Genomic DNA, 59,372 nt, shown 5'->3' on the forward strand with positions numbered 1-59,372 from the left:
GTAGTAATAAAGTTATACCATTTCATTATCATATGAGTTCTAAAATTCGGTTCGACAAAACTTATGGAACCTCCGAACCATAATATTAAATAAAGATACCTACGAACCAAATATTGTTAAATACAGGGACTTATAAATCTATTATCCCAACATAGTAAGACAATGACATCTGCCAACAAAAAAAAACTGAGCTGAGCTGAGAAATCTGTCAATGGCAGGTTGAAAACCCAATCAATTATAGGAATTCTCTAGAGAGAGAGAGTTACAGAGCTGAGCTATGGCTGCTAAAACGACGAGCAACCTTCTCCGGAGCAGTAGCAGTAAGAAGGAGAACCAAGGTCTTCTTCTAGGTCGGTACGAGATCGGAAAACTTTTGGGGCACGGCACTTTCGCGAAGGTATACTATGCTAGAAACGTGAAAACAGACGAAGGGGTCGCAATCAAAGTGATTGACAAAGAGAAAATCTTAAAGGGTGGATTAATCGCTCACATCAAGCGGGAGATTTCGATTTTGCGGAGAGTTCGACATCCTAACATCGTGCAATTGTTCGAAGTCATGGCGACGAAAGCAAAGATCTACTTTGTTATGGAGTACGTTCGTGGCGGAGAATTGTTCAATAAAGTTGCTAAAGGAAGGTTGAAGGAAGAAGTTGCTAGGAAGTATTTCCAGCAGCTGATTAGTGCCGTCGGATTCTGTCACGCAAGAGGTGTTTTCCACCGAGATTTGAAGCCGGAGAATCTTCTATTGGACGAGAATGGGAATTTAAAAGTTTCCGATTTTGGCTTGAGTGCTGTCTCCGATCAGATCAGACAGGACGGGCTCTTCCACACGTTTTGCGGCACGCCGGCCTATGTTGCTCCGGAGGTATTAGCTAGAAAAGGTTATTCTGCTGCTAAAGTTGATATTTGGTCTTGTGGTGTTGTTTTGTTCGTTTTAATGGCTGGTTATTTACCGTTTCATGATCAAAATGTTATGGTTATGTATAAGAAGATATATAAAGGTGAATTTAGGTGTCCTAGGTGGTTTTCGCCTGAGTTAACTAAGTTGCTAACTCGGCTTCTGGATATCAATCCGGATACTCGGGCGACAATTCCCCAGATTATGGAGAATAAATGGTTCAAAAAGGGTTTTAAGCATATTAAATTTTATATCGAAGATGACAAGCTGTGTAATGTTTTTGATATCGAGGAGGATGTTGGGTCGTCCTCGGATCGATCACTGTCGGAATCAGATCCGGAAGTGGAAACTAGGAGGAGGCTTACGACATTGCCTAGGCCTGCGAGTATGAATGCATTTGATTTAATATCATTTTCTCCGGGATTTGATTTGTCAGGTTTATTTGATGAGGGAGGAGAGGGTGCGAGATTCGTGTCAGGTGCTCCTGTATCGAAGATCATATCGAAATTGGAAGAAATAGCACAGCTTGTGAGTTTTACTGTCAGGAAAAAGGATTGTAGAGTGAATTTAGAAGGGTCTAGAGAAGGTGCCAAAGGGCCATTAACTATTGCAGCCGAGATATTTGAGTTGACACCTTCTTTGGTGGTTGTAGAGGTAAAGAAGAAAGGAGGAGACAGAGGAGAGTATGAGGAATTCTGTAATAAGGAGCTAAAACCTGGTTTACAGAATTTGACTAATGATGAATCTGTTTCTGAAACTGAAGATGTTCCTGATACTGTATCTGAATTCCGCCCCATTATTTGCCTTCAGATACTGAATAGAAAGGAGAAATATCAGGATTCGGATATCATGATAGAAATAGCTGGATTTGGATATCCTTGCGTATTAGATTCAGCGGGACTGATGAAATCTTATGCGGTCCTTAATCCTATGATCCAAACGGACCCTAAGGGTATGCTTTTCTCGGTCCGATTTCCACACCTATTACTTTTGTGTTGTATTATACTACTTGTTTTTGCCTTCTATTCTTAGTTTCCAGTTTTAGAAATTTTTATTTAATTCTGTTGTTTCAATTAGGCAGACTCACCATAGGTGCTGATACAAATCAGTTTTCCTATTCTTGTCATTGAGAAACGGCTGCTTAGAATATCAGAAGAGAGTGGTTACACTTTTCTTAGAGAACACGAAATTTAAATAACATTCTGCTACTAAAACTAGTTTTTGGTTTCTTTTTATGTTATATATATATTTAAGAGGCCATTTCCTTTCTTACAAGTTTCACTAAGAAGCCATTTCCCCATGCCTCAACGCCTAACTATAAGGCTATCACAATAGTGAAAAGTCTTCAATAATGCATTATTGGCAATGGGGCCCGCATATTCTTTATCGAATGATGAAATTCCTAGTGTATAGAAAGATCGGAAAAGTGGCAGACAAAATCAAAAGAAGAAATTTGAGCTTCGTCCAATGTAGAAATTTAACGATAAAAGTATCGTCATATGACTTTTCTAGTAGAAATTTCATTTCATGCCTAATAAAAACAACACATACGTGTAATAACAAGTTTCCAGTTTTAGGAATAGAAAAATTCCTACAATCTACTTCAACTTTTCGAATTGTTTCATTTTTCCACCTGAATTATTATTTGGTTCGTTTTCTTACCCTAACTTCACTATCGTTACACCTGTTAATAACTGCCGTCATGAAAATACGACGTACCATTTAACGGCTACCATGTGTACATCTACGTGGAAATTCTATTTAACTTGAAAAATATTTCAAAAAAAAAGGTAAAAAAAAAAAAGGTATTGCTGTTTGACTGGACCAGCCTGGCGCAATTAATCCATTCGGTGGGGAGATGGTACCCTTTAATCTTTATAAATAAGCCTAGGAATTGGCCCATGGTCCCAGGCCCAATAATCCAGCCCCCTTTATTTGCACCCACTATGGGTTACAGTTACAGGCTCGAGTCACCAAGCCCGGCGAACAATTTAGTTTCCCTCGCTAAATATAACCAATATTTAATTCATGGTTTTTGTCGAATGAAAACTAAATACTACAAAACACAAATCTCTATGCATGCTTTGGTCGTATAATTATATATACACTCACTGCTACTCCCAATGACCATTGAATTGATCTTCGTATTATTAAAATACAGCTTGTCCCCCTGTTCCCATTTCACCATTATATTTTGAAAATAAATTCAGTGCTACGTTTGAGTAACATTTTGCCGTGTACATCGCTAATAAATTGATAAATATATATGGAGAAAAAATTTGTTAAATTTTTTTTAAATCATGTTTGTTTAATTTTTTTTTATATTATCATGGATTATTATATTATATTTTTTTTATATATATTTTATGATTCACATATTATTTTATATGGGTATGGAAATTTGTGAATTCTAATGTACAAGTATAAAAAAAATATTAATCAAAATCAAACATGATTTGACTATTTTTATAATTATTTTTTCCTTAATATACATGTCTTTTTTTAGTGGTGGATATAATAAAATGGAAGATTTTTTTTTTTTTTAAACATGATTTTTGAACTCACTCTCCTTCCGATTCATTGAATTTATCCGACAAAATATCCTACTAGTAAAAGTATGGAAGAGTGAATCTCTTTATTAGACTTGTATATTTTTCCTATCATCTTACATTATGTACTTATTTCTATGTCGAAATAAAGTTATTCAATGATGACGTGTTACACAATTCTTCGATAAAAGAAATACTATTTTTCTCACAAGGGGCATTGAAAATGAAAAACGCCAAAGCCATAGACTTTTAGAGGGATGGAATTGAATAGTAGAAAATTTTTCTTTTTAAACTTGAGCAAACAAGTTGCTTTCTCGAGGTAAAGATTCCAATAAGCTTCTGTAAATGGGTTTCTAGTCAAAACAAGACTTTGGATTCATTATGTGACATTTATCAAAACCATTTACTAGTTCCCCGGTTCAGTTTATGTGAAAATGGAGCGTATGTTAGAGTTCTTTCTAGTTCATTTCTTCTTCTTCTTGGTGTGGTTGCACATTGTTTTTGCCTCTGACCCTCTTTTATCTCCAAAAGGTGTTAACTTTGAAGGTGGGCATTTCATATCATACTCTTTTTTTCATGTATCAACTACTATTACTGATTATTGTTATTTTTTGTATATTATGTTTCATAAATGAAGTGGCTGCATTAATGGCGATGAAAAGGGAAATGAGAGATGAGTTAAATGTCATGAATGGATGGGATATTAACTCAGTTGATCCATGTACATGGAACATGGTAGCTTGCTCTTCTGAAGCTTTTGTGGTTTCTCTGTAAGTTCATTTCATTAAACATGCATATTCCCTCGGAGAATTATTCGCTAATTAGATTTGGAAATAAGCTGGAATTAAGCATATATGTGTAGAAATATAGTTTTTTTTCAACCTTGTTGATTGAATGTAGTATTGACAATAGTACTAAATTTGGTTGATTGATTTCTGTGGATAGTGAAATGGCAAGTACTGGCTTATCTGGAATGCTTTCGCCAAGTATCGGGAATTTGAGTCACCTTCGGACATTGTAAGTCACTCTTTTGTTTTGGTCCTCTTCGGTGAAAGTAGTAGTTTTGATAGGATCCGGAGCATTGGTGGTGAAAGTAGGAGTTGTTTACAGAAACTTTACTACTTCATTCTATCTTTTGCATGGCTTGATTTACTGTAGGATATTTCTGTTATTTAAGATTATTGCAGAACAACGAATTATCTGGTCCAATCCCACCAGAGATAGGGCAACTATCCGAACTTAAAACAGTTGACCTATCTGGTAACCACTTTAATGGAGAAATCCCAAGTTCTTTGGGACTTTTAAGTCATCTAAGTTATTTGTGAGTACATTTTTCACTTTTGTCTCGCAATGATTTGGTAATTGGATTGTCAATGAATCTTCTTTAACGAGTTTGCTAAAAAATCTTTGCTTTCAGGCGTCTAAGCAGGAACAAACTATCTGGACAGATTCCGAAACTTGTTGCAGAACTCAGTGGCCTTTCATTCCTGTGTGTAACCAAATCTGCCTAATTAATCTGATTTTATATTCAATGATATTGGACTAATCACTATATAACTACACTTCACAGAGATTTATCATTCAATAATCTCAGTGGTCCTACTCCAAAAATACAAGCAAAGGGCTACAGGTGAGATATTTGTGTGACATGACATAATCGGATAGTTGTTTTTCAGACTGACTGCTCTCCATTTGAAAGTGTATATGTTTGGTTGTAGTATTACAGGAAACAGGTTTCTTTGCAATGCCTCGGCCATGCAAATTTGCTTGGGGGATCCAAATTCAGCACCTGTAAATGGTGATATAAATAAGACTTTCAAACTCCCTTTAAGTTTTACTAATACTACCTCCGTCCCAAACTACTAGTCAAGTTTTACATCCAGTGTTGTAACTAAACATTGACAACTATTTTGGACGGTGTATTATATTTTTATTCATATGCTTAAGAATTAGTTATTGTCTGGATTCAGATACAGGGGATTTATCTTCAAAAGTCAAGGAGCATCATCACCGTTGGGCGCTTTCTGTCGCTATAGGAATCAGCTGCACATTTTTGGTTTTGGTCACATTACTTGTTTTCTGGGCGCACTGGTTTCGTTCTCGTCTTCTCTACACATCATATGGTAAAAGCGGTTTTATCTTTGATTTATCCGAGAAAAACAGAATCTATGACTACAAAATATATTATTTATATATATAGGAATTTCGATGATAGGTTCGATTTTCCAGTGCAGCAAAATTACGAATTCGATGTTGGACATCTAAAGAGGTTTTCATTTCGCGAACTGCAAAATGCTACAAGCAATTTTAGCACAAGAAATATTATTGGGGAAGGGGGATTTGGAGTGGTATATAAAGGATATGTTTCGAATAGGAGAGTGGTGGCTGTAAAAAGGCTGAAAGATCCAAACTTCAGCACTGGAGAAGTACAGTTCCAAACAGAAGTCGAGATGATCGGCTTAGCCGTTCATCGTAACCTCTTGCGTTTATATGGCTTCTGTATCACTCCTCACGAAAGGTTACTTGTCTATCCCTACTTGCCTAATGGAAGCGTTGCTGATCGTTTGAGAGGTAACTTTTCTTTCACGTTTTCATTTTATTAAATATTTAAAACCCCCCAAGTTTTGTCGTAAATTATCCCCTACTCTTACAGACATCTGCCGAGAAAAGCCATCTCTGGATTGGTATAGAAGAATGCACATTGCAGTTGGAGCTGCACGTGGCCTGGTTTACTTGCACGAACAATGTAATCCAAGAATAATTCATAGAGATGTGAAAGCTGCCAATATTCTACTTGATGAGAGCTTTGAAGCTGTGGTTGGGGATTTCGGCCTTGCAAAGCTGTTAGATCAGAGGGATTCTCACGTCACAACGGCAGTTCGGGGTACTGTGGGACATATCGCACCGGAATATCTCTCTACCGGTCAATCCTCTGAGAAAACTGATGTTTTTGGTTTTGGGATATTGCTTTTGGAACTCGTGACAGGGCAAAAGGCGTTAGATGCTTCCAATGGTCAGGTTCAGAAGGGAATGATTCTCGACTGGGTAAGTAGTAATTTTCCAATCCATTTTTGCTTCAATTCGTCCTTTCATTTTAAAATGTTCGAATTTGGTCCATATTCTGGATTTTCTTCTTCTAAACTCCAAGGACCAATTCCGTACATTTATTTTTAAAAAGGCCTCCTGCCTCTATGTATAAACGCTGGTTCATCAAGAAAAGGACTTTGACTTGTTGATTCGTCGCCAGAGATGGCTTAGAACCAATAAAGAGTTCATTATTTAGTGGATTCTTCTGTTCTAATACTCCATTCGAGAGTTAACAGTATTATGTTCCTATCTAGCGGAACGCTATTGTATCCATATTACATTTTTGATAAACCATATGGACTAATTATCCATAAGATGGTTCGTGCAGGTTAGAACATTGCACGAGGAGCAAAGGCTAGAAGTATTGGTTGACCGAGACTTGAAAGGGTGTTTTGACTCGATGGAGCTAGAAATGGCTGTAGAGTTAGCTTTACAGTGTACTCGATCGAATCCTAGCCTCCGACCGAAGATGTCACAAGTCTTAAAGATCCTAGAAGGCCACGTGGCTCAATTTGAGGCTGAAGAAACGCAGGGTGGAACTAATGTTTCTGATGCAAGGACTTGTAGTTTCTCCAGAAGTGATGTACATGAAGAACCATCTTTCACCATTGAAGCAATGGAACTTTCAGGACCCCGTTGATGACGAAATCGTAGTATGGTACTTCCTAGTTCAAATTGTAAATTAAAAATCAGCTTTATATATTTCCCCTTCGTTGGTAGGATTAAGCACACCGGGCTCATTGCAAGCAAAATTTGAGTTAAGAGGGGTATAATTTTGCCTAATTATTACTTAGGAATACAGTATTATTAACCTTCACTTAGGAGGCATTTTGTCTCCAATGTGAAACATATTATTACCAGGTGTCCCATTGTTTGGTGACTTGTGGTATAAGAAAATCCAAAAACATTGTGCAGCAAAATTGTCAAAATCGACAAACAACGAGGACTAAAGAACAATGCTTGACATGTCATGAAAGTTGATTATTCGATCAATGAATAAGCATAAATAAAATGCAACAGCATTTGGATTAGTACTAGTCCCCAATATAAATAAACTTCTGGAATATGTCATGAAAGTTGACAAAACCTATCCCTTAATATTTGTAGTACTTACAATTGTCATTGTTATCTCAAAGTCAATTAATTGAACAAGTACCCAATATTTGTTGGCCTAGTGGTTATCGGATGGTGGGGTATCATCCTGGAGGTCATGGGATCGATCTTCCATGAATGTCGGGAGGACTACCCTTTGTATAGGGGTACAGTATTTTTGTGTCCTTTTTCGGCCGGAGGTGAACATGCAATAGCCGGACCGAAAACGCCGTTTCCGGTCCAACTAATCGCGGATTAGGGAGATGATTAATTAGTTATAACCGGTAATGGGGTTTCCGGTTTTAGTTAAAACCGGCAATCCGGTTTCCGGTTAAATTTCTATATAAAAACCTCCGCCGCGTTAATTCTTCCGCATTACATTTTCTCTTCTTCTCTCATCAGTAATTCTTCCGCATTACATTTTTTCTTCTTCTTTCATCAGTAAACGAGATTTTTTATTTATTTATTTTATAAATATGTCTTCTTATTTAAATTTATACTGGAGAAGTTCTATACAATTCGTAGAAGGGAAGGTCGTGGTGGGTAGCCTTCCCGACGCAACGTATTTCATCGATGGTATTTTGAGCTACGATGATTTTTCTCAAGTAATGTGCGATTATGCCGGAATTCAAAGAGAACGGGTACAATTGAATCTTATTTATGTATACGCGGTTGACAACGGTGAAAAACAATGTATCGTAATTAATGATGATGCTACGCTATCATTGATGTATCAACACCATTCTTGGAGTCGTGACTTGTTCATCAGCTACAATCCGATTCATAATTCGGACCGGACATCCGATCCCACTGAGGGATACGTTGCGCCCCAGCGGAGATCACTGTTGTAGAGGCTCGGGAGTCGAGTGTTCGGTAGCGTTAGACGACGCAGAGAGCAATCACCCGAGGAACCTCCGCCTGTTGTACCTCCTCCTCCGGCAGCAGCCGCTCGTCATTCCGTATCGGATTTTAGGGCTGGACCCTCTCGTCCACGTATCTTATAAATAAATAACTGGGAAGTGCAAAAGATTTTATCTAAATTATTTCCGAAAATTTTAAAATAGCTTCGGACAGATCGGTTTGACTTAAAACGACACGGTTTGACTTAAAACCTGATTTCCGGTACACGGTTTTAATTAAAATCGGAAATCCGGTTCACGGTCTGGCCAAAAAACGGTCGGTTTCACAAAAACGACACGGTTTGACTTAAAACCGGAAATACGGTTCCCGGTTTGGCTTAAAATATGACTTAGAACGACACGTTTTGACTTAAAACCGAATTTCCGGTTAAACTTCAAATAGGACTTAAAACCGACCGGATTTAATTAAAACCGGACCGGATTTACTTAAAACCGGACCGGATTTACTTAAAACCGGTCCGGATTTACTTAAAACCGGTCCGGATTTACTTAAAACCGGTCCGGTTTTACTTAAAACCGGAAATCCGGTTTCTGGATTTTTAAAAACCGGTATAACCCCTAAAACCGGAAACCGGGTCACCGGTTTAATGTAAAACCGGGAATCCGGTTTCCGGTTTTACATTAAACCGGTGACCCGGTTCCCGGTCCAAACTTCATCTTCAACCTCCCGACCTTCTCTCTCCCCGACGCCGTCCGTCTCGCTGCCCAACCTCCGTTCCTGTGATTCCGGCCGTTTCCGGCCACAATCCCGGTACCAATCAACTCCTCTCGACCTCACGATCATGAATATAACCTCTAATTTTCCTAACTCGTCTCCGTTTTCGTTTAATTTAAAAAAATCAAATTAGGGTTTGTCGGAAAATTTGGGGGTTTTGTCCGATTGAGATATATGTTAATCTACGTCGTCTCACGATCATTTATATGTAAAAATTAAGCTTAAAATCACATGAATTCGAGGTTAATTTTACCTTCAAAGTTTCGGAGATTGTAGAATTCGGACCGAATTCGATTGCTTTGTGTTTGTTGATGTTGGAGGAAGCTTTAGGATGCCGATTTCGGGTCAAACTCGCCGGAATTCGGTTGACTCGGTCTCAACTCACTCTTGACTCGAGCTTGACTTACCAGTAAAACGAAGTCCGATCGGTATGCTCCTTTGACAAAAGATGATCCTTACTGCCTATTCTATGTCATATAATTTTTTCAAAATTTTCGGATTTTTTTTAGAGAAAAGCCAAGTGAAGACGGAGAGAAATTATAGAGTTTTGTGATAAACGGACTGAAATTGTGTTTCCGGCCGGTATAAGTATTCTTCCGGTTTTCGAAATTTTTTTTCTTCCCAACTGCCACGTGGCAAGCCCTGATTGGACGAAAAAGTCGGTCGATTGACCGGTTTTGGGGTAACCGGTCAGACTGGTTGACCGGGTATCCCAAAACCGGTCAATCGACCGACTTTTTCGTCCAATCAGGGCTTGCCACGTGGCAGTTCAGGAACAAAAAAAAATATAAGACCGGAAACGGAAAATCCGGTCTTACTTAACACTTAATTACGCGTACTTAATTTGTTGGACCGGAAACGCCGTTTCCGGTCCAACTACAAATGTTCACCCCTCTTTTTTCCGGTCAAATGTTTATTTAGTTTAAAAAAAAATTAATTTATAATTTCCTCCTTTGTATAGTCCAAAACCAATCAAAAAATAAAATAAAGATGATGGAATAAGTATGCATACGCGTAACACGGTACAAGGAACTAATAAAATGCAAGTGGATTTTGTATATTTCATTAATCGGACCTATCAATGTGATTAAGCTTGATTCAAATTTATATCTTTAATCTGAAGACAAAACTTCATGTGTATATGTTAACTGTTAAGCACGTTACTTCTTCCTTAAACAATATGATTAAGTTCTCGGGTATTTTGGTTTCACCTGATTACCAATCCTTTGTTAGCAGACCAAACACTAAGGCTGTCAAGAGGACGACAATTACAGTTTTAGTGATCATGGTACATGGATCATATTAGCAGGTGTATCATTGTTTGGTGACTTGTATCATAAGAAAAACCAAAAACATTGTGTAACCAAATTGTCGAAATCGACAAACATTGAGTACTAAAGAGCAATGCTCGACATGTCATGAAAGTTGATATATTATAAGCATAGATAAAATGCAACAACATTTGGATTAGTAGAAGTCCCCAATATAAATAAAATTATGGATTATGTCATGAAAGTTGACAAAAGCTTTCCCTTAATATTTGTAGTTCTTATTATTGTCATTGCATGCTATCTCAAAGTCAATTTATTGAAGTATGCATACACGGTACAAGGAAATAATAAAGTGCAAGTGGATTTATATTTCATTAATCTGACCTATCAATGTGACTAAGGTTGATTAATTTGTATAAGTTAAGCTCGTTCCTTCTTCCCTCACAAATACCTCTGTTTATCAAATCTCATCTCTCACAAGTCACAGTTACCACTCACTACCATTTGTTTTTCTGGAAAAAAAAAAAAGGAAAGAAAATGGTCGACTTGATCCCGAGGAATGCAACTGACCTGTTGGCGAAGCTAGCTTCCCCTGCTTTTAAGGAAATCTTCTCCGCTTGGGGTGTCAAAACTGACCTTATGAAGCTTCAGGATACCCTGACCACTCTCCAGGCAGTTCTCTTGGACGCTGAGGAACAACAAGTCCACAATCGTCAGCTACGCGATTGGCTTAACAAGCTCAAGCTCGTTTGTTACGAGGTTGAAGATGTCTTAGATCTGTTTGAGGTTGAAGCTTTTACAAAGCAAGTGATCACTACTCAAGGTAGCTTCCAAAAAAAGGTACGACGCTTCTTCTCGTCTTCAAACTCTCTTGTGGTCAGTTATAAATTGGCCCACAAGATAAACGAAATCAGGGAGAGGCTAGATGATATTGCATCCCAAAAAAGTCAGTTTCATCTCACTCTGATTGCCACTCAAAGGCCTGCTATGGTTGTGAGTAGGGAAACCCACTCCTTTGTGGAAGCAAGTGAAGTCATTGGGAGAGATGGAAAAGAGAAAATCTCATCCAACTTCTATTGTTCTCAGTTGATAGTTCAAACAAGCCATATGTTATTCCTATAATTGGAATCGGAGGTATCGGGAAAACTACACTAGCTAAATTGGTTTATAATGACCAAAGAGTCGACTCACATTTCTGATTAAAAATGTGGGTTTGTGTGTCAGATGATTTTGATGTCAATCAATTGATTATCAAGATTATCAAATCTATATGTGGTCAAGATTGTAGCAACTATGATCTAGACCATTTGCAAGGAAGGTTACGAGATCTTTTGAGTGATCAAAAATATCTATTGACTTTGGATGATGTGTGGAATGAAGATTCCACAAAATGGGATGAGTTGAAAACTTTGCTTATAGGTGGTGCGATTGGGAGAAAAATCATGGTGACGACACGTGTGTCTCGTGTGGCTACAATTATGGGCACCAGTAGTTGCCCATATGACTTGGACAGTCTTTCGTACGAGAGTTGTGTATCTTTGTTTAATAAATGTGCATTTAGAGATGGGAAAGAGAAAGAGCACCCAAACCTGTATAAAATTGGTGAAGAGATTGTAAAAAAGTGCTATGGAATTCCGTTGGTTGTTAAAGCTATTGGGAGCATGCTCTTTTCAGTTACTGATAAAACTAGGTGGATTTCATTGCGGGATAATGAGCATGGGGAAGAAATCTACATGCTGATGGTAGTTTAATAGGTGGGTTGAAATTAAGTTATGATAACTTGTCATCTCCCTTAAAACAATGTTTCGTTTATTGTTTGCTTTTTCCAAAAGATCACGAGCTTAACAGTTTTAACTTAATCGCGTTTTGGAGGGGCCACGGACTACTTACATCTAGTCTTGACAATCAAGAGTCAGAAGAGATTGGCTTTGCATACATTATGGAGTTACGATCAAGATCATTCTTTCAAGACTTTACAGATTATAGTGCAATTATTTTTCTTTAAAATGCATGATATCATGCATGATCTTGCAATATCAATTGCAAAAGATGATTTCATGTTTGTTAAAGGAAGTGGGCTACGTATCTCATAAAACGTTCGACACTTGGTGATCCATACAAAGAGGCTTGGCAAAGAGCAAAACATTTTTACAGGATCATGCAACAAAAACAATGTTCGAACAATCTTTTGTTTACCAAGTGATAAGTCCCTCCACGAGGCCTTCTTTAACACTAGCATCTTAGACTTTAAAAGTTTACGGGTTTTAATATTTCAACATTCATCTGTTGAAGTGTTTCCATGATCTATCTGTACTTTGAAACAATTGCGATTTCTTGACTTCGAAGGTAATAAAAGAATTAATGAACTCCCAAATTCAATTTGCAAGCTACATAATCTACAATATCTCAGTTTTGAAGGATGTAGTGGACTTGAGGAGTTACCGAAGGATATGAAATATCTTAGCAGTCTTAGAGACTTGATGTTAACCACAAAACAAAAATCACTATCAGAGACCGGAATAGAGTGCCTGAAATCTTTGCAAACTTTAAAGTTCTCAGACTGCGAGAATTTAGAATATTTGTTTGAAGGGATGAGATTCCCTCCCGTACTTCAATCTTTGTTCATTTTAGTTTGTCCCAGATTGATCTTGCTGCCACCAGGACTCAAATGTGCCGCCGCATTAAAAGCTTTGGGTTTTTACCGTTGTCAAGAACTTGATTTGGGGTTGGAATCGGAAGGTCATCTAGATGTCAACACATCATTCGGGCTTCGTACACTAATGATTGCACAGTTACCAAAGTTGATAAGGTCCCCCATGGCTTCTTCGTGGATCTTTAAATTCAATAGAGGTCATAACTATTGTAAGATGCGAGAATCTCACAGAACTACCAGAGTCACTGTCGTGCTTCAAGTCGCTAAAAGATTTTAGGGTTGATTCATGCCCAAGCCTCACCACATTGCCACTCAGTGTAAAACACATCATTGCATTGAGAAAACTTCATATCCAAGATTGTGGACGCCTTACCATGATGATGGAAGACGATGACGAAAACCAACCGAGTGAACACAAGCTTGAGGAATTATATATCTCAACGCTACCAAAGTTAATGACATTTCCTCCATGGCTTCTTCAAGGGTCATCTGAGTCGCTGGTTAAGATTGTGATAGAAGATTGTCTACATTTGAAATCTCTTCCTCAGATTATGCAATCTCTCGCATCCGTCAATGAATTATACATTGATGGTTGTCCTCAACTGGGTGAAAGATGCAAGCAAGAAACCGGAGAAGATTACCATTTGATTGCTCGTGTTCAAAAGATTTTCATCGATGGCGTCAACATCAAATCAACTGTCAATTAGCAAGGTAACATTGGTAATTATTGCTCAGTCGTTAAGTAATTTCATCTTGTCCATTCAAGAGGATCTGTTTAATTAGTCCATTATTTTTATTTGGTTTGTAGCTGGAGTACCTATAGAGAATATACTATACCTTGGTGGATGTACCAAATATTGCCTCAGAGATTTAAAATATGCTAATGCTAGGATATGTGGAGCCGAGAAATGGAGAAAACCATTAGCCAATTTTCTAAGGCGCAACCTCATTTCATCGTGCGAGTTAACAGCGACTTGGTCACTCATGAAGTCATGGGATTGACAAAGCAAGTGCATTTTTACTTTGACGTTTGTTCCCTTTGGTCTTCAGTTTCATACTTTAGAAACGGAACGTATTTATTCCTGTTTGAGCAATTGTATGCCTTTGTAATTGTTTCTATTTATTTTAACGAAATTCCCAATGAAATCCCATCAGCTACTAATAATTCCTGGATGAAACTTTAGCCCTCGAAACTAGGTAAAACCGTTGGGATTGGTAATATAAAAAGCATCATCCACGATTCAAATTAAGCACACTCTTTGCTACTATAGCAAAAAGAAAATTGAATCATGTTGAAACAGAGGAGTGGGCGGGTGCTTCTGAGAAACTTTGACAAGTATTATTGGCTTTTACCTGTATTAATTAAGAATTAGTAAATGATAAAAGACGTATTTGGCTTTGCTTAATGATATGTTTATATAAAAATGATTTATCTTTTCGATGTAGGGTTGAGACAATCGAAATTAAATCAAAGCTGTGTGTGTTTTACATGAGGAAACCAAACATGAAGGGAAAAGTCCAGACAATAAACCAAAGGGGATTATAAATTATTGCTTAATCTATCAATCAGCTGTATAGATCTCTCAAGAATTTGGAAAGAAAGCTAGTTAAGTTTGAAAAAGCAGTGGGAACTCTCTGTAGTATTATTTATAAATGAATAAACAAAACATATCGTTTTCTTGTGCAAAACCTCAAAAAACGTTATTTTTATTTTTATTAAAAATGGCAAAGGAAACATGCCTTGAGAATGTCTCGAGCAAGACGAAAGATATTTGTGATCTATATATAGCAAAGGCTTGACAATAGAAGTTCCATACCAATACTATGCCTGAAAAAAAAGTAATGCAGGTTTCTCTTATCAACTCAATGACATGAATATTACTAATTCTACCAGCAGCTTAACTTCTCCTCCAAGAAAAAGGTATGCTATATCTCTCTCCGTAAACTATTAGACATATCTCACATGGACTAACATCGAAAAGGTAAAATTTGATTGATTCCATATAGTAGGAGATGCAGCGTAGAAACTCGAGTGGTATCGGTGCTGATGAAGGATGTGATACAATCAGGATCGAAATTCAGAGCAGGAGCAGCTTCTTCACCGCCCGATTACTGGTCTTGGAGAAAATACGGACAAAAATCCATCAAAGGCTCTCCTTATTATCCTAGGTCTTGTTGGTCATTTACTCATTTATGAAATGAAAATGAAACATTAATTAATTAAATATGTTGGATACATATAACAGGGGATATTATAGATGCAGTAGCTCTAAAGCGTGTCTGGCAAGGAAGCAAGTGGAGAGGAACCGTGTGGATCCCACGATGCTCCTCATGACTTACGCCGGCCACCACAACCACCCTCACAATTCTTCTTCGTCTTCCAGAAACCACCACCACCACCAAGCTCCCAAGCCCAAGCAGCCTGAGCAGGATGAACTCTCGTGGTTTACAGAATCGAGTGATCAAGTATCATTAGAGAACCCAACCAAATTGGAGAATATGAAATTATTGGGAGAATCCATGCATTTTCCGATGAGGGATCAAGTAGACGATGACGAGGACTCGTTGTTCGCTGAACTCGGGGAGCTACCGGAAAGCTTCATTTAGTAGTACTAGTTTAATCGTGTGGGATCACAAATCAGGATGTGTTGACGCTTGTGTTTGTTTGTTTATTTCTATTCAACGGTCAGGAAACTTATGCTTATTATTGTACCTCACACAACAAGATACCATTTCATATTTAACTCAAAACGCATGTACCAGACAGGTTGTTACCTTAATTACCACTCCTCATTCCCAAAAATAAAATACATAAAATAAATAAATTTCCATTATAGAGGGAAAATTAATGAACTCAATTAGACGGATAACTTGACACAGACGTAAAAATTTATCCTCTTAATCAGACGAAATAACTCAACTTAAATTAATATCATAAGTTTTGTAAATTTATCGATCATCCTCTACAACAGAAACTATGTGAGCTTTTTTAGGTTCATTCCTGTTCCGATTCGCCGTTTAAATCAACAATCTCCCAGTCAGATTCACAAAATTCATCCTCTTCATCTACCATGGGCTTAGATTTAGCGGAAGGGATGAAACCTTTTTTACGCAATTGACTGCAAATACTCTTCTTCAGCATGTTTCTAGAAGCAAACACTTCTGGCAGTTTTATCTGAGAAAAAAAAAGTTATCAGTCAAGTCTCGCTCAACCACTAGATGAGCAGATCGAATAGGATTTTGAAAAGAAAGATCAGTACCTTGAATGATCTGTGTCTTCGAGATTTATTAGAGACGGAACAAAGTTCAGTATTGTTTATAATGATGCAACTTTCCTCGAGCTTTGTCTGATGGCATGGTTGAGAAATTTCGGGGAAAAGGTCCGTTACGTCATTCGCCATGCTTTCTTTCAATTTTTCTATTAAGAATGAATGATATGAGATGTGAGAAAATTAAAGTTCTAAGCTTTATGCTAGGCAGTTTGAATATAGTTTCACAATTTTGTTCTACAGAGAAAATTCTCAGCAAGTTGGTCATAGATGTAAGGAAACAAATACTTACCAACTGCTTCCGTTGAAAAGAAACAAGGATCGAGCTGGCTAACACGATCATCATCATCACATGCTAAGCACTCCACGGTATGAACTTCTCCTTCAAGATCTCTATTATCCTTTTCAAGATTAGAGCTACTTGTAGTAACACCATCTGACGCTTGAGAAAGAACTTCAACGTTTGAACAATTCTCAATATCTGACAGTCTAGTAGGAAAAGATTTATCATTAATAGGATCCTCCTTGACACAAGCTTCTGCAATCTCGGACTTAATTTCACCAACTCCACCTTTTGAAGACGAATCAGAGAGTGTCTCCTTAACTGTAATTTGATCTACCATTGAGAAGGGAAGTTCCTTTTTTGAATGATCATCAAGAGTAGCATCTTTTAAGACATAATTCAAATTCTCACAGGATTTGTGATCAGTGTCTTTTAAGACAGACAACGGATGATTTTCCCCTCCAATATCCATCACATCTCGCACAAGTTCAGAGCAAAATTGTTTGACGTTTGTTGTCGCTGTTTGTAGATGGCTCTCGACATATCTAAATGTTTCCTGTCAAAATTTAAATATTTTGGACTCGAAGAGCATCAGTATTTAAATGGAGCAACAACACAACGGATGATGGAAAACTCAACAGTGAAACAAACTGGTCAAGGTAGATAATGATATCATTTAAAAGTCAATACCTTCGGTATGGAATCTTCTTCGCAAAAATCATCAAAAAAGTTCTGGATCATATTGTCAATCCGTTTTATATCCATTCTGACCCACAATCGTTTTTAAACTCTGACTTGAAAAGGCTATGCAAACTGCAGTAGACCAGATCAAAAAGTCATTCGCAGATGAACAAAATATAAGTGTCAAAATCTAGAATATTAAACAATGATATAATTCTTCAACCAAGAATTTAACTTTAGAGATTGTACAATTGAGATCTTTCATGTATAATGAATCAGGTGATCGCTTAAGCGCAAAAACCTTATCCAGAACCCCCACTAGAAGTATTTAAGCAGTCTAAATATCGATTTAAGAATTTAACGAATCAAAAGATTAACTATAACTTAACCACAATTGTACAAGGACATTGGCTTTAGTCAGCTCAGCTTCTGATCATCGGGGTTTTAGATAACGTCGCGATTTCTAAGGTTATTCAGATGACATTATAATATTAATCTATCTAAAACTTTATAGCTATTGGGGTTTACTAGCAGGATTTAAACAAGAACCAACACGAAAAGTTAAAATTTTTGCAGCTAAACTGAAATCAAAAGTAACCTCTACTAGTTGATTAAATAGGAATATTAAATTACTGGGAAAGCAAACAAAAAGGCATGAAGTGAAACCATCAAAAAGAACCAAAAGCCCTTCAAAAGTAAGTATAGTATGTCTTCTAAGTGTATAAAACAAGCACTCAGAAACCAAAAGTCAGTTTGATCGGTTTGTTTATGATTTCTTTCAGCTGATCGACAACACGTGAAAGAAGAGCAGAATCAAGAAAACATGTTGGAAACGACCACTTACATGTACGAGGAAGAAGAAATCGTCAATCTCCAGCAGCTAAGAGGTGAAGAAGAAGAATTTTATGACAGTGTTGGGGTTTATAAAAGGAAGAAAAACATAAAAACCTTGTTTTGGAAGGAGGAAGACAAAGGAAAGAACTTGTGTTGGGTTGGGCTTCCTTGTTGAGTTGATTTTTGACTCCGGTTCCACTTTTAGTATACGAGGTCAAATAGGAAACAAACAAACTAACTAAAAATCTTCCTATTATATTTTACTTTACTTAAGGAGTAAAAAAAAAAGAAATTTTAAAATTTAAAATTCCTTTAAAAAAAATTAAAGTTCATTGACGTATAACTGTACAGTACTACCTTTGTCCGTAATTAACTGTCGTTTTTTTAGCATAGAAGCCACGGTTAATTACGGACGAAGGGAGTATGTACAACACTACAAATCTGGAGATACGAGCAAGGCTACAACTTGGAACAAGCATACAGCTCAATAAACTCCTACTAAGGCAGAAACTATCAAGTCTCAACAAGCCTATAACTGGGGAAGCTGTAAGGATAAAATATTTAATTTGAAGTATTTGTAGAGTTACTTGATCTATCACTTAAAGATTAAGGGCCTAAGAGTATAATCTCTTATAGTCAGGGATTAGAATTTACAGATAGTACACTAGAGAAAAATTAGGATCATCAGTCATCAGAGTCTAGTTTGAACATAATTTGTTTGTTCGTCGCATTTGAAAGTGAACGGTTCGTGAACCATTTTTTTCCGAATAAATACGAGCAATCAATTGAACATTAACACATATTGTCACCCCTATTAATAGAATGAACATTAGAACATATTGTCACAAAATGGAATAAATAAACCAAACCAAACCAATCACAATTCATACATGTAAATAATACAGAAGAGTTTATGGGATCTCAGATTACAAAGGATTGCGTTGCTTGCAGCACACGGCATTTATCTATATATAGCTTTTCATGTTTCTATTAATATACACATTGCCTACATGAACCTTTTATATATATATATATATATATATATTTTTCTTAATTTCTAGATTTATGATAACTTCATAAAACAAGTAGTCATTTTCGGGCATCAAGGAATCTTGCGGGTCAAGCAGACGAGCTCAAAGATTCAAAGTAAGAGACTCTTTGCCTCTTGTTTGGAGAGTATTCCAGAAAGCTTGAAGCTTTATCCACAACAGATCTTAAAGCCTGATAAACGGAGCTCCTAAGAATTTGACATGCTTCAATATCTCCTTTATCACGAGTCGTGAAGATGAAAATATGCTTCAACCGACCTTCTAAGGTTGAAATTTCTGCTTTCACCATATCTATTCGAAGAGCGTCTAAAGCTTGTCTAAGATCAGTCAAAAGTTCAGGCCTGTAATCACAACAGAGAGATGCTCTGAACGATAAAGTTCCGTTTCCTGATCCGTTATCGTATGGTTCAACTGTCACTTCATCGGTGTCCATTGGAATTAGAGTTCCTTTACTGGCTTCTATTGCCATCTTTTTCAGTTTTTTCACTTGGCTTATAACTTCAGCAAGCAGACTGGCCTTATCCATCTATAAACGAAACCAATTAGTAGAAATTAAAAATTTCAAATCCAAATATAGAAATCAACAAATTTAAAATATAATTAGAGGCAAGTTGTTTGATAAATTATACTAGTAATAAATAATTTGTGCAAGCCTGGCAGATCAAATCAGGAAAAACCAATATATAAAAAGAAAATGGTCATGAAAGGGAAGTGATATCCTACAAATAAAACAATATATTTATGGCTATCATACTTCACTACATCAGTTTCTTGCTTACATGCATCTCCTCGACAGTCGTAGAATACAATATATAAATAGTTGACAAACACACATCAATGCTACAAAACCAATACTGGCAATGCTGACCTACCGAATGATCAAATCAAAATCATTAAAACTCACCACATATATGATTGAGCATAAGAATAATATAAGTTTCTCAACTAGCCAGCTCTTGATATATTATTAAAATAGCATAAGGATTATTCAATGAAAAAATTAGGTGACTTCTTCAGAAACTATAAAGATCACACGTGCTATTGACAACATGAAAATATAAACATATTAAAATTCACCATTTATAGACTTTTCTATCTTCATAACTTGGATAAGTGATTAATGTATCCATACAAAACAACACTGATAGATAAAATTATTGGATTAGGTAGAAACTGTTATCAAATCCTATCACGTTGATTAAAATATTAGAGGGTCAAACAAATTCATTTAGGACTTGGGATATCAAGGTAATGGCACAGAGAAACCGGAAACAAATTGGGTTTTCAGTTCTAAGTTGAACTTTTTTAGAGTTTTAGTAGCCTGCACTATGAAAGTGTATTCCCAGATTTGATAAACGGACACGTGGTCCCTATATAGTTATATAAATGAAGAGACTGATGCAACATTAAAAAAATAATTTCGCTGCAGTTGACTTGATATATATAATAAAATGAGTTGACTTTACTAATTAACACACACCATAATGTTAGACTTTCATTCCATTGGACTAATATCAATTAATGTGTCAGCGAAACCATATCGTTTCTGCATATCAGTATCCTCAACCCCAAAGAAACAAGCACACAGCATGTTTGACATTGAAAGTAAAATGTCAAGTTTATGATCTTAAGCTTAGAGAAAGCACTAAGAATTATATGTTGGAAAGAAATTCATGTACATGGAGCATCTGAACCTACTGCAAAATAGAACACCTTAAGAAATGAGCTTTATAGTACGCAGAATGTCGTTGGTGATTATCAACAACTGCGCCTGCCATGGAATAATGCATGAGTTCGTGGAAGCTGATTTTTAAACAATAGGGAAAGAGTTAAGATTGGCAAAAAGCCATCCCTGCTGAGTTCAAGTGACTCCATCAGTTATAACTCAGTCACAACTCTAAATCATAAAACTCAAGACTTGATAAAGATGAACTTGTAAATCATGAATGAAACATGAACTTGACAATAACAATTACAAAAAGCTCATGTCAAGGAGGCAAAGTAGCGACTTCCAATACTCAACCATGAATTAAGATTCAAGCCTTGAATCCATTTCAGTTTAGCATATTCATTTAAGATAATTATTCCCTCCGTCTCTCAATTTTTAAGTTATTGGCAACAACACAAAGAACGAGGTTAAAGGGAAAATTTAACATATTTTGATCTAAATTAGGCATGAAGGTATATATTTTGAGACAAAATGAAAAGTCTAAAAAACCTGTATTGCGAGACGGAGGGAGTATTAATATAATCAACTCCTAGTTAAGAGTTCATGACATCTATCTTAACTAAGCAATCAAAGAATAAAAAACAATGATGAACTACTAAAAAACTAACCTTTTCAGTGGAAGGGACGAGGCCACGAAGTGTATCAAGATGAGCATTGATCCTTTCTCTCCTCCTTCGTTCTGCCTCACTATGACTCTTCAAAGCCGCCATAGCTTTCTCCTCGGAAACTCCCTTCTTCCCAGATTTCATAACCACTGGAGCTTTTACAAGCTCCCCCTTTTCACAATCTAAAACCAGAGACTCTGACACCGACCCATACTTCAAATCACCATTAAAAACATCTAAACTACTCGAAAACGGATTAAACATCTTGAAAAAATCAGACCCAGTTGAGGAATTCAAGTTAGGATAAAAAGCAGCCATTAAAAATTTGAACTTTTTTTAAGAACCAGAAGTGGCGGAGACAAGACCAGGAGGACGAGTTGTGGGTGCAAACCAAAAAGATAGCTTTTGGAGAGTAAAGTGTTGTTGTTTGTTGTTAAAAGCTTTGTTTGTCAGAACAGCAACTTCCATACCGGAAAAGGACAACATGAAGATAGATTTGTTTGAAAGACAACGAGAACGACAAGACGAATCAACAAGAGAACATCCACATTTTCCTCTTCGTTGCTTTGAATTCCAACATTTTTTTTTTTTTGTTTTCTTTTCGAGATTGTGTGTGATTGTCGGAGAACTGGTAATAAACAGAGGCTGGGTTTTGCAGATTCCGATGAATATTCAGTGATAAAGCCAAAGATGGTTTTTGTATCTGCCGGGAAAGTTTGTGGGACAAAGACAACGAAGTCTGTTTATGGGAGCTGAAAAGATTCACGAAGACACAATGGAAACTGTGTTGACAATTAAATAGCCATCGATTTTGTTTTTATTTAATTTTTTTATTGTTTTTTTTATTAATTTAATAAGAGCACTACTGCTAGTCAAAGATTAAATAATGAAATTTCAAATAAAAAAAAAGATTAAATAATGAGTAAGTTAGTACTAAATTCAGTAAATTTATATTGTGATAGAGAATTTTTAGAAAATGTAAATAAAAATAAAAATTTACCATAAGGAATTAAATGTAAATATAAATAAGTTGAATATTAAAGATGTATTTATCGATTTATAAAAAAAAAAAAAAAGATGCATAAATTGAAGTTGAACTTTTTTATGTTTTGCCTAATGTATTCTTTAACCAGTTTTTTACGGTTTCATGCATTCACAGCTCGAACGAAATTAGTCTTATCTATCGATTATATGCTCGTATTTTGAATGAGAGACGATTGTGGAGATATCTAGAGACATCTATTTTCTTTTTAACCATTTCATGCGTTCATAATTGAAACGAAATTAATCTTATATCTATCAATTGAACGTTCACAACTAAAACGAAAGATAAATCTTATATCTATCGATTGTGGGGATATCTAGAGACAATTAATTTTTTTTTTCTTTTTTTTTTTGAATATATAATCATAATAGTGGACATGTGAATGATTTTTCCAACGTGACTCCTCCTACTCTCCATCAATTCCACTCCATTCAATTCATCCCCCTCCAAGTACTCAAAGAGCTGCTCAGCTTTAGGAAAGTTTAGAGGTAAGAAATATATCTCTCTTTCTATTAAATTATTATTACTATTATTATGGTTATTGGCCAAAAAAGCTAAATCTTTTAAAATATGATGACCTTTTCAAAAGAATAATCAACTAATTAGAAGATTGAGAGCTACTTATATCTATTAATATAAGCAAAAAAGGGCACAATCTGATCAAGGAAAAAGAAAAATACACTAGTCAAAAGATAGAAAAAGAAACTAATCGCAAATTAAAAGATAGAAAAAATGTCAATAAATATTTGAGGATAAATGATGATAAAGTTTATAAAATTAATTTTTATGTTACTTTATAATTATTTTATATACATATTAATTTTAACATTATATTATCAAAATCATTATTATGAAATAATTTTTTTAAAGTAACAATAATTATAAAATACTGTCGGTTGGGCATATGTAATTGTCAAAACACGCCGGGTGCTGACGTGCAGTGGGCTTGTTGGTCAATGAAAAGAGACGAGCCGACACTGCATCCAAATGTTTAAATAAATCAATTTAAACATTTTAAATTAATTTACACGAATTAAAACATATGTGATTATTTTTAATCTCTCAGTAAAACAATTTTATAAATACTTTATTTTGATTGGACTCATTTTGTCCGGTTAATTTAAAGGAATTCCTGCTTGCTGGAATCCAAAAGACAATGTTAATTTAGAGGTTAGTAAAAGATACCCCCTCTTTTAGGTTGGACGTATCCGGTATGTTCGGTTTGGACGTGTTCGTTTTGTATTTGGATCTAGTCTGGACGTTTTCGGTATGTTCGTTGTGAAAATGTTCGTTTTATGTTGGGGGTCTAGCTTGGACATTTTCGATATGTTCATTTTGGATATGATTATTTTGTATTTGGATCGCATTCTATCTTGTTCTAGATATGATGGTTTTTTTTTTTTTATCATTTTCATAAAAAACATACTTTTTAAATGTTTAGAATAAGTTGGAGCATTCTCTAAACACAAAATACTATTCATATTTTTTTCCTTATCATGTTAATAAAAAATATTCTTTTTGAATGTTTAGAATAAAATAGAGCATACTCTAAATAAAAAAAATATTTCAAACCCTTAATTTAAACGAGAAGCAAAAACAAAGGAATACAAGTAGTGTATAAAAGAAATTCAACTTTAAGATGGCCAATGACAAGGTCTAATTTTGTCATCTCCAACAAAATCCTAAGGTTTTGTTGTTCACCTAAAGAGACGTGTGGGTTCGACTTATCAAAATCCAAATAGTGTATATTTCTGCTGATACATATTTTTTAAAATATTAGTGAAATGTATTTAGAAAAATTAAAAAAACATGTATAGAAAGTAAATTGAATGACAACATTAACATATAGGTTTTCTTACCGTGCACTGTACATGGTATTTAAAACTAATCAGATGAGCTAAGCTTTTGTGTTTCTCATCTCTTAAAATATTTGTTATTTCACTGTCACCATACGTGTTAACTGATTAATTATTCTCTTAACCCCGTCAATTAAAAGCAATTAGTCAATTTGTTAAATGGAAAGCATGTCTGGCAAGACACTTCAAAAAGCTTCAACTTTCCTCCAGTATATAACACTTGTCGGATTCAAAACAAGCCGGAATCACACAGTTGAGCATAAACGAAACATTAGCAGCAAGAAATAGATGGATGATGGAAAATCGATTACTAATTGACTAATGTCTTAACAAAGTCAATTCACAGTTGACTTGATCTTCTATGCAACGCAATATATATAGTAAAAACTAAAACTTTGACTGATAATATGAGGTCGGAAGATACTCTGAGAGTCACATATGGCATTCATCTAATTGGCTTTTGTGAAGCTGAAAAGCAGGAATAACCCAAGCACCACAGTTGCACTGCATCCCAGCCCAATTAAATGAACCTAACCTCGCATTACAGTCGACACATTGCACTTGTCTCACACGTAACCTTCGTGAACTAGCCAAATAGAAAACAAAATCAATTACTATATAGATAATGACAAGTTTCTGGTTGCAAGAAAAATTAAGTATTTTCTTATCAAGTACCTGTTTGCATCCACTTCATAGGCTCCACAAATAAGGAGGTGCACAAAGCAGATTCCTTTTCATGGAAGGTAAGATCTTTCCTTTTCCATTTATAACCATTCCCACGCTCATGAGGAACTATTGTTTCCTCAGCAGCAACAATTCTTCGACACTTTTTGCACCGGTATACAACTTGCAGTTTTGGCACGACGGGGTTCCTCCTGATCGGAGATTTTAGCTTCCCCTTGATCGGACATTTTAGTTTCTGCCATCTGTATGCTGTCAATGAATGCGTTCGGTGAGTTCAGCAACCTAAATAGGAAAGTAATGGAATAGGAGTGCATATCTAGGAATGTTGATACAGTAAAGTAAAGATAAATTACATAAAACAATTCGGCTTACAAATATTTCACAGCCCATCTGTAAGAGCCAGCGAAAGGGTAGTGAAAGAATAGAATCGTAACCTAAAATACTCGAACCAGACCGAAAGTGTAACTTCAGTCACTGTAAGTGGCCAAGTGAGCAAACTCCAATACGTTAGCGGAGAATGTCCACTATCTAAAGGAAAGACATCGATTACTCAACTATGGAAGGCCATCCAGTAAAGGACAGCACCCACACACCATGACAGACTAATTGTTAATTTCATCCAAATTAATTTTGCAGGACATGTAGAAAGACACATTATCAGGTTATTTGGTTCATTGCAATACTGTTTCAATCAATCGATTTTACAACAAAAAGGGTGTATCCGTGTTCATGAAAAATCAATCAACAGTTTCACGAGATTGACGATTGCAGAGAAAACCCACAACAATAATATTCAGAATCAGATTGCATTCACTATTATTCATGCCAATGCGATATCACAAAACACAAAACAAAAAAACCCAGAAGATTAGCACAAAGAATTACCTCGTTGGTGGTCCCGAACTCTCTTATTGCAGAGAACAAGATCGGAAAAAAAAGGAATTTTGTGTATGATTCATAGTCGGCGCAAACCTGGGGTTTATGTTCTGGAGAAATCTTTAGCGCGAACGAAGCAGAACACAATCCCTTGATTTTGAATTTCCTATGTTACCCCTACTTAAATACTTTCTTTCTCTACGGCCAAACGGCACGAATTATATATTTGGTCCCTCACATTACACAAGTTAAACTCAACAACCCTTTTATGAATATCTAATTGATAATTCGACCCATACGTTATCAATTTGATGATATTAGTCCTTTTGGTAGTGAACGATAATGTCCACTGTCCAGCAAGTGACTGTTAAGACGGGGAGTTGGTTTTACACTTGGGATGGGAGCAACTCAGGTTAGGCTTGTCTAGGAAACTACCGAGTTGTAGGGTCGTTTAAGTGCTAATTGTTCCCGAGTTGTAGCGTTGTTTAAATGCTCACCTAGGGGGTGTTAATAAGTTAAAAAACAATAGTGGGACAATCTTATACTATTCAAAACTTACCCCATCATTACAATTTAACAAAAACCTTGTTATTATTACTGGTTAAAAGTTAAATACGTACAGCAGATAATTTACATAAACTCAATACAAATGGCTTATTAAGTAGTCAATATATACCCTACAACTTAATCACAGAAGAAGGAACAAGTGGATTAGTCATAAGTTCACTTCCAAATGTGAACTTGAGACATGAAATACTTGAGCTTGTGCTTTGTGTCACTTCCAGTTATCATCGTCTTCACTGTCATCACTGGCAACCGCCTGCAAAATTTACCAACATTGTAAATATATTTATGGTCTAGGAGAACAGAAAAGACACTAAACAAAGAAAGAAGAACAAAGAGAAAGGACCTGTCGGATTGAATTTGCTTTCTTCAAAATGGCTTTGATTTTAACATTTGTGGAAGAAGTTGATGTAGCAGTTGGTCTCAGGTTGAATGACTGAGTACACAATAAAGAAAAATGCGAATCAGCTGAAATGAGATCAATTAGCTTTTCTTATGGAATAAGAAAAGTGAGGACATGAAACAAACACTCACTTTTGTTCTAATTTCGTGCAAAAAGTCTTCCTTTTCATCAACTCCCTTGCTATTTGCAGCCTGATCATTAGAATTCATTCAAAGATTTAAGCACTTTAGCTGTTTTGACATCTGCATGAATGAATGTAATTAATTAAGATATACCTTCTCGTGTGGCTTAATGTTAACAATTTCCTCATTAGGATTGTCAGGAATAGATGGACTGCATAAAGGAGACTCATCACCACTCTCTCTGTCGATAAATTCCAATTCCTTGTTCGCAGATGCAGGTGAGGTGGAAAAAGATTCAGATGACATTTTAGATAAAGAATTGCTTACAGAAGCTTCAGCAGATTCCCAATGCTGATCATGATGGCTAACAGAATCATCATCCGAAGTGTAGTTAGGCGAGAAAGTAGTTTCGTCGTCAGAGTCTGAATGATTGGTCATGTCATTCATAAGTGTAGAAGTCTCTGGAATTAACTGGAATGAAGGAAATGTATTTCTACTTCTAGTTTCACGAGAATCCATACTTCCTTCTTCAGGGAATCCTAGTTTCAGTCTAGAAGTTGAAATAGGGTTGAAAGATATTTTCATGAGTTCAAGAGGTGGTGAGGAACTCGGTGACGGTGAATGTAATTCTGATCCAAAAATCTCTTTCAAGTAAGTGTTTGCTTGTTTTGATCTACTGCCATCTTGGAGATTTGTCACCTTTCCAACTCCTCTAGACGAATTTTCATCATTTTCTATCGTAGATGCAACTAAATCGATTGTATTTGATTCATCATGAGTCTGGTCCACACCGTTCATCGCAAAATCCTGACTTCTAGGCTTTGACACTTGAAAATCAGAAAATTCCGATGAATGCTCACGAGATTGCTGAATTTCGTCCTCTTTTTCATCAGATTTCACAGTTTGAGCTTCATTATCTGAACTATTATGTGTCTCAGACTGTTTCTTTCCATCTACTGTTATGCCAGACATTCCTTTATCAGGGAAATCTGTTTCTGAATCTGATTCTATACTGATCAGAGCGTCTTCGTAATCTTCTGGCTCACTTTCAATTTCTTCGAGCTGGTAACTTCCATCAGATGGAGCACAATCTGCTTGTTCCTCATGCAAAGAACTCTGTGAAAAGTTATCCCCTACAACCGAGACCATTTGGGAAGGTGAATCACTCCCATTAACATTTGAAGAAGCAAACTCCTGATTAGATATTGATGCATCCTTAGATATTTCTCCATTCTTTTGTGATGAGCTCTTCTTCTGTCCAATTAAAATCTCAAGTTACATAAAAGTGTACCTTCATAGTCAAAGTTCCGTGATAGAGAATTCAAAAGACGTACCATGTTATCTTTTTCAGCATCTGTTTCAGCTACGACACTTGGTTTCCTTCGAAAGAAAGTTGGATCTGAATATCTTCTTAAACAAGAACCAGGTCCACCTGTATCAAATCTGGTTTGCCATGCATATACATTATTCATTCAAAATGAACACGTCATGATAATTCAACATATTCAATAAGGAAGGCGAGGATGATTATACTTGTCAAGCAAATGCAGACGAGGAGGATCGCGACATTCTTCGTAGGAATCCAAGATGAATTTCGGCATGTCATTGTAGATAAACTGATTCTGTTCATTTGTAATAAGTCGATGCCATTTAGAACCTGCAAGGAAACTGCTTTCTTTTAAGATTTCAATTTCTCAAAAGTTTGAAGTCATATAATCTACATAGAGAACCAAAATTTCCTAAATGTTAAGCATTGTTACTGTTTTCCTGTTGCATAGACATATATCTAAAACGAAAAGAAGAAGAACGGAAGATAGAAACAGGCTGTATATACCATCTGTGTAAGCAAATTCTATGTGGCTCTTTTGGGCCAACACGGTAGTCTCCATTGGAGTAACTTGAGCTTCAATCTTGTGCAGCCGAACCATCAATCTTTGACTTCTAGAAGACGTACTCGTTACTTGCTCCTGTATGCCATGAAAAATCTCTGCTCCAAACCTACAATATAAGTATATGTCAATCAAATTATAAGTTTAGAGGAAGAAAAAAAAAATCTTTTTAGGACAACAGTAATTGAAAGAATTTCACTTTAGTAACTAAGATACCCAATTGTCTTAAAACTAACAATCATTATCCGGCTCTCTAATCCAATGAATCAAACGCTACACCGGATAAAATAAGTCTATGAGATTCTCTTATCTGGTCAAATCCAAACGGAAAATGAAACAATTTTATCCTAGTTAGTATCCTTATCCTAGTGACTATCAGGTCGATTTTATCAGGTGTGTCAAACGAGCCATTAGCTCGAAAGTACAAAACCAGAATAAATGAAACAAAATTCAGAAATAATCTACAGAATTTATAAAAAAACATACTCTGCAAGATCACCCAATTGTCTCAAGATTCCAACGAGACCAACAGCAGAAACTCCATCAAGAAGTTGTTTTGAACATTCTCCATTGTTGACTGTTTCACCTAATTTGTACATGTCTGATTGGCCTAAACAATATTCATTTCTCGTCTGAAATCTCACAAGAGGCATTTTTTTCAGTCTAAAATAAGAGAGTGAATGCTATAGCTTAGTGAAGTGATCAGACTGGTGATGTAAAAATTTGTAAATGCAGATGAAAGAAAAATAAGCAATAAATTAAATGAATGTAATAATTAATGAGGAATAAAGGAGCAGGTGGAGAGATTGGAGTAGGTTTTTTGTGTTTTTGTCAGAGTCAGTATAACAAAACAAAATGAGTGCAAGTGTAACATACATTGCCACCCATTCTCCTTCTTCCTCATTTGACAGCTTTGTTTTCCTTTAACAAACAAAATTTGGTAACTAAGAAAAAGTATTTAGATGAAAATTTCTAGATTTATTCCTATTTTTTATAATTCCACAAAAAAAATAAAAGGTAGAAAATGGGAAATTATGTCTAACACGTCATCACTTATACATGAGAATCATTTGTTGACACGTGGAATTTTCGGGACCCATAAGAAGGAAATGACGAAATAGATATCTTATCATTTATGGAGCCCAAAATAACACGTATCATGTACGCATGTGTTATGTGTAAACGATAATGCGTTACACAGTATGCACGACAACCTGTGAAGTGTAAATATTGCACGATATTTTTGCAATTTGGAAGGTAAAATATGGAACCAACCAAACATTAAATGAAAGGAAAAGAAATACGGAATGGCCATTAATGGTGGTACAAAATTTGGTGTTAGATTCATCCAGTAGTGAATGAATGATAGTGATATGAAACAAAAAGGATGTAATTTCTTTGTAGGAAGAAGAGTCTCACCATACTTGGCTAGCTCATCATAAAACGTCTTTAACACGTTCACTAAAAAATTAACCTTTTTTTGGACATTAAAAAATGATCTGAATGGGTTTTTTTAGCTGTTTGTTCATAATCTACCAAAAAAAAGGGTTTTGCTTTGGATCTAAATCGATCGGTGCACATTCAAGAGAATGTTTGGTAATGAACGATTTAATGTCCAGCAAACAACTGATAAGACGGGTTTTACACTCGGGATTGGAGGAACTCAGGTATGCTTGTCTAGGAAACTACCGATTAGTAAGCTTGTTAAAAAGCTCTTGAGTTGCTTATTTAAGTGCTTAACGAGTTGTAGGTTTGTTCAAGTGTTCCCGGGTTGTAGGCTTGTTCAAGTTCAGCGGTCGCCTCTAGATTCTAAACTACACTACCGAGTAGTGTTCCCGGGTTGTAGGCTTATGCATATCTCATAAGAAAGTCTTTCATCAGTCGAATCGAGTTTAGGTGTGATGTACTGATGTATGGTAAATGCTCCCTCTCCAGATTTCCGTTAACCTCTAAGAAATGCCTTGTTGAAAAAGGAAAATTTATTCCACATTCCATCTGAAGTTGGAGGTATCATATCAAATTGTTTGTTATTCAAACTAGCTGTACCTGTTCTCCGAGATCAAATTCTAGTAATCAGTAATCACAACATTGCAATTCGAAATCATTACAGCGCCAAATAACCTGTTCTCAACATGTCCTAGTCTTGTACATTATAACAATAATTTAAAGTTACAGAGTATCCTTTCCAAATAAACAGATCAAACTACGAGTATCTCACTAACATCTAACATATAGATCAACTCACGGCAAGTGCATCTACACTACACCGGATAAATTATATAAGTTCAAAAGAGAACTCGACGGAAGAAGAACGTAAGATGAGAGAGTAACTTATACATCACAAAGACATCTTATCTGTCACTGATGGTAAAAACATGGACTCAGTTGCAATTACACTTGCTACAGAGACATAGTGTGTCAATATTCTTCAATCAACTTCCTTTCAGAGATAGGGTCAACGATCCTGCTCAGATGCCTAGCCATAAATATCTGTAGTAGAAAGAACAATAAACCATTCATTATATTGCACATAAACTTGATGAAAGATTTAGTTTTGTTCAGCAGAGAAATATAAATGCATCATAGAGATCGATGAAATGTCAGCGATGATAAAAAACATGAAAACAATCATATCTTCAACTCAGTTTCGTTTCTTTAATCAGTGACATCAATTTGGAACCATTAGCATTACAATCATCTATTGAGCAGAACTAGCTCAACACTGTATGGGAGTAGAACTTGTGTACAAAATTGACATGCTGGTCTAAGACAGAACGAGAGGGATGAGCATCATAAACCTTGGTATACCAGACACATGTAAAAAATAAACCAACAAATGAAAGTAGATGACAGTATGAAGGTTAAAAGAGCAGATGATGGATAATAACAGAACTACATTCCGAGAACTGATGTTCATGCAAAAGCAAAATTGATATCTTCAGAGTTTATTATTTGAAAGCTGTTGACAAGTAAACATGTAAAGAGCACATAATGGATAAGTAAAACCTTAAATACATTTGTACTCCAATCAACTAAGAGCCAAGCACCGTGCAGATGCAATGTAGAATCACTAATCACTATCAATGAAAATGAATAACACAACTCTTCCAACTATACAAAACTGCTTCACAAAACTCGGTAAGACATTAAAACTAACTAGACGTGTCTAGTCAGAGTAAATTGTGCAAAAAATAGTTCTCAGTCTCACCATTAGAGGTAGAACTCTTGCCACGCTTGATCCGTTCTAGCTGAACTTGAGTGTCCATAAGCATCCTCATCCTCTGAAGCTCCAAATCTTTTGCAAACTGCATCCTTTGCTTCTCTAACTCCACCATTTGCCTCAATTTCTCGCCTTCAACCCTCTCATAAACTTGCCCGAACCTCTGTATGGCATTTGCAAGTTTCCTGACTCCCTTCCCTTGACTTTCTCCTTCCAATTCCTCCTCCTCCTCCTCCTCAGCCTCCTCCTCCTCACTGTCTGCCGCTGCGGCGGCCGCGGCCGCAGCTGCCATTGAGTAGTTATTTCTATCAATTTGCTTCCTCCTGAAGCTAAATCCCTCATCTTCCGGAATCACTTGAGAAGCCGTTCGTTTCTGAGGCAAGGGAGTGACAACAGACGCTGTCGGAATATGATTAGTCATGGATTTCCTGTACGGCAGAGGGAGAGCTACGGCCACCGGAGGCGACGACGGCAATTTTTGATTCAAAGAAACCTTAGGAGAAGGCTTCACGTTGGATCCGATCAAAACATCCATCCGATCATAAAACGGCCAGGATGACGTCAAACTTCCGTTAGAAGAAACGAGCCTAGCTTTCTCCGTCTTATATTTCTTCTTGATGGTGTCGACCCGATTCTTACACTGCACATCCGTCCGGTGCGTCTTCTTCGTGTGGCCATGGAGAGCGTTGACGGCGTCAGCTACCTCTTGCCAGTCCTTCTGACGGAGATTGCCCCGATTCAGCTCCATGTAACGGCGGCCCCATGAATCGACAAGAGTCGATGTCGCCTCCTCGCTCCAACAGTCCTCACGAACAGGCAACGACCGAGATTGAGGCGTGACCGTTATAGCGGTGACGGGAGAAGATACAGCAACGATGGCGGTTGACGACGAAGGCGGCGGCGGACTACCGGAATCTGTCAAATCACCCATCGATCGTCAAATTCAGGGATTAATTAATGAAATTAGGGTTCGTCGAATTAGGATTATGAGAGAGAGAGATAAGGATGGACGGAGAGAGAGAGATGCGTGTGGGGGAGTATAAAAGGGAGTCGGTAAGCGACGATGACGCGCCGGGGGGTGCATGAGCCGAAAGAGTAGGGAAAAGAAGATTAAAAAAGGAATCGCCGGCATGTGGGAGAGCGCGTGGAGGACAAACGCTAACGTGGATGGATTTGATTGGTTGGTGATTCATCGGACTCGGCTCGGCTTGATGTAAAACGACAACAAAAGACTGCTCTTGCGATTAAGATTACCCACTGACTGACCTTTGAATCATTGCGCGGTTCAGTTTCAGATACCACCCAACAATTTTATTTTCGCTATGTCCACATCAGCTGCGTAAAATTATAAAATGACCCCATTTTCGTAACTTGTTTACAATTTACTCCTACTTAATTCACTAGTGTCATTGAACTTTTTGATTTAGATATTTGTAAGGTTTAGACATGGTCAAAGGGTTAGGGTTGACCCTGAACCGTCGTCAATACTCGACCCGGAATCCGTCAAAATTTTCGACGCATGACCCGGCAGGTTGATCATACGTGACACTTTTGATGACGTGGATGAATGAGAGCATAATATATGTTAAAATTTAATGATGCAGATAAATTTTAAGTGCACGTGTCACACAAACTGACACGTGGATAAATTAAAAATTGACGCGTGTGATTTCCATGACATGTGGACCCGTTGATCAACTTGTGGGGTCATTAAAAGAATCGGGTCTAGATCGGGTTAAATTTTTTTTTACCCGGACCCAACCCGGGACCATCTCTAGTAAGGTTGCACGTTAAGCCATCAAAGTCGTTGCTTATTAACACAAGTTAGCTAATTTTGTACACGATGATATCTTGAAAAGCTTAAGTACTAGACAATAGGGTTGGGAATTAGGGCTTAAAGCCCTTGATCGGTTCGGATCGGCCCGAAAAATAAGCGGGTTCTGGCTTGAAAAAAAGATTTTTTAGAAGACGGGTTTTTTTGGATCGGGATCGGCGGACCCGGGCTTTTTGCGGGCTCGGGCCGAGCCGATCCCGGACAGCCCGTGGGCTTTTCATAAAAAAAAAAGACCAGGCCTTGACTCCTTGAGGCCCAGCTATCAGCAGATATTAGAGACAAACGGTGAAACCCTAGTGCTAGTCTCGTCTCTTATCTCTGCCTCAGACCTCACCTCAGTGCCTCCTCGAGTCCTCCGTCGGCGACCTCCGTTGGCTGCTGTCGATCCTCGATGACTCTTCCGACGGCCGCACGACTCTCTCCCTCCCGCCTATTGCGACTTGCGAGCAACAAATTCAAGATGAAAGATTTAAAGATTGTGTTTAGCTCGATCACTGGACTGACAGTTTAACAGTCGCCGCCGGTGGGAACGAAGAAGTCAGGTGTGCTAGGGAGCTAACCCGAGTCGCTCGACAATGAGGACCAAGGTAATATACTGGCGTCTACCGATTCTTCATGATTTATATGTTCGATTGAGTTTTAGGCTTTGCTTTTGTTTAGATTTAATTGGATGATTTATTTGTCGGTTTCATTCATTACCCGTATTCGTCAATACCCAGTTCCACAACAGAAATACATGGCCTTGATGGATCTTCAGGTTCCAAAGTTATGTGTTTGCTTTGCTTATGTGTTGTGATGATGCTTGTTAACACTTTCGCACTGGTACTGAAGCGCCGTTGTCTTAACTTGATTGCTCGGGAGCCAATTTTTTTGCAGTGCTATAGTAATTGTTGGGATACGCTTTGCAGCATCAACTATATTAACGTGTTTATGCTGCCTGTATTACCCGCACAAGTGTAATAGAGCTTAGAAGATACAATTAGATATGAGTGTTTCAACTGTTTATGCATTGTGTCCTTGATTGCTTGAATTGAATTGAGTTTGCTGTTATATGTGGAACTGGGTTTGATAGCATTTTTCACTTATTGTATGATGCTGTTATAATGTATTATATATTATAGGGTAGCATTTTCTTGAGGGCTAAGAGTAATGTAGTTCTGTTTTTGTAATTATGATCGGCCATAATATGAGTTCTGATTCTTGTTAATCTGTATAGGTACCTCAAGTACTTGAAGAAGCACAATGTGAGGGATTGGCTTAGGGTGATATCATCTGACAAAGACCGCAATGTCTATGAACTCCGATACTTCAACATTGCTGAAAACGAGGGAGAAGAGGAAGACTGAAGATTCATTTCAGTATATTTGCATGTGTACTTGTTTTAGGACCTACCTTGATCTTGTTGTTTCATTTATAGTTTGTTTTGCATTACTTGTTTTAGGACCTACCTTGATCTTGTTGTTTCATTTATAGTTTATTTTGCACTTTCGAAACATTGTAATTTTGTAAACTCTGAATTTTTTTTTTTAATTTAAAACGGGCTGTCCGGGATCGGAAGCGGGCCGGGCCCGGGCCTCGATTTTGAGGATCGGAAAATTTTGAGGCCCGGCTCGGATTGTTTTCTGGCAAAGCCCGGCCGGGCTCGGGCCGGGCTGAGCCGGACAGCTCGTTTGCCCAGCCCTACTAGACAACGTCATGTTTAACAATACAAGGACTCGCATCGTATGGTATACGATCCAAACACTTAAACTTACAACAATTACTAAACCACTAGGGTTGGCGTGGTGTTTTAGCGTATCGTCTCTTAACCAGTAGGTCGGGAGTTCAATCTCCAGCCTCTGCGAATAGAGAAAATTCTATGGCCAGTTTTCTATCACTTCGTGCGTTGACAGTCGGAACGCGGGGAGACCTAAAAAACTAAGCTTACAAGAACTACTTAATTACGTAGTAACTTTCATTGGGAAGGAATAAGGGATAAATACATCGGACACACCCAAACGTAGTATTCAGTTTACAAATTCATGTCTTAACTTATCTTTTGCACACCTAAACATTTGCAAGTTAGGATGTTGTCTAGCTTCCTTCTACATGAGTTAAGATTTGGGTTAGTACCTCATTCTTTCAATAGGAACCTTTATCATAAGCTTGACTATGGCAGGTTTCTCATTGGGTAACTTGTCGGCTAAGGCACTCTAATTATTCAATGATTGCTCAAATTGTTAATCTGGTAACTTGGTTTTTGGCAGGCCCATACATTCTAACAAGGTTTGTTGAAATAAAATAGTTAATCTTTAACTTGGTTTTTGGTCCATACGCACAAATACGTGCATCAGCTCTTCTCCCTTTATTTTACATTTTAAAATAAAGAAAAAAATTATATAGCAAATAACTTCAACCAAAAATATAATAACAACCAAATCTTCCTCTCATCAAATTTTCATTGAGTGAGAATCAGATTTCTGGATTTCTTATCCGCCACTGCCGCCATTTTTGCCAACTGGTGAGAAATTTGCCAAATCTTAACGAAATTCATCATATCTAGACAGAAATGGTTGTCGTAAGTCATAGGATAACATTTGTTAACGAAAATCAAACGAATAAAAAATTAAAACCCCAATCTTCATACGTAGATCTACGCCAAATGGAAGAGAATCATCCGTTGATTAACTCATGCTTTCTGTAGAACATTTGTCATCCCAGTTCTGAAATGCATAAATCATCCGTTGTTGTTTTAAGATCACAGTTGTAATCTTCAAAACCTGCTATGAGTTGAACATTCATGTCTTTGTTGGGGTCAATTTTAGATTGCTGTATGAAATTATCCTCCAACTTCTGTGGTCAAAGACGTTTGTTGTCATAAATTTATTGAGAAAGTGTTTGAAAAGCCACCGTGTAATTAAAAGACTGTGTAATTGCGCGGTAATTACACAGTTTGGCACTTTTGAATAACCGTATAATTAATTGAAGCTATATAATTGCATATAATTCGGGATTATAATTACACGGTTTCGATTTTTAGGGGAGGATCTGAATCGGAGTAATTATTTAGGATTAGATTTAATTTTTTTAGTGAATGCCAGATGTCATACTCGTATTGGATGTCAGATGGTCGTAGGAGTGAAATTTTTTCCTAATTTGAGCACCTTCGTCCCAACTTACATAGCTTTTGGCACTCATACGACAACGAAGGGAGGCTGCTAAAAAGAGAAGAAGAAAAGGCTGGTATTGTTTGAAAGTCAACTTTTTTTATTCATGTTATGTAGCTTTTTTCTAAACTAGTATCACTTTCAGTTAAATAAATACAATATACTAGTAGTAACAGTACCAAGTAGACTTGTTTGAAAACCACAAAAGTCAATACAGAGTTGTCGGCTTGCCATTAAGTCTTCCCAATTTGTCTTTCCATGAGAAATTTCCTCTCTGTTAACATGCATTTGCTGGGAAAACAAGCCACAATTATTTATCCCTACTTTACTATCTTAGTCAGTCAATGAATCATCTTCATTCACTCAACTAAGTCCATTTCATTCTATAAATTTGTTGGCTTCATTTTTCCTTTCATCAGCCCTTACAAAACAAACCATGACTCCTTTCCGATGCCAATTTTACACTCTTTCTGTGTTGTTGTTCTGTTTGTTGAGCACTGTTACTTGTTTTAAAAGTAATGGGAACGAGACAGACAGATTAGCCTTACTAGAATTCAAAAAGATGATCGTTGATGATCCACTTGGCATCATGCTGTCATGGAACACAACTACTCATTTCTGCCAGTGGCACGGAGTTACATGCGGTCGTCGACACCAGAGAGTCATAGATTTAGACCTCGGATCACAGAAGCTCACAGGTTCAATCTCTCTGTATGTAGGAAATATGAGTTTCCTAAGGAACATCTATCTAGAAAATAACACCTTCAATTCTCATATACCTTCAGAGATTGGTTATTTACGCAGGTTAAAAGTACTTTCATTGTACAACAACTCGATCGGAGGCTCGATTCCGTCCAATATATCATCTTGCTCTGCTTTGAATTATGTTTCTATTTCAAATAACAATCTGGAAGGAGAAATTCCTTGGGCAATTGGCAACCACTTGCTAAACCTAGAAATACTAGACCTTTCCTATAACAATCTGACCGGAATGATTCCTCATTCTTTGGGAAATCTCTCTTCTCTTTCTGCAATTTCTATTGGATACAATACTCTATTCGGAGCCATCCCTAGTAGTATTGGCCATCTTAAAAATCTCTACTATTTTGGAGCAGAAAGTTGTGGGTTGACAGGTACCATTCACCCATCAATCTTCAATCTCACTCTTATGCAAACTTTTGGTGTGGGATTTAATGGTGGAATACAAGGAAATCTTCCCTCAAATATAGGCATGACACTCCCAAATCTCCAATGGTTTTCTGTTGCAGAAAACAACTTTACAGGAAACATTCCCGTCTCATTATCCAATGCCTCAAACCTCATAACAATTCAAGTTGCTGCAAACAAATTTAGAGGAGGAGTTCCATCTTTGGAGAAGTTGCGCAATCTAAAGAACCTTCGGATATATGAAAATCTTCTTGGAAGTGGTGGGGTAGAGGATGACCTGAATTTCCTCTGTTCTTTGGCCAATGGCACCAACTTAGAGGAGTTGGAAATGGATACAAACAACTTTGGTGGCCCATTGCCCCAGTGCATGAGCAAAGCGTCAAGTCTGAATGACTGGTTACTTCAGAAGAATAGAATATCAGGAAACATACCAACATGGATCGGAAACTTAACTCAATTAGAAAGGCTTGTATTGTCAAAAAACCCTTTCTCTGGTCAAATTCCTTCTACTATTGGAAGCCTTAATAGGCTTTACGTATTGAACTTACATGATACCAATGTCCAGGGGAACATTCCGCCTTCATTTGGTAATTTAAGTCAACTAGCCGGCCTTTACTTGTTCAGAAACAATCTTCAAGGAAGCATCCCTCCAAGCATGAGTAATTACACGAAGCTGTTCGAATTCGATGTATCGGAAAACAATCTCAGTGGCATAATACCGTCCGGTCTCATTGATAGCCCTTCAGCAGTGTTTATCAACGTCTTCGGCAACGGATTGACCGGGCCTATTCCAAGTTTAGTTGGAAATCTACATCTACATCAACTTGATGTCTCAAGAAATATGCTATCAGGTGAGATACCAAGCACACTAGGAAGCTTCATGAGCCTAGAACAATTATTCATCCAACAAAACTCGTTTGACGGTAAAATCCCATCATCTTTAAGTTCATTGAGAGGCCTTCAGTTTGTAGATTTTTCAAGTAACAACCTGTCAGGTGAGATCCCAGACTTCCTTTCGAGATTTGACTTGCAGTATTTGAATTTATCGAATAATAATTTTGAGGGCGAAGTGCCGATCAAAGGCGTCTTTACAAATGCAAGCTCGACTTCAATCCAGGGAAATAGTAAGCTTTGTGGAGGAATACTTGAGTTCAGGCTGCCAAAATGCAAATCTAATACAATGAAGAAAAGTGGACTAACTCATAGAAAGAAGTTGATAATCTACACAACTGCAGGGATTTTTGGATTGCTATTGCTTAGCTTTTTTCCGCTTCTTTTTCTACTGAGAAAGAAGAGAAAACAATATGCTTCGAAGAATTTGGAGAATTCTCTTTTGAAGGTGTCATACAAAAACCTCATGGATGCAACAGAAGGGTTCTCCTCTACAAATTTAGTTGGTGTCGGAAGCTTTGGATCGGTGTATAAGGGAATTATAAATCAAGAAACGACCGTTGCAGTGAAGGTTTTTAATCTTTTACGAAAAGGAGCATCCAAAAGTTTCCTCGTGGAATGTGAGGCTCTCAGAAACATCAGACATCGAAATCTTGTGAAGGTAATAACGGCATGCTCAGGTGTGGATTATCGTGGAAATGATTTCAAGGCCCTTGTTTATGATTTTATGGTCAATGGTAGCTTAGAAGATTGGTTGCACCCACCAAATGTCCGGACAAACGAGGAAAGCTCAATACCAAAGAGTCTAAATCTTCTTAAAAGGCTTAGCATTGCCATTGATGTTGCTTGTGCTATTGAATATCTTCATCATAATTGTGAAACAGCGGTCGTTCATTGTGATTTGAAGCCAAGCAATGTCCTTCTTGATGAAGACATGATAGGGCACTTAGGCGATTTTGGGCTGGCAAAACTTTTATCAGATGACATCCAAAATTCTGTTGCAAACTCATCAAACTCTTTTGGATTCAGAGGAACGGTCGGTTATGCTCCACCAGGTATATTTCAGTGTACATGCTATTCTTTCATTCCTCCCATTGTAATTAATTGTGACTAGCTTTAACAAATCGTAATGCTTTTTGTGTAGAGTATGGTATAGGGAATGAAGTGTCAATATACGGTGATGTGTATAGCTATGGCATCCTCTTGCTAGAAATGTTTACCGGAAAGAGACCCACGAGCGATATGTTCAGAGAAGGTCTAAACCTTCGTGCACTTGTTGAGGCTGCTTTGCCGGAGAATGTGGCCAAGATTACAGATCCCGTTATTGTTCAAGAAATAAGCAGCTTCTCAAGAAAGACTGAAGCTTTTGAGTCATTGATTTCACTTTTGAAAATTGGAATTGTTTGTTCTGCTGAATCAACAAGTGCACGGATGAATATGATTGACGTCGTAGCAGATCTTTGCTCCATTAGAAACAAACTTGTTTCGAGACTGCCATCTCATCAGAGACAAACTCACGTTGCCTGAAAGTTGAAATGAATTTAGGAATATATTACTACTAATATGTATTCCAATTTGCAGGCATTGTCAAAGTCCATGTCCTTAATGTGCGAAATGTAAATCAAACATTAATAAGAGTTTGCTACTATAATACTGAATAAATGTGTTCTCTACAGGTAGAAAAGTAAAATAGTAATTATATTTCAGTACAAGATTGTATCGTCTAATAAATTGTGGTGGTGCTAATTGCTGAGGTGTCCATGTACCATAGAATTCCGAATTGCTACCTTGTATTTCTAGAGTCGAATTCTGTTCTCTAATTCGTTGCTATAACAATCCATAGAGTCTAGAACAGTCCATGACAGCAATGCTTATGCTATGTGTCCACTCAGATTGACAATTAGCATTGATTCTTTGTTCGGGCAACCAACTCCACCTGAATTTCCGACACTTCTGAATCTTGACAGAATCTCCTCTGTATTTCATTAAAGACGTTTCCCAATTTTCCTTTTTCTGTAGGCATTGACAGGGAATTGTGTGGATTTCGGAGTCGAGGTGCTCGATGCATGATCAAATCGGATCTATGTTAGCTATGCTATGCGTGACTTGCCGCCCAATTTTCCTCTGTATTTCATTAAAGACGTTTCCCAATTTTCCGTTTTCTCGGCACCAATATGACTCCAACGAACCAGCAATATCTCTGTCTCTCACTTCTAGAATTAATTACCAGAGTTCGACCTTCATGTATTGAGGCCTTTCATCGAACACTTGTTGTGCACCTGAATACTTGATCAACAAGCAATCCAAAAATCCTACTTTATTTATTTAAGCTTAATTAGACGCGTACAAATTAATCTTGATTTCATGAAAGCTACTCAACACAACGAATCCCTAATTTTAGGGTTCAACTGTAAACAAAACTTAGACTACATGAATCGAGTGAACGTGTCAGAGTCGATGAAGAATACATCATCGGAGACAAAATACACTGGGCGAACTTGGGTCAGAAGTTCAACTCCTTGCCGGTAAGCGCATCGATGTAAGGTCGGGTCAGGTAGACTTGGGTTAGATAAATTGGGTTCATTGGTTGTGGAGTAATTCGATTTCAGATTTGATTATATTGGCTTCGTTTGGGAACATGGATTAGTTTAATCCAACTGAGTGTGGGTGACGAGCTAACCTGACCTAGGAAATTTGTCCAACACATGTCATTATTTCATTGGTCATAATGGGTATGTATGCATTTTTTAAAGGATATTAGACGTGAGGGACTAAATACACTGAGGATGAAAATAGTAAATCAATGCAATAAATGCTTAAAAATTCAACATTGAGAATTAATTTTCATTTCTAATAAAAAAACTCCAATGCAACAACACGCACAAGTTTCAATCATCATATATACATGATATATATGCAGTAAGTAGAACTCCAATTATCCATGAATATAGATAACTACACTTTAGGCTCAAAATACCTTCCAAAATGATCATGAACACGTATTTTGCTAGTTGAATGCAACCATCTAAACATTCGATAGATATCATATTTGATTTAAATGCATCCATTTATGTGCAAGAAACACAAAAATAACGTCTGAATCCTTTAAAGAGCCAAAATCAACAACTTGTGAACAATGCGGAGCTAAGACCCAATGTGTTCAAATTCTAAATATAATAATAATAACCTTTATCACAAGCTTGACTATGGCAGGTTTCTCATTGGGTAACTTGTCGGCTAAGGCACTCTAATTATTCAATGATTGCTCAAATTGTTAATCTGGTAACTTGGTTTTTGGCAGGCCCATACATTCTTACAAGGTTTCAAATAAAATATTTAATCTTTAACTTGGTTTTTGGCAAGGCTCATAGATACTAACAAGTTTTGAAATAAAACGTGAATCCTATTTTGCTGGTCAACATATATTTCTCAATCGATATCAAGACTCCCCACCTGCTCATGTCGACAAGCTTATAAACACTGATACTTCAGTTTTGGATCTAATAACCTTGTATAAACATGATCTTCAAAAAAAAAAAACCATGTATAAACATAACTATATCAAAATGTAAAAGGACAGTAAAGATTTCGGATGTATTCGTTGTGTGAATGAAACATGTTCCATCTTATTCCGCATACCTTTAAGTTTTTAAATAAGATGAAGCTTGCTCCAGATAAAAAACGATTACATCCTAAATCCAGATTAGTGAGGAAAAATCTAAATTACAGATCCCAACTACTAATATCTGGTCACACGACAAATAACTTTTTAAATCAAGATTTGTCGTCGCCCCATCCTTCACGACAAGTTAATAACCTTAAAAAAATCCCAATAACCAGTCAAAATCACGAGTCCTAATCTTGCCAAACCAATTAACCATTAACAAAATTCCTGTATTTTTTTTGTGTTGTGTGCTTACTCCGTAATTAGCGGACTTATATTGGACAAAATTTTATTCTTTTGGCGTGTTTTAATAATCTTAATAAATTACTCCTAAGTATATTATTTATTTATTAAATAAATAAATAAATAAAATATACTCGTTATTTTGTTTTCTACCTTCATTATGAATAATTTGACCACCTTGAAAGCATAGATGGATCTGTAGGTAGTGTAAGGGAGCAGTAGTTAGGGTTAGATTTTTTTGAAAAAATAAGAATACTACTCTTTCCATCTTATTTTATTTGTCCAAAAATACATTTTCAAAAATTTCAATATGTTTGTCCATTTACAAAATCAATATGAAATTTTACCATTTTATCCCTTATCCTATATATGTGGTGACTTAGGATTTATAAATTACAAGATTAATGATTATGGGTAAATTAGTCAAAAAGTATACATTTATCCACTATCTTGTTTTGTGTGAAATTGTGTTTTTGGACAAACAAAATGGGATGGAGGGAGTACTACATTATATGGAAAAAAAATTATAGGAACACCAACTAGGATTAGATTTTAAAAAACTGAATAATACTACAATACGCAATGGAAAAAAATTTCAAACGATAAGATTCATGGGCTAACTTTAAGGGCTAGATCCGTCGCTGCCTAAAAAAAATCGTTTCGTTTAAATTAATCTTTAATAAGATTGAATGAAATAGGTATGAAAAGTAATGTAGGCATACGTCACAATCATTAATTGCATTTACATTCAAAGTGATGAAATAATAATCCACTCTAAAATATAGGGTCTTAATTTTTCAGTTGGATGGCTAATTTTATTCAAAATTTAAAATAGTTTTATTTAATCCTCGGTATACCTCAAGCATTGCGTAATAAAAATTACAAATAATAAAAAAATAATTTATTTATTGAAATGATAATTTATACGTCATTATCAATTACATGATTTATTAAACTACATATTTTCGTATGTGAATATTTAACGATTTCATAAAAACGGCACTTAATATGACCAAAAAATTTTTTTCGGTGCAAGTACGACACTTAAAGAGTAGATATGAGAGAGGATATGCTACCATCAACCTTCCCCACCATAGCATGACCAACTTCTCTTTTAGGGTACACAAAATCTACCACATGGCCTATACCACACTGCCTCTCCTTATAAGTAAATTCAATTATGGTGCCATTACTTTCCTCTTCTTTTGGCCATTCATATTTTATGCCTTTGTTATTTTGATTTTCTTTTCACCGGGAAATTATAAAGGTAGTATACGTTTTCAAAACGTGGACGGAATAATGCAAAAATGGCCGGAGGTAGACAAATATACGTCTCCCGGGATTGCCATTCCCGGGGACAAAACGCTAATTACGTAATTAACTAAAACCGGGTTTCCCATTCCCGGGTACAAGGGAGCGTGACACGTGGCGAACATGCGTGCACCCCTTAACCCGGGTATGCCATTTCCGGACGTAGACTACTATACCCGGGTTTGTCATTCCCGGGCGTAGTCTTTATATGCCAGATCGGGATCCCTTTCTTCCTTCTTCTCCGTCGCAACAAAGTTCTTTCTCTCTCAAAAATCCGGCGATTTCACCACGCAATCCGGCGAGTTTCTCATATATTCCGGCGATTTCATCACTACACGGAGATATACTTATATCGAGGTAATTTTTTTTTAAATTTCGACCAAATTTAACTTATATTGTTAATTTGGTTATTATTTTTGTCAAAATTGGGTGATGTAGAAAAATTTGTAGGATTAGATTTGTGTGTTGTTTGGTTGTTGCTGATTTTGATGGTTAAATTTGTTCGGATTACAGTTTCGTGACGTAATTGTTGCGATTTTTGTTATTGTATATATGTCGTAATTGTAATGGTCTTGTGGTTTGGTTTATACAGCAGGTTCGATTTGATTTATCGGGTAGAATTTTCGGTTCGATCTGTGTGGGTTCGGTTTATCGGTCCGAAAAATCGATCCGATACTTTTGGGTTCGGTTTTTTGGTTCGATTTATGGGTTCGGTTTATCGGTTCGGTTTGTCGGTTTTGTTTATCGGTTCGGTTTATCGGTTCGATTTAAACATTTAATTTTGCAGTACGTAATTAATTTCAAATGTTAAGAGTTTGATGTTTAAAAATATACCTAATTATCAATTTAATTAGTTGTAATATATACGTAGTATGTATATCCATTTTAAATAATTATTAAAAATTAATTGAAGAATATGTTGGAATTTTCTGTTTCGTATCTGTTCATTAATCGTAATTAATTGTCAATTTTAAATTTTCGCAGATTATGGCTGAGAGATCTTCATGGATGCCCCAGGGACCTAGGGAAGATGATCTACTATGGTACCAGCCGCAGCATAGATCTCTGCATATCTATGCATCCGACGAGCAGTGCGAGAGGCCGCTATTTATACGGCGTGCGGATGCATTTTTTTGGAAGACTATGAGGGAAGAGATCTACCGCATACCTCGGGTGATCCGATATATAGAGGAGATGGGTTTCGGTTTAGTTTCGACGATCGGTTATATGGAGTATGACCATCATCTCCTGACCGCACTTGCGGAGCGTTGGAGGCCGGAAACTCACAGTTTCCATCTATGCATCGGCGAGGCCACCATCACGCTGGAGGATGTTGAGGTTTTACTGGGTCTACGTACCGATGGTGACGCTGTTACTGGCAGAGAGTCGTATCCCAGCGACGGCGACATGCCCGGCTACCTTGAGAGGCTTTTGGGGTTTGTTCCGGAGAGGGATACTAGGACCACGATTAGACTTTCGAGCATTAAGGACCACCTGATCCGCCACAGGAGACGCGTACAGATTTCAGAGGAGGAGGCCCTACAGAGGGCGCGATGTCATGTCGCGATCTTGTTGGCTGGCTGCTTTTTCCCGGATAAGAGCCAGAACAAGATTGATCTATTCCTGCTGCAGCTGCTGGAGGATCCGAAGCGTTGCGCTTCTTTGAGTTGGGGCAGCGCGGTTCTGGCTTATACATATCGCGCTTTGTGCCACGCATCTCGCTCAGGAGAGACTTCCGCGAACATTTGCGGTCTGCTTGTGCAGTCGTGGGCATGGTCCAGGATACGGAAGGTTAGACCGAGATTTGGTCCAGGGTATGTGGAGCCACAGGGCGCCCCCTTCGCCGCACGGTAAGTTCGCATCTGTATATGTTGTATACTTAGTTAGTAGATTATTTATAACAACAATTTTGACATTAAACATGTTCAAACGCAGGTGGAGTAGACCGTTGTCCAGGACCACGGTTACCAGTCATGTCCTCCTCGCATATAGGGATCAGCTCTCCTTGATGACTCCGTCCCAGGTATGTAGTCTTATAATTCACATGTACCTTACAATTATAGACTAATGAAATAAGTTTAATATATTTCTAACAAATAATTTGGTCATTTCCATACAGTTCGAGTGGACGCCATACTCTCAGCACATGGCGTCTCTACCGGATGGATGTCGTCAGGGTGTGAACATTTGGAGGTCCAGGACAGCCCTTCACTTCTATTACGTCGTCGAGGCTCACTACCCCGATAGGGTTATGCGACAGTTTGGTTGCACCCAGTTCATTCCTCCCGCGCCCCTTCAGTCGGCCGACTTAGAGAGATTGCACAGACAGATGCGGTCAGGACACCCGAAGAATTGGGCGCGACACCATGCAGATTACGTAGAGCAGTGGGAAGCTCGAGCCCGTAGTTTGGTTTGGGGTATCACCACAGATGAGCCGACGACGGACGTCGATTATATGCCATGGTATTTGGCGAAGACGGTGAAGTTCGTACAGGATCCTGGTCATCAGCCTCCACCTGCAGGTTACCACGGCCAGACCGATGCGTTGCACGCCCTGGTACGTACTTAATACTTTAAATTTTTTAAATCACGTTCTTCTTCCTCTACTGCATCAGCTCGAATCGTGTTGTAAATTTATTGTTTTGAAATTGCAGAGCGTAGAGTTAAGGCAGATCATTCGGTATACGTCCTCACTATAGGATATGTATCGACCTATCGGCACAGATGCCCATCATGTCGATAATTACGGGCGGATATCGACCAGGATTAGCTCCGCGCTGGAGGCCGCTGGATTGCCATATCGGGCAGATGAGCCAGAAGAATTAGGCGACGAAGACGGCGACGAAGCAGTCGTGCACACGAACCCGAGTCAGAATTATAATCCGCGACATCGGACATCATTCCTGGGCCGTGTAGGGCGAGCAGTGTTGGGGAGCGGTAGACGTCCCAGGGTCAGGTCTCCCGAGGTACATTCTAATTTCTAACTTAATGTTATAAATACTAATATAAAATGAAATGTTACTTCAAATGGCTGTAAATGTTATTAATGTATTCAATTATAATTTTGTTATCCGGCTAGGGAGCCGGGCCCTCGCGTCCGGCATCACCGGGACCGTCTCGTCCTGCTGTATCTGGGCTCTCCCGTCCCACTCCTCCTCCATTCGATCAGGCGACGGACGTCTATTATCCACAGATGGATACTGCCCAGGAGGCCAATCCGATAGGGAGCGAGGTCTTGTTTTCAGACGAGATTAATGCGAGGTTCCTCGACCCCAGGCTCACATCTGATGACATGGGCGATGCGACATCGTCGTACAGTCAGTTGGGCACTCAGTCCACATCCGGTCAGCATCATCCCGTCGAGTTTACGGTGGACGATCTTTGGGGATCTGCTGTACAGCAGCAGCCCACACATGACACGCCCCGTCGGTCGTTTTCCTCCGAGGTTCAGATGGGATTGGGTATCGGCCCCAGTGCCTACGGCGATGGGTCACAGTCCGCACGAGATCCGGCCCCAGCGACGGAGGGGGGACATTTGGATCCCAGGGATCGCCCAAATCGGGGTGTGCCCACCAGGAGGGATAGTTGGGTGTACCCGCCGCCGTGAGTGGTTACTTTTATATTCCTTCGTAGTTGTCTTCATTTGGTCACTTTTTTATTTATGTGTTAAGTAAGACCTTATTATTATTTCGATCGTCTAACATTTTATGTATGTAATGACACAATTAACATTTCATGTTATATTAGTATTTCTAACATTAAGTTGCGAAATAGAATTGAATAACATTTTATTTCATATTAGTATTGAATAACAGCAAGTTGCAAATTAGAATTAAATACATGGAAAAAGATAGCTACGCCAAATTAATATTTCATTCACTAAAGTCGTCATCGTCACCGTCGTCGTCATCCTCGTCGTCACCGTCATCCTCATCAGTATATCCGTCATCGTCGTCCTCTTCGTAGTCCTCATCGTAATCGGAATCCTCATATCCGAGAGGGGCATTTCCTTGAAGTCCGTACGGATCATGCAACATGTTCACCGGCAATCTATCCGCGGCGGAATGACTGAAAGGGCATGTCCTCCTATCGTGGTCGTGTGCATTACAGTTGCTGCATGAGCGGGGTCTTGTGCCTCCACTGATCGCGTAGTCTCTCGCACCCCTAATTCGTCTGTTATTTCTTCTACGACCACGACCCGAGTGATGTACCATCCGCGTGTCGTCCGGTAGTAAGCAAAATCCCGGTACAGGCCAATCGTTCGGTAGAGGATGAAATACACCGCTGAATTGATTTTTCCAACCGTCCCACGTGTGGCAACTGTGAACTAGGTCTAAACGACGAACGCCAAGTGCCTTACCAACGGCCATTGCGTGAGAGCAAGGAATCCTGTAAGTGTCCCACTGTAAACATGTGCAAGAACCCGTGTCGAATTGTACAGTGTGTTCTTTGCCCGGAACTCCCATGCGCAACGACGGAGATACCACATGGAACATACGGTCGGGACAGTTTGGATATAAGGATACATCGTACCGCTTGGCCCTCATTTTGTTATCTTGGAATGTCCGGAACGGTTTCTCTGCAAGAGGATATCTAAACCTATTGATTTTTGCAATCTCGTCCGTAAAAATGGCCATCGCTTTTGCGTGAGTCGCCTGAACTAACGCCCTTATTGGCAAGAATCGATCTCCTCTGAGAACGTTATTGTAACTCTCTGCGTCGTTTGAGGTAGTGATGCCCCATCGGTAGAATCCGTCATGGAACATTGTCCATTTCTCAAAGGGAATACGTTGAAGGTATGAAGCTGCTTGAGGACTCGTTTGTATTAAATCTGTCCAAGCCTTCGTATATTGTTCCTGATCCAAAGCCGTTGAAACGGCCCAACATAACCCATATAACCCTTTCTTCTTCGGGACGCTTGCAATCATATTGGCACGAACGTGCTCCATGCAGTACCTGTGCATGTGAAATGTTTTAAATTGATGGACTGATACGTATAAAAAATTGCATGTGAAATGTTTGGGATGTCATCGTTACCTGTGAACTCCCCAGTTCGGAAATTTTGTATCCATCTTAACGATAGCAGAGAGGATGCCAGAATGACGATCGGAGATTATGCAAGTAAACGATTCTTGCAAAACGTATATTTTTTAAATATTTCAAGAACCAGTACCAGCTGTGGGTCGACTCTTCGTCTATTACGGCATATGCGACTGGCACGACTCTTTGGTTAGCAGTCTTCACCAGCGCGACGATCGCCTTACCCTTGTACGCCCCTTTAAGATGCGTTGCGTCGACGGTAATCACAGGGTGACTGTGCTCAAATGTCCGTTTGGTGGCACCGAAATGCCAAAATACGTATCTGAAAAAATTAACATAAAGCATAAAAATCTATTTCCCAGACATATACCACGTACAGTGAACATAGTTCGTACCTGAAAATCTTCCTCCGGCTATTTACGACACCGTCTTCTTTCTTAAACTTCCACTGGACTTTCGTCCCGTCATTGCACTGTTCTAAAACACGCATGTAACTGGGTAGTTGACGAAAATTCGTTTCCCAATCTCCGTATACCTGATTCAGAGCAACCCGCTTGCCGTCCCAAGCTTTTTTCCGGCCAATTCTACAGCCGAATACTGCTTCGCAATCATCGATGATGGATTTGATTGGGTAATTTGGGCGTTCGCGAATCTTCAAAGTTATGACGTAGGCAACATGATTCTGCGATATATTACGGTCATCCCGTTCGTTGTTTGTACCGTCGCAATTATGCCCGTCGCACCACACTGTAATTTGCCAAGTACGATATTCTACCTTATAAGAAGCACGGATCCTCCAGTTACATACAGTACCATTGAACGGTGCGTTAGTACGTCTGTTCGGACGATTTATACATTCCGCCGCCCATCTCGTCCTATCTGATAACGTAGTGCGATGCTCTGCTCCACGCCTAGTTGACCAAATGGCTATCGCACCCTGAAGTTCTTCCTTGTTCGAAAAATGTGTTCCCAGCTTTATGGTGCTAGGGTCACCATTGTATAAATCTGGACAAGCAGGCATTCGGCGGTTTGTTATCTCATCAGGTCCATCCATAATGCTGAAGACGTGATAATCCGCGACGCGAGGAACAATGTAATCCTCGTCGGAGGGCCCGTATCCCCGCCGTCCGCGAGGCCTACTACTCGACTCCCCCCCAGCATTGGGACTGGATGTTCCACCCGAATTATGAATCGGGAGGTGACTTATGAACAAGTCCCGACTCCAAGATTGATGTTCATACATCAATGACAATGTGGAATCATCATTAATGACGATACAACGCTTATCACCATTATCAACGGCGTATACGTAGATTAGCCTCAATTCCACCGCCTCTCTTTCAATTCCGGCAAAGACACACATTATCTTGGAAAAATCATCATAACTAAACCTATCTTCGAGCTTATACGTTGCGTCGGGAACGCTGCATACAACGATCTTGCCATCGACATATTGTATAGAACTCTTCCAATATAAATTTAAATATGAAGACATATTTAATAAAAAAATAAAAATTAATACGAAAAGGAAACACTAAATTTTGATATTAAGAGATTTTGAGAAAAAGATGAGATAGATTGTGAAAATGTATGAGCTGCGGGGTGGGTTATATAGGAAAAGTGTCCCGGGAATGGGATTCACGGAATAAATTGAGCCGGGAATGCCAAAACCGGGTCTTCCTAGTCCCGGGAATGGCAAACCCGGATCCGTGAATGAGAAAACCGGACACACGGTACCCGGGTTTGTTATTCCCGGAACTAGGCAGACCCGGTTTTGGCATTCCCGGGTTTAGCCTTAATTAATCAGGATTAAGAGACCCGGGTTTCCCAAACCCGGGCGTAGTAAACGCTGTTCACGTTTAACGGCTCCGTTACACAACAGTGCCTTGCCCTTCTTTTCACATCGGCCCTCTTGGGGCACTAGCACTATTATTTGAGAAGAAACTTAATCTTGAGGTTAGTGTTCATCTACTGTTTATAGAGACCATTTTGAGCCATCCGATTTTTCTTACCCAACCATAGCCTTTAGATTGTAATCATTCTTATACACTTTCGTTCTCAGCCATCCATTTTTTGTTGACTTAAATAGCCTACAAGATACAATCTACACCATCAGATCATTTTGACATAATCTAGACCATCCAATCTAATTACCGAAATCTAAGATATTACCTTTCTACCCTCATATAGAGTATAATTTTAGATAAATTTTTCGTAATTTCTCACAAGAGAGTGGGAAATTTTTTGTTCCACAACAGGACGCGCACAAATGCGTGCATCAGCTCTTCTCCCTTTATTTTACATTTTTCGTTTTTTTTTTAAAAAAAAATTATTAATAGCAAATAACTTCAACCAAAAATATAATAACAACCAAATCTTCCTCTCATCAAGTCTTCATTGAGTGACAATCGGATTTTTTGGTTTCTTACCCGCCACCGCCGTCAATTTTGTCAACAGGTGAGAAATTTGCCAAATCTTAACGAAATTCACCGAAACTAGACAGGAATGATTGTCGTAAGCCATAGGATAACATATGTTAACGAAAACCAAACGAGTAAAAAATTAAAACCCAACCTTCATACATAGATTTACGCCAAACGACTTCGAATTCGAAATATCTAATCGGGAACGTGCGCACCCATAGTTCACTGGCCTCCAAGGTCCACGAAATTTTCAAAAACCAAAAGGACAAATAAAAGTTATACCAGTCCGATAAAACACATAGAATCTTTTTTTGAAGGGAAATAATAGACATGTCCCAAAACACGAACAAACTAATGCTTAAGAAAAGATATGCAAACTTACATGTATAATGCTTTAGCGTTCTCCTTCATCCAACTCTTACCACCTTATTTAATAGAATATTGGTTTTTTATCGCCCTGCACCGCAGAAATTTAACAACATCCCCGTTGATTAACTCATGCTTTCTGTAGAACATCTGTCATCCCAGTTCTGAAATGCATAAATCATCCGTTGTCGTTTTAAGATCACAGTTGTAATCTCCAAAACCTGCTATGAGTCGAACATTCATGGATTTAATTACGTAAATATTGTTTTTATTTAAAGGTGAACAGAATATGTGGTTGATTATTATTTAATTAAGGCAAAACAAACCAAAATCGAGTTCTGGTCTCTCGATTTTTTTGATCAAAACATGATTGTGTCGTGATTATTTTTACTAAACAAAAAACGAGAACCAAGAACACGAACTTGGCAAAAACGAAAACCAAGAACACGAACTTATAGCAAAATGCTATGAAACTCACAAAATCGGATACTAAGAACGCGAACATACTTTTAATATTGGCTTTCTTACTACAATCAACATCTGGTATGAACGATCATAATAATACACATTAATGCTTTATAATTCCCCTTTTGAGCTTAAACGCAAAAGGGTCTGACGTCACTTCACGTGAAGAGATCAAGCCATCGCCAATCAAAAGAATATATATGTTTTAAATTTAAGTAATATATACATATATAGTCAGGATATCAAAATCGAAAAAACAAAAACAGATTATTAAAATGATCAATTTATATGATCGGGTTCCTAGTATACGGAGTTAATGAAACACGATCATCGTAATTTTTTTTTTTAATTTTTTATGCAAAATGGAGATTTCATGTCAAGTTCATGTTCTCTTTTTAATTACAATTAAGCACGGAATTCGAAATATGTATTCTACTTTCACCTCCACAATTCAAACACTAAAATTGTAGCGTACTCAACATTTATGTCTTTGTCGAGGTCAATTTTAAATTGCTGTATGAAATTATCCTCCAACTTCTGTGGTCAAAGACGGTTGTTGTCATAAATTCATTGAGGGAGTGTTTGGAAAGCCACCGTGTAATTGAAAAACTGTGTAATTGCGTGTAATTACGCGGTAATTACATAATTTGGCGCATTTGAACAACCGTATAATTACTCGAAACTATGTAATTGTGTGTAATTCAGGGTTGTAATTACACAGTTTCAATTCTTAGGAGAGGGTCTGAATTGGAATAATTATACAAGATTAGGTTTAAATTTTTTTAATGAGTGCCAGATGTCATATTCATATTGAATGGCAGACGAGAAGCTTCTCGAGTGAAGTTTTTTCCTAATTTGAGCACCTTCGTCCCAACTTACATAGCGTTTGGCACTCATACGACAACGGAGGGAAGCTGCTAAAAAGAGAAGAAGAAGAAAAGGCTGGTATTGTTTGAAAGTCAACTTTTTTTATTCATGTTATGTAGCTTTTTTCTAAACTAGTATCACTTTCAGTTAAATAAATACAATATACTAGTAGTAATAGTACCAGGTAGACTTGTTTGAAAACGACAAAAGTCAATACAGAGTTGTCGGCTTGTCATTAAGTCTTGCCAATTTATCTTTCCATGAGAAATTTCCTCTCTGTTAACATGCATTTGCTGGGAAAACAAGCCACATAATTATTTATCCCTACTTGACTACTACCTTAGTTAGACAATGAATCATTCATTCACTCAAATAATTTCATTTTATAAATTCATGACAATCACTTTCAGTTAAATAAATACAATATACTAGTAGTAATAGTACCAAGTAGACTTGTTTCAAAACGACAAAAGTCAGAGTTGTCGGCTTGTCATCAAGTCTTGCCAATTTGTCTTTCATAGAAATTTCCTCAATTCAGAGTAGTCGCTACGTCTTGCCAATTTGTCTTTCATAGAAATTTCCTCCCTGTTAACATGCATGTGGCTGGGTTCATTTTTCCTTTCATCAGCCCTTACAAAACAAACCATGACTCCTTTCCGATGCCAATTTTACACTCTTTCTGTGTTGTTCTTCTGTTTGTTGAGCTCTGTTACTTGTTTTAAAAGTAATGGGAACGAGACAGACAGATTAGCCTTACTAGAATTCAAGAAGATGATCGTTCATGATCCACTTGGCATCATGCTGACATGGAACACAACTACTCATTTCTGCCAGTGGCACGGAGTTACATGCGGTCGTCGACACCAGAGAGTCACCGTGCTAGACCTCGGATTACAGAAGCTCACAGGTTCAATCTCTCCGTATATAGGAAATATGAGTTTCCTAAGGAACATCCATCTAGAAAATAACACCTTCAATTCTCATATACCTTCAGAGATTGGTTATTTACGCAGGTTAAAAGTACTTTCATTGTACAACAACTCGATCGGAGGCTCGATTCCGTCCAATATATCATCTTGCTCTGCTTTGAATTATGTTTCTATTTCAAATAACAATCTGGAAGGAGAAATTCCTTGGGCAATTGGCAACCACTTGCTAAACCTAGAAATACTAGACCTTTCCTATAACAATCTGACCGGAATGATTCCTCATTCTTTGGGAAATCTCTCTTCTCTTTCTGCAATTTCTATTGGATACAATACTCTATTCGGAGCCATCCCTAGTAGTATTGGCCATCTTAAAAATCTCTACTATTTTGGAGCAGAAAGTTGTGGGTTGACAGGTACCATTCACCCATCAATCTTCAATCTCACTCTTATGCAAACTTTTGGTGTGGGATTTAATGGTGGAATACAAGGAAATCTTCCCTCAAATATAGGCATGACACTCCCAAATCTCCAATGGTTTTCTGTTGCAGAAAACAACTTTACAGGAAACATTCCCGTCTCATTATCCAATGCCTCAAACCTCGAATTACTTCAACTTGAGAAAAACAAATTTAGTGGAGGAGTTCCATCTTTGGAGAAGTTGCGCAATCTAAAGCACCTTCGGATAAATGAAAATCTTCTTGGAAGTGGCGGGGAAGAGGATGACCTGAATTTCCTGTGTTCTTTGGCCAATGGCACAACCTTAGAGGTGTTGCAAATGAGTAGAAACAACTTTGGTGGCCCATTGCCCCAATGCATGAGCAAAGTGTCAAGTCTGAAATCATGGTTACTTTATGAGAATAGAATATCAGGAAACATACCAACATGGATCGGAAACTTAACTCAACTAGAAATACTTGAAGGGTCAAAAAACCCTTTCTCTGGTCAAATTTCTTCTACTATTGGAAGGCTTAATAGGCTTTACGTATTGGGCTTACATGATACCAATGCCCAGGGGAACATTCCGCCTTCATTTGGTAATTTAAGTCAACTAGCCTACCTTTACTTGTACAGAAACAATCTTCAAGGAAGCATCCCTTCAAGCATGAGTAATTCCACCAAGCCGTTCGAATTCGATGTAGCGAAAAACCATCTCAGTGGCATAATACCGTCCGGTCTCATTGATAGCCCTTCAGCAGTGTATATCAACGTCTCCGACAACGGATTAACCGGGCCCATTCCAAGTTTAGTTGGAAATCGAAATCTACAGCAACTTGATGTCTCAAGAAATATGCTATCAGGTGAGATACCAAGCACTCTTGGAAGCTTAATGAGCCTAGAACAATTATTCATCCAACACAACTCGTTTGATGGTAAAATTCCATCATCTTTAAGTTCATTAAGAGGCCTTCAGTTTGTAGATTTTTCAAGTAACAACCTGTCAGGTGAGATCCCTGACTTCCTTTCGAGATTTGAGTTGCAGTATTTGAATTTATCGAATAATAATTTCGAGGGCGAAGTGCCGATCAAAGGCGTCTTTACAAATGCAAGCTCGACTTCAATCCAGGGAAATAGTAAGCTTTGTGGAGGAATACTTGAGTTCCGGCTGCCAAAATGCAAATCTAATACAATGAAAAAAAGTGGATTAACTCATAGAAAGAAGTTGATAATCTACACAACTGCAGGGATTTTTGGATTGCTATTGCTTAGCTTTTTTCCGTTTCTTTTTGTACTGAGAAAGAAGAGAAAACAATATGCTTCGAAGAATTTGGAGAATTCTCTTTTGAAGGTGTCATACAGAAACCTCATGGATGCAACAGAAGGGTTCTCCTCTACAAATTTAGTCGGTGTCGGAAGCTTTGGATCGGTGTATAAGGGAATTATAAATCAAGAAAGGACGGTCGCTGTGAAGGTTTTTAATCTTTTACGAAAAGGAGCATCCAAAAGTTTCCTCATGGAATGTGAGGCTCTCAGAAACATCCGACATCGAAATCTTGTGAAGGTAATAACGGCATGCTCAGGTGTGGATTATCGTGGAAATGATTTCAAGGCCGTTGTTTATGATTTTATGGTCAATGGTAGCTTAGAAGATTGGTTGCACCCACCAAATGTCCGGACAAACGAGGAAAGCTCAATACCAAAGAGTCTGAATCTTCTTCAAAGGCTAAGCATTGCCATTGATGTTGCTTGTGCTATTGAATATCTTCATCATAATTGTGAAACAGCGATTGTTCATTGTGATTTGAAGCCAAGCAATGTCCTTCTTGATGAAGACATGACCGGGCACGTAGGCGATTTTGGGCTTGCAAAACTTTTAATAGATGACATCCAAAATTCTATTGCAAAATCATCAAACTCTTTTGGATTCAGAGGAACAGTTGGTTATGCTCCACCAGGTATATATTAATATACTTGCTTTTCCTTTTGTCCTTCCATTGTAATTAATTGTCACTAGCTTTACTTTAATGATTTTTGTTGTAGAGTATGGTGTGGGGAATGAAGTGTCAATATACGGTGATGTGTATAGCTATGGCATCCTATTGCTGGAAATGTTTACCGGAAAAAGACCCACGAGTGAGATGTTCAAAGAAGGTCTAAACCTTCGTGCACTTGTTGAGGCTGCTTTGCCGGAGAATGTGGCCAAGATTGCAGATCCTGTTATTGTTCAAGAGATAAGCATCTTCTCAAGAAAGACTGAAGCTTTTGAGTCGTTGATTTCACTTTTGAAAATTGGAATCGTTTGTTCTGCTGAATCAACAAGTGCACGGACGAACATGATTGATGTCGTAGCAGAGCTTTGTTCCATTAGAAACAAACTTGTTTCGAGACTGCCATCTCATCAGAGACAAACTCACGTTGCCTGAAAGTTCAAATGAGTTTAGAAAAATAAAATAGTAATTATATTTCATCTATAAGATTGCATCGTAAAGAAATGAAGTGAAAATAAAATAAGCCTTGTATTGTGTGAAAGAAAGACATAAAGTACAATTGGTTTCCAATTTAGTCGAGAGTATAATAAGCCTTGTATTGCGACTCGATAGATTTGTGTTAGCACTTCCGTGAAAGCATTCTACACGTTCATCGACTCCAAGGACGATGTTTCCATGAAAAGCTCATTCTCTCGCTCGGCAAAGGATTTAGAATCTTCTTTAGAAACTGCTTGAAGATGTCAAAGATCTCCCTTGTTTCCAACGACAATGATGACAATATTGGCATCCGTGTGGTCACGGATCTGCTTTAACCATCTCTCAACGTTTGCAAATGTGACGTGACGGGTGACTTCATACACAAGTAAAGCACCGACAGCGCCTCGACAGTATGCACTTGTGATTGCACGATACCTTTAGAAACAAGCAATTTGATGAATGAGGAAAATACAAATAGACAAGATTTGATAGAACTGAGCATCACTAAATGTTATGTGGATTTGAAGTTACAGGACAATCAACTGGAATCACTAAGAAAGAATAATTACGATTTTTTTTTTGAAAAAAGATCAGGATCATGCTTAAATGGTCAGTCTGGAAGTGCCTGGCATTATTTTCCAAATATCCTGGGACTGGCTTCAAATTTGATAACAGAGATCGAATATACTCTAGAATAAGTTAGCAATAACAAACAATCAATGTCAGGTAGAAATATTTAAACAAAATCTGACTGAAAAGCTTCAGAACAACAAGAATTGTATCTCAACAAACTGAGTCTGGTAAATATTATCAGCAAGCAACATTGCAACAAATTTTTCCAAATGCTAGCAAACGAATGACATACATGAGGATGCAAGAGCGAGGGAAAACAGATCAAGGCAAAAGTGGTGCAATGTTGTGCCAATATATATTTCCAAGTCGTTGTGGTATCCAACGCTCCACGTCAGAAAGTTGGGGGGCCCATAATAAGAATACGTCTCTTGCTCTTTCTTGAACACGTAGTGTTCCGAGATGAAGTGACCGGCCATCGGATGCATTCCTCCGACAAATGTGGAGAGGATCAAATAGCCGAAAGATTTCCATCCCCAGAAGTAAACCATGGCTGCATCAAGTCCTATCTGAATAGAAAAGTTGACGAATTCCCAGTAACCAGGAGGCTTTGGTTATAGAAATAAAGGCCGAAGAGCATAGAAGAAGAGCTGAAAGATGACCCACAATGCACTTTGCAAAAATGTTCATTACGACATGAGCTTCTGTGTGGCTCGGGATGTCCTTGTCTATACCATCTACTCCTTGGAATCGATGGTGCTCTAGGTGATACTTCTGGAAAGTGACGGACATGGGGACGCCGATTGGGAGATTAGCGAAAATTCCAAGCCAACGATTGTATACAGGGGTCGAGAATGCAAGATTATGGCTAAGCTCGTGAATAGCTAAGAATAGATTGTGATTCAGAAATGAACCAAAGAAGTAGGCTATTCCCAATATCTTAAGCCACCCTGCATCATGCAAAAAAGTAGCCGTCCATAGCTGAAGCAAAACAGCCAAAGAAACCTGCAATCCCAAAAATTACGATCAACACCAATCATAGCCAAATATTAACTAGAGATGTAAGCATGATTATTACTTCTTCTGACTAATTCATAATAGTTTCACGATATGGAACATATGGAAGAATCAGCATAGAATAGAAGACATTCATACATTTGAGAAAATAAAAATCGGTCATTGAGTTCTATCTTATCCAAAGAGACAAAACAAAAAGGCTTGAGTATTTGACAAGCGAGAATCCAACTAATGTCAAATTA

At 37.8% G+C, this 59,372-nt stretch overlaps 8 protein-coding genes and 3 pseudogenes across 10 annotated transcripts; 6 read left to right on the plus strand and 5 right to left on the minus strand.

Annotated features, from left to right (window-relative positions):
• Positions 1-277: 277 nt before the first annotated feature.
• On the plus strand, positions 278-1,719 carry LOC139884484 (CBL-interacting serine/threonine-protein kinase 12-like). Its single transcript, XM_071868507.1, has 2 exons — positions 278-1,658; positions 1,691-1,719. Exons 1-2 carry the CDS (start codon positions 278-280, stop codon positions 1,717-1,719), a joined length of 1,410 nt encoding a protein of 469 aa, XP_071724608.1.
• A 2,201-nt stretch (positions 1,720-3,920) lies between these two features.
• Positions 3,921-7,174, plus strand: LOC139884485 (probable LRR receptor-like serine/threonine-protein kinase At5g45780). 3 transcript variants are annotated; one of them, XM_071868508.1, is made up of 11 exons: positions 3,921-3,993; positions 4,085-4,217; positions 4,393-4,464; positions 4,625-4,768; positions 4,865-4,936; positions 5,018-5,077; positions 5,166-5,245; positions 5,418-5,579; positions 5,677-6,018; positions 6,101-6,492; positions 6,863-7,174. In XM_071868508.1, the coding sequence occupies exons 2-11, from the start codon at positions 4,096-4,098 to the stop codon at positions 7,172-7,174; spliced, it is 1,758 nt and encodes a 585-aa protein (XP_071724609.1). In that variant the 5' UTR covers positions 3,921-3,993; positions 4,085-4,095. The 3 variants fall into 3 exon arrangements, with proteins under 3 accessions (XP_071724609.1, XP_071724610.1, XP_071724611.1); XM_071868509.1 differs by having other exon boundaries at positions 5,418-5,570; XM_071868510.1 differs by having other exon boundaries at positions 5,424-5,570.
• A 3,895-nt stretch (positions 7,175-11,069) lies between these two features.
• Positions 11,070-13,892, plus strand: LOC139884474 (putative disease resistance protein RGA1; annotated as a pseudogene).
• A 1,164-nt stretch (positions 13,893-15,056) lies between these two features.
• On the plus strand, positions 15,057-15,792 carry LOC139884475 (probable WRKY transcription factor 65). The gene is made up of 3 exons (XM_071868500.1): positions 15,057-15,106; positions 15,196-15,354; positions 15,432-15,792. Exons 1-3 carry the CDS (start codon positions 15,057-15,059, stop codon positions 15,790-15,792), a joined length of 570 nt encoding a protein of 189 aa, XP_071724601.1.
• Positions 15,793-19,371: 3,579 nt separating this feature from the next.
• Positions 19,372-21,953, minus strand: LOC139884476 (transcription factor bHLH30-like). Its single transcript, XM_071868501.1, has 2 exons — positions 21,639-21,953; positions 19,372-19,827 (listed from the first exon to the last, which is right to left on the minus strand). The coding sequence occupies exons 1-2, from the start codon at positions 21,951-21,953 to the stop codon at positions 19,372-19,374; spliced, it is 771 nt and encodes a 256-aa protein (XP_071724602.1).
• Positions 21,954-24,968: 3,015 nt separating this feature from the next.
• Positions 24,969-25,610, minus strand: LOC139884478 (probable inactive dual specificity protein phosphatase-like At4g18593; annotated as a pseudogene).
• A 1,261-nt stretch (positions 25,611-26,871) lies between these two features.
• On the minus strand, positions 26,872-29,727 carry LOC139884479 (uncharacterized). The gene is made up of 8 exons (XM_071868502.1): positions 29,561-29,727; positions 29,020-29,183; positions 28,719-28,842; positions 28,507-28,628; positions 27,339-28,441; positions 27,195-27,254; positions 27,007-27,096; positions 26,872-26,916 (listed from the first exon to the last, which is right to left on the minus strand). The coding sequence occupies exons 1-8, from the start codon at positions 29,725-29,727 to the stop codon at positions 26,872-26,874; spliced, it is 1,875 nt and encodes a 624-aa protein (XP_071724603.1).
• A 1,765-nt stretch (positions 29,728-31,492) lies between these two features.
• Positions 31,493-33,225, minus strand: LOC139884480 (trihelix transcription factor ENAP1-like). The gene is made up of 3 exons (XM_071868503.1): positions 32,283-33,225; positions 32,081-32,151; positions 31,493-31,564 (listed from the first exon to the last, which is right to left on the minus strand). Exons 1-3 carry the CDS (start codon positions 33,223-33,225, stop codon positions 31,493-31,495), a joined length of 1,086 nt encoding a protein of 361 aa, XP_071724604.1.
• Positions 33,226-37,710: 4,485 nt separating this feature from the next.
• On the plus strand, positions 37,711-40,859 carry LOC139884481 (uncharacterized). Its single transcript, XM_071868505.1, has 2 exons — positions 37,711-40,387; positions 40,477-40,859. Exons 1-2 carry the CDS (start codon positions 37,711-37,713, stop codon positions 40,857-40,859), a joined length of 3,060 nt encoding a protein of 1,019 aa, XP_071724606.1.
• A 13,497-nt stretch (positions 40,860-54,356) lies between these two features.
• On the plus strand, positions 54,357-57,501 carry LOC139884482 (uncharacterized). The gene is made up of 2 exons (XM_071868506.1): positions 54,357-57,033; positions 57,119-57,501. The coding sequence occupies exons 1-2, from the start codon at positions 54,357-54,359 to the stop codon at positions 57,499-57,501; spliced, it is 3,060 nt and encodes a 1,019-aa protein (XP_071724607.1).
• Positions 57,502-57,806: 305 nt separating this feature from the next.
• Positions 57,807-59,118, minus strand: LOC139884483 (sphingolipid delta(4)-desaturase DES1-like; annotated as a pseudogene).
• Positions 59,119-59,372: the final 254 nt, after the last annotated feature.

Source organism: Rutidosis leptorrhynchoides, unplaced genomic scaffold, assembly GCF_046630445.1.
Source record: "Rutidosis leptorrhynchoides isolate AG116_Rl617_1_P2 unplaced genomic scaffold, CSIRO_AGI_Rlap_v1 contig558, whole genome shotgun sequence".
In the NCBI taxonomy this organism is placed as follows: Eukaryota; Viridiplantae; Streptophyta; class Magnoliopsida; order Asterales; family Asteraceae; genus Rutidosis; species Rutidosis leptorrhynchoides.

What these genes read in the sequence shown, in the direction of transcription:
- LOC139884485 (XM_071868508.1), top strand. Translation starts at nt 4,096, where the DNA reads ATGGCGATGAAAAGGGAAATGAGAGATGAGTTAAATGTCATGAATGGA. An exon ending in ATACAAGCAAAGGGCTACAG is followed by an intron (nt 5,078 to 5,165) that starts GTGAGATATTTG and finishes GTTTGGTTGTAG; the next exon opens with TATTACAGGAAACAGGTTTC. An exon ending in CACATCATATGGTAAAAGCG is followed by an intron (nt 5,580 to 5,676) that starts GTTTTATCTTTG and finishes TCGATTTTCCAG; the next exon opens with TGCAGCAAAATTACGAATTC.
- LOC139884475 (XM_071868500.1), top strand. Translation starts at nt 15,057, where the DNA reads ATGAATATTACTAATTCTACCAGCAGCTTAACTTCTCCTCCAAGAAAA. An exon ending in ACTTCTCCTCCAAGAAAAAG is followed by an intron (nt 15,107 to 15,195) that starts GTATGCTATATC and finishes TCCATATAGTAG; the next exon opens with GAGATGCAGCGTAGAAACTC. An exon ending in GGCTCTCCTTATTATCCTAG is followed by an intron (nt 15,355 to 15,431) that starts GTCTTGTTGGTC and finishes TACATATAACAG; the next exon opens with GGGATATTATAGATGCAGTA.
- LOC139884482 (XM_071868506.1), top strand. Translation starts at nt 54,357, where the DNA reads ATGACTCCTTTCCGATGCCAATTTTACACTCTTTCTGTGTTGTTCTTC. An exon ending in AGTTGGTTATGCTCCACCAG is followed by an intron (nt 57,034 to 57,118) that starts GTATATATTAAT and finishes TTTTTGTTGTAG; the next exon opens with AGTATGGTGTGGGGAATGAA.
- LOC139884476 (XM_071868501.1), bottom strand. Translation starts at nt 21,953, where the DNA reads ATGGCTGCTTTTTATCCTAACTTGAATTCCTCAACTGGGTCTGATTTT. An exon ending in TCGTCCCTTCCACTGAAAAG is followed by an intron (nt 19,828 to 21,638) that starts GTTAGTTTTTTA and finishes TTTCGTTTATAG; the next exon opens with ATGGATAAGGCCAGTCTGCT.
- LOC139884479 (XM_071868502.1), bottom strand. Translation starts at nt 29,727, where the DNA reads ATGCCTCTTGTGAGATTTCAGACGAGAAATGAATATTGTTTAGGCCAA. An exon ending in AGAATTTGCTTACACAGATG is followed by an intron (nt 28,843 to 29,019) that starts GTATATACAGCC and finishes GTTTCCTTGCAG; the next exon opens with GTTCTAAATGGCATCGACTT. An exon ending in ACATTAAGCCACACGAGAAG is followed by an intron (nt 27,255 to 27,338) that starts GTATATCTTAAT and finishes TCTAATGATCAG; the next exon opens with GCTGCAAATAGCAAGGGAGT.
- LOC139884481 (XM_071868505.1), top strand. Translation starts at nt 37,711, where the DNA reads ATGACTCCTTTCCGATGCCAATTTTACACTCTTTCTGTGTTGTTGTTC. An exon ending in GGTCGGTTATGCTCCACCAG is followed by an intron (nt 40,388 to 40,476) that starts GTATATTTCAGT and finishes CTTTTTGTGTAG; the next exon opens with AGTATGGTATAGGGAATGAA.
- LOC139884480 (XM_071868503.1), bottom strand. Translation starts at nt 33,225, where the DNA reads ATGGGTGATTTGACAGATTCCGGTAGTCCGCCGCCGCCTTCGTCGTCA. An exon ending in CAAGAGTTCTACCTCTAATG is followed by an intron (nt 32,152 to 32,282) that starts GTGAGACTGAGA and finishes TTTCATTGATAG; the next exon opens with TGATTAGTGATTCTACATTG. An exon ending in GGAGTACAAATGTATTTAAG is followed by an intron (nt 31,565 to 32,080) that starts GTTTTACTTATC and finishes TTTCTACTACAG; the next exon opens with ATATTTATGGCTAGGCATCT.
- LOC139884484 (XM_071868507.1), top strand. Translation starts at nt 278, where the DNA reads ATGGCTGCTAAAACGACGAGCAACCTTCTCCGGAGCAGTAGCAGTAAG. An exon ending in TGAATCTGTTTCTGAAACTG is followed by an intron (nt 1,659 to 1,690) that starts AAGATGTTCCTG and finishes TCTGAATTCCGC; the next exon opens with CCCATTATTTGCCTTCAGAT.